The sequence below is a fragment of the Porites lutea genome, chromosome 4 (assembly GCF_958299795.1).
Source record: "Porites lutea chromosome 4, jaPorLute2.1, whole genome shotgun sequence".
Classification (NCBI taxonomy): domain Eukaryota; kingdom Metazoa; phylum Cnidaria; class Anthozoa; order Scleractinia; family Poritidae; genus Porites; species Porites lutea.
The window spans coordinates 49,090,687-49,162,775 of record NC_133204.1 but is presented as its reverse complement, the minus strand read 5'-3'; positions in this window follow the sequence as shown (position 1 = coordinate 49,162,775).

Here is a 72,089-nt window from a genome sequence, read left to right as displayed (position 1 = left end):
TGATACGACAATCCACTTTGTAGAATTACCACGGGCTTTATTTTGCGTACCGAGTAATGGCAGACAGGCTTTGAACGGTTTTCAGAGTCTTTCCGTCCAACTTATACTTAGCTAGTTTTTAGCTATTTAAGCAATTATAAACTCGACAATACATGACTCAGTATTGAAGCATGAAACGGCCGAAAATAAGAAAATAACCTTGGGTCGTAATAGCACTTTTAACACTTTTTTTCTTAATGCCAAAGGCAGGCAACATCACTACTGACTATGGTAAAATTCGTCAGGGAAGAGAGATTTCTAAAGCTGTTGCATCATGCATCTCAAAAGAATTTATTACAAAATATCTTTCCTCATCATTTTTCATTGTTTTTGAAGTTACGCTCAGTGGCACAACCAAAAAAAAAAAAAACTTAAGCTCTTCGCTCTGATCAAACTAATACTGAAATACCATTAAGTTGTATTAGAAACAATTCCTTGGTAAATAAAAACGGGCGGGTTTTTAGGTAGACCTTACCTTGAAATTCAACGTTGTTCTTTTAGATAGATAGAGCCCTCCTTCAGGTTGTAGTTCGAAAAACTCTTTTCCAAGGTTATTTTGTTGACCTTTTTATATTCTCTTGTTTGGATAGTGGTCCAATTAATATAAAAAAGTCATCTGCTAATAATAGCCAGTCAATAACTGGAGTAGACGCAATGCGGTGTTAGTGACGTCCAAATTTCATGTTCCTGTCCAAATTTCATGTTCCTTTCCCCAGGTTTTAACTGCAGCAATTTCTTCCATTTTCATCCTCATCGGCCAGTTTCCATAATAAAATAAGGTGTATTAGCTTTTATTTTTTACCGTTCTTTTTGTTATTTCAGTTTTTTTTAGAAAAAATTAGTATTTCTTTTTTTAGGAAACCTGGTCAGTTGAGTCGTCCCTGTAAAGGCTAGAAATTGGGGGAAATATACTGGACCAGTCAATTCAGGAAGTCTAAACACGTAAAGTTGACGACTTTTCTTTTATTTTTATCGCCAGAGGTCGGTAACTACGGTAGTTTTATATTGCAACATCATCTAATTTTGTTAGGTCCAGTTTTATGATGTATTGATTAAATTTTAGTCAATTTATAATAATTTATTCATCCATTTAAGAAGCATATCCTTGTTTTGATATGCCACGTACTCTTGATACATTTTACCCAACTACAGTCACGTCCTTGAATTTCCAAATGCACCGTCTCCAGCTGGCCGGGCAGGACTCTTCGCTCAAAATGTACGCTAATATACAATATGTAATTTACTTGCTAAAAGAAAATATATCAAAAGATAAAAATTCAGCATATGCAAAACATGGATATTATTTCAAATTTTTTCTGCTGTCATTCAATAGACTGCTTTAGACTGACTACCTATTTAAGTGAAAATAATTTTCTAACTGCTACTCATTCTTCTAAAAAATGTGACAAAAAAATTATCTTAACCAAAGTGGGAACAATGTCTTGCAAGGAAACAATAGAAGCGCTAAAGTGCCTTGTGTTAAACAACGCCAAGGGAAAAGTTCATTGTTGTTATCACAATACTTAACTAATAAACCAAGTTTTATCAAGAAGATACACCAATTTAGGGTTAAGTAACACCAAATTAATGTAATCAGATTGGTGGTGAACATTCACTCAACCAGAACGGTTGGAAGTGTTTATTTTACACTATAAATCATGTATGTCAAAAACGAGCAAGTGTAACTGAATATCCAATATCGTAAAATCTACCACTAAGAGAGACGTTTCTGGAAATCATCACTGAACGCTACTGAACTGCAGATCAATAGTTAAACCACACTTTGACAAATTACCAAATTTGAAAAACACGACAAGGATTGGTCAGTTACTGAAAAATAGAATGTTTTTAAAAAACGTGATTTCGACTTTGAAAGAAGACGCGCATCAGTTATCAAACCAACACAGGAAAGTTGAATAAAGTTGTGTTAACAGAGATTGGACCTAAGAAACTAGTCCGCTAAATGTTAGAACAAGTTTTACTTTCTTTCAGACAATATCACCCTCAGAAGGTTTCAGAATCAGTCCAATTTGTTTTCGTTAAACTTCTTTTAAATACAGGAAAGTTGAATAGAATTGTGTTTTACTAATGTAATCTAATTCTGATCTGTACAAAGTAAACTGGTTCTGAAGCAACTAGTCCGCGAAAAGTTAAGCCGGACAAGTTCTTCTATCTAAAAATTCTTTATTAGTCCCGAAACGCTTGGTTTTGTTCTCATTAATTTTTTTTAGCCTCTACTGTAGAATATAATATTTTAATATCAAATATAGTTTGCATATAAATGGAAATCAAATGTCTAATCTTTGGGATGTCATTTGATTGAAGCTTGGAAATTGAGAATGGCTTCACTCAACTTTATACTCACGAGAATTGTTCCAGCATTTCGTGTCGCAGTGGCGCAGTTATTATGTACAGAGTAACTGACCATGTTTTTAATATGAACATTGAAAAGTTTGGTTTTTACAAAGTCTTATGAAATGCGCAATTTTCTTCTGCAGCTTGTTTTTAATTTGAAACTTTGAGAGATCAACGGGTTATAAAGCATGATAAAGCACTACGGTGCATCGGATGAGAAACGTGAAGCGGAATTGAGGGATGACGTCATTGAAGTTTAAGACGTGGGCGATCGCTTTTAATTGCCTTCAAAGTTGAGTGATTTCAGCTCATTACTTAGAGCATTCATGGTGAACTGACAGATGACAGATGTTAACATGCAACGTGACTGAAAAGTATAGATGCTTTACTTGGAACCCCACAACTCATTATTTTTTTGTTTCTCGGTTTTTGTTTCTATTTTTGTCAAGGTAAAAAGAATCTTCTGATGCTAAAAGATTTTATGAAACATCTAGAAATGTTAAAATAAAATATCAAAAGAGAATAGAAATGTAAGAGAAAACATATTTCATTCATTTCTCCAATTTTTATAAAAGTGGTGCCATAGAAAGAAAGCAGAGAAAGAAAAAGAAAACTTAACTCAGGGACATGACAGGCAAATTGTTGAGTCCAATTTGAACCGAAGCAGGTCCCATAATTTCAGTTGTTCATGTCATTAACATCAGGTGGGATTAAACGTTCTATCATTTCACCATGTTACATGTTAAATTGGGTTTTCCGCTTTTAACTAGCTCTAAAGCCAAATGGTTTATCGGGTCATTACTTGGTATATGGTGTATTAATTGACAAATGATAGTAACTAGTGATCATCGAACCGAAAACCTTAAGAGATGTCTAAACATCGCTTTTACTTGGGGCGCCGTAAGACCGTTTACTCATTTTCTCCGATTTTTCTATTTTTCAAAAGGTCTAAAAGAAGTTTAAGACTCTCTAGGATAATCAAAAACTGAAAATAGTATTTCAAAATTGCCCACGAACTTTATTATCCAAGTCGTGATAACGAGAGAAAAAAAAGAGATGCAAGCCGTAGAAAAGAATCGATAATTCATCCATTTCCTTCAATTTGTCCACATGTGGTGGCGTCAATAGAGCACAAAAAGTAATATTAAATAATGGATATTGCTGTCAAATTATGGTTAAGTCTAATTTAGAGGCAAGCAGGTTGTAATGTTAGCTTTTTAATATTAAGGGTCGCTCTTATCCTCTACCCATTTAAGGGTCATGTTGAGGGCGTCCAAAGGACGTAAATTTGGATTTTCCGCTGCAAAGCTACACTTGTGTGTGGGCTATCCGGTCATTACCGTTGGAATAATGAGAATTAACAGATGGTAACAAGTGATCATGCAAAAATAATAATAATAGTAATAATAATAACAATAATAATAACAATAATAATAATAATAATAATAATAATAATAAATAATAATAACAATTGTTGGTTTTCACATGGCGTCACTAAAATTCAAACTGAAAAACTATGGATCCTACCAAATTTTTACTTTCACGATGCATTAGAGCAGCTGAAAACAAATTTTCATACAAATTTTTGGTTCAAAAGGGCTCTTGGTTTTGTGATAGAGTACGCTTGAATTTCTAAGCTTTTGCGTGACGCGGCATTTACATGACGCCCACGAGAGCAGTCATGTAGGTTAAAAAAATGACTTATTTCAGGAAATTTTGCTATCTAAACAGTTCATGTATTAGAAAACGTATTACTTTAATATTTATGAGTTTCTCGAAGAATAAATTCACGCTTTTGTAGCAAAACTCGATAACAGATGTTTCTGTTGGTTTCCGTCCGCCATGTTGGTTAGCACCAGCATAGCGTCTCCATACAAATCCCTATAAGTTTGGGTAAAACATTTCTTCGGATATCTCATATACGAACTATTCCTCTGACCTCAATCTTGGGGAGGGTCTTTGTATATGTACCTCCTTTCATTTCACAGATTCTGGACTTTATCTATTGAACGGTTTTGATTTTAATTTTGATCTATTTTGAATGGCGTGACACTGAAAACCAGCAATAATAACAATGATAGTTCTAAGACTTAGACTCTAGCTTCTAAGCGCCACAACATATTTACTTTTCATACCTTTTTTCATGTTTTCGAAGTTTCAAAAGATCTCATGACGTTAAAAAAACACAAAACTTCATTTGATAAAAACTGTAAAAGAGGAGATTGAAAGCATGTAATAGATTAAAATCGATCATTCATTTTTTCCTTTATTTTTGCAAAAGTGCTAACATAACTTTTATAACAGAACACGGCGTGTATTTTGTCCTTTTTTCCTAAACAGGGTATGTATTCTAGGATTTTTTTTGCTAAACAGAGTCAGGGTTTCATTGGTCGAGTCCCCCCTCCCCCCTCGGGCATGAGAGAAGAAATTAACTGCAACAACCCACGAGGAGCCGCAAGCAGTAAAATTTCTGTCCCGTAATTTAATCAGTTAAATCATCAAAGTTGACAGGTCTTTCTGATGATCAAAGCGACCGTTCGGTTTACCATTTACACCTTCAGTGCGAAGACTGTCATGGGAACATTAACACCTTCAGGATAATTGCTTACCATAACAGTGGTAGGTCGCGCGCGTCTGGTCGGTTTCGAAAAACGTGATCGTGACTGTTGTTTTCATTCAATGACTGTGCGCGTTGATATGCCAACGTTTAAAACAGACTGCAACATTAAATTTTTGTTATAAAAGCAAAGAAGCTGCTGAGTAGAAACTAAACCGTCCCAGACTTATTCCGTTTCATTCGTGTACTTTCATTTTTATGGGGTCTGTATGATGAATTTACTTCAGCCTTCTAATCAGGCACGTAAACAACATAGAGATAAAACATTTCATTTTGCTTTTGTGGAGTAAATTCATCTTAAAAAAGTTAAACTAGTGGACCACTTTCTCCGCGTACTTGTAAAAATAGGCATTTAATATGTCGCGCTACAGTGTGAAAATCTTCTTGTCGTGGATTAGATTTCAGTATATATATTGTTAGTCTTCATTTCGCGCCAGAATAAATTAGTTTGCGCGCAAAAAATCACAAGGTCCCACTTCGAGTCCACCTTCTGGAGATACGCGGGCATGGTAGCTGGAATAGGTTACCGAGGCGAAGATCTGGCATTTTTTCCTCCTCGTCTTTGTTTCCCCGCGATGTTTGTTTATATTTGTAGTGAGAATGCTGTGCATATCGGTGGATTTTACTTCAGTCAAGCGGCTTCAGTTCCTGCGGCTTGCTACTCATCATAAAGAAGAGTGCCGGAATCGCCTTATTCGCCTTTAACAGATTTGTTGTCGAATGCAAGGTAAAAGAACGGACTACTGTAAGGTAAGAATTGAAGTTTAAATTTGTTTCTCGGCGAAAAATAGTGCATACAACTCGTGAAACCCGTGAGTATTACCTCTGTTTAATATACCGAATGTTATGCGATGACTCATCGCTTTTACGATGGATAAGACGGATACAAACAATAATTTCTTTCGCAACGTTTAGTATAATTGCTGCGGAGCGACCGCAGGGAGCGAGCAGCAACATAATCAGGATTTAAAAGAAATATATAAGGCGCGACGAATTCTCGAATTCATCACTTTTTACCACAATGCATTGCATTTAACCAGAGTGCATTGCGCCAAGAACAACTCAAATAAAAACACGTGGAAGTTCGGAGAGAGTGCATCGTTCGCTGCTCAGACTTAGAGTTTTCTTTGTGGCAAATTTTCTACAGCACGGTTAGAGGTCTTACCAAATTTTAAGACACATAGGAGTCTTTCAGATGAGTACGATGGTTAACTTGGGGATTGGATTTCAATTCAAGAGCCTTTGACTCGTCCAGGTGTTAAACCTGACGAGAAGATGAGCATTTGCTCTTCGACTCCGCAACACGGGGGGGATATACAAATTCCAGCTTGCTAGAAGGTGATGTGAAATTGAGAAAATGTCATGCAATGATATTCTTAAGAAACTGTATGAGCCGAAAATGGATGTGACTTTGACCATTCGCTTCAAAATAACAGCGGAAATCGAGATAACAAAACATATGTTTTGTGTCCTACTTTGCAGACGAGGACGTGTATCGGCGTTTTGAAAAGCATAATTATGTTGTTTCATTCATTCATTGCCATGGAATATGCGTTTACATTGTTTTTCACTGTTAATAACTCGGTTAATGCCCCGGTTAATGCGGCTGGCGATTATCTTGCCGGCGGAAGTTTCATGCAAAAGGAATAAAATGAAAGGCTTTTCCTAAAGATTACGTAATTAGCCTGTGTGGTGTAGTGGTTAGGTGTAGTCGCGTCGATACGAAGGTGCTGGGTTCGAGTCCTACCGAATTATTTTTTCCTCCTTTCTTTTTTTTTCCGTTTTTGTGTTGTTGTTTTCTATAAATATATAGCTAAATAACTGTTACTTAATGAAGTGCAACAAACAGCAAGAAAAGTATTGTGTTTCCAGAGAAAATATCGTGCATCGTATATTAAATATATGGATAAACAATCTGAATTTCTATTATTTCCTACAATTTACTGTGGGAAAACCAGAGTTGATAACCACTTGATCATTTTCTAAACAACGTTCCCACGAGTTCTTTCTATGGACTGATAGTAATTATTCTAGCACTTTCCAACATGTAAATAGGACATTCAATGTCATTTTTGATTCTTTTAAGTCTCACTGCCTAACTAATGCCAGTATCAACAGAATGTGCCGCAGCATTACTATCTTTTAGATACCCTAGTTTACTTAATATGGAGATCATCTGAGGACGATTTTTCGTTATATATGCTTCATTTCTTGGCTTATTCCGGCTACGTGCGACAAATTAGATGACAATGTTTGTGTGGTATAATTATACTGATAATTTCTTGCACCTTGAAACTCATGAAAGCCAAACTTGTTTAACCCTAGCAAAAAACTCTTTTAATGGAGGAACTCAACCTGATAGTTGCACTAAAATCTAATAATTGTTACTGCATTTACTTTCTGTAACCTCGTGGGTAGAACATACCTGAAGGTTACATTAATAATAATCACTGCATTTGCTCTCTGTAACCTCGTGGGTAGAACATATCTGAAGGTTACGTTAATAATAATCATTGCACTTTCTCTTTGCAACCTCGTGGGTAGAACCTACCTGATGGTTACATTAATAATAATCACTGCATTTGCTCTCTGCAACCTCGTGGGTAGAACATACCTGAAGGTTACGTTAACATAATCATTACACTTTCTCTTTGTAACCTCGTGGGTAGAACATACCTGATGGTTACATTAATAATAATCACTGCATTTGGCTCTCCGTAACCTCGTGGGTAGAATATACCTGACGGTTACATTTAATAATAATCACTGCATTTGCTCTCTATAACCTCGTGGGTAGAACATACCTGAAGGTTACGTTAATAATAATCATTGCACTTTCTCTTTGTAACCTAGTGGGTAGAACATACCTGATGGTTACATTAACAATAATAATTACTGCATTTGCTGTCCGTAACTTCGTGGGTAGAGTATACCTGATGGTTACATTAATAATAATCATTGCATTTTCTCTTTGTTACCTCGTGGGAAAAAAAATTAATACCTCTCTCCTGGAAATTTTGCCCTGTCCTTTGAGCATAGTGATCTTTGGGTAGCGAATTCACGAAAATAGGTAAAACGCTTTTTTTAACAACAGCACCTATATTATTTGGCTTTTTGAGGGAGGTTGAACATTAATGGAATATAATATAAAAAAAGCTCTTAAAGCGGAAAAAGTTATCTTTACAAAATGCGCTTTGACAATGTCAAAGAGTAAAATAAGCTGACGTTTTGTAGTTATAGCCCGAAGAAAACCTATTCCTACATGAAAAGCAGCTCTGATTCCTTTCTCTTAACTAGAAGAGATGCATATCCCTGTGAACCAGTTTTTTAACCAGGAGCGATTCCCACTCACTTCTGATACTTTATTGACACGAGTTCCTATTTCAATATATGTCTAATTCAAGCTTAGCCGCGTGATAGCTCTTCATTAGCGGAAAGGTCCAAGTGATATTTTGATTGACGTGTTGTTTAGGATCCTGAGGTTTTTTAACACCTTTTCTCTAGCTTAACTGGCGAAGATATTCTAGGAATTTGCCCTTCAATTCCAAATTCTTTGATGTGCCGCCAGATGCCGTGCAAAAATATCACCGCTTGCGGCTCCTCGTGTGGACGAAGATCCTGCTGGATGTAAACGCTGTATCTCTAGAAGAGAGATCTCATGATCAGCTAAAATATTATAAGAACAGAAAACGAGAAGTCCAAAACTCCTGCAAATTGTTGCGTCTAATCACAGGCGAACCATCTGAAGTATTCGAGGCATCGTGATGTCAAGCGCGACATGAGACTGATCTGATCCATTTACTATATTTCGTAACGTCCCCTCTCGACTTGATTCATGTGATCGGCAGGAATGCTTCATAAAATACAGAGCTTTGCACCTTTTGATCCCGATTAATGATATAATGTAAGAAAAATGAATAAAGATAACTTACCGTATGTTTTTAGTGTCGTGTTCTGTGTTTTTGTGGCGTTTTCAGTCGCTTGAAACTGAAGCGCCGACTTATACGTAATAAACGTGCAAATTCGGTGGCGGGCCGCAGCTGAGCGCCTTCTGAATCTTGCCCATTTTCTCTCACTTCCACGCGTCCCTCGCCACTCGGCCTCCGAAAAATCAAAGCCAGATAGTTTGTGACGGTTGACGCCAAAAGTGGTCGAGATTGCTTGCCTCTAACGACCTAAAGTGACGACGCGAATTTTCACATGCCTTCAAAATCGTCACTGTCATAAGATATCTGGACCAAAGTGGTCGATCATTAAGGCCGTATAAAATTAGAATTAACGACAATCAACCCACTCGTGTCACTGGATCTTTCCGCTGCTTTCGACACGGTAGATCATGACACACTACTTGAGAGACTTGAAAATCGATTTGGAATCACCGGAAAGGCCTTATCTTGGTTAACGTCCTACTTGACAGACCGCACCCAATTTGTCAAAGTGGCAAGTGAGCACTCCACCAGTCGAAAGCTTCTCTGCGGTGTCCCCCAAGGTTCGGTGCTTGGTCCTATTTTATACACTATGTACGCCGCACCCCTTGCAGACATAATAAGACAACATGGCTTAAGCCTTCACTTCTATGCTGACGACACGCAGTTATACCTTTCGTTTAACCCAAAGGCTACTGGAAAACCGATGCACTCACTATCTCGTGTTAAGTCATGCATCAGCGATATTACCAACTGGATGACATCAAACAAGTTGATGCTGAACTCAAGAAGACAAGACTGAACTCCTTGTACTCAACGCTTGCCATCGTCCCCTTCCTCCACTGGAGTCTATTACAGTTGGCCGTGACGTGATATATGCTTCACATGTCGCAAAGAGCAAGCAGTAGGGGTCTGGTTAGCTGAATTTCTATCAATGGACAAACAAGTGAAAGTAGTCTGCAAATCGGCCTTCTTCCATCTGCGCAATATCGCTAAAATTGGGAAATATATATCGTTTACTCACTGCAAGATGCATGCATTCATATATGCATTTATTACGTCAAAACTTGACTACTCTAACTCTCTCTTATCTGGGCTTCGACAACTTCAGCTCGTGCAAAATTCTGCCGCACGTTTTTTGACTGGTACTAGGAAACATGAACATATTTAACCCATCGTAAGGTCTCTTCATTGGTTGCCTATTCCGGAAAGAATTGATTTTAAACTTTTACTTCTTACATTTAAATCAGTTAATGATGTAGCATCACCTTATATGGAAGAACTTTTAGTTCGTTATAGACCAACAAGAACTCTGCGTTCTGCAGATAAAGGAGTCCTAGTGCAAACTAAATATAACCTTAAAAACTGATCATTCTCATGTTAAGTTACCCACAATAAGTTGATAAATTTTTATTATTATTATTATTATTATTGTAATCATAACTATAGCAAAATTCTCAAATCTGATTGGCTATCAACTGCCCTGATCTCAGGTTTAATAGGAAAGTTAATAGGACAGTACTCGTCTTGTGTTTTGATGAGAAGAACCTTATATATCCCAAATTTTGTTAAAGTTATGATTAGTTGCTAACAGAACTTCGTGTCGTCCAAGTCGGTCTGTAATCATACTCATGATTAAACAAATGGGACTCCCGCTACGCGGTCGTCCGATTTTGTTAATCACTGGTATGATTACAGACCGAATTGGACTCCACTCAGTCCTGTTACCATTACTTATTATCATTACATTTTGTGTGTAATATCATCATACTAAACGGAACAGTGCGGAATGTTGAGAAGAGTTACTGAATTAAAGAAATGGTTTCCCGTTAATCGCTTTTTTAAAATTTAGTGCCTTATATGTACTTCCAAAAAAATTTTTAACTAAGCATTTGATTTTTATTCTTTATCAATTAGTGTATAAAGATTGTTGTTGTTGCAGTTTTGTTGGGGAAGAATAATACAAATTATCTAACCGCTAATTAAATATAGTGGGACCCCGCTAATACGGTCACCAATGGGCCAAAAACAATCGGCCGTAATAACGAGGTGACCGTATTAACAAGGGTTTCTTTACAAGAAAATGTATGGTCGTTTTTGCCCGGCGGCCAAAGAATGTGACCGTAACAACGAGGTAACCGTATTACCGAGGTGGCCGTAAGGCGGGATTCCACTGTATTCTTAAAATTCCTCCAATTTGCATAAGTAACCACAGCCTAGCTTGAAACCAGTGACCCATTTCTGACAAATAAGTCTATATTAAAAACGGAGAGCAATATCACAGAACTGTGTACTCAACAATACTATAAACAAATAAACAACTGACGACATAAATACAGTATTGTTGAGTACACAGCTCCGTAATATTGCTCGTTTTTAATATAGATTTATTAGTCAGAAATAGTGTCACCGGTCGCAAGTTAATATTTTGGAGTAATGGAACTTGCGTCATCACATATAAATATAGATGAAGGGCTAAATAAAATAAGAAATACACTTAGCTTGTACACTTTTACTTTTTCCCTTTTTAGCACCTATAATCAGTAGGGACCTACCAGTATCACATGAAGCGAATAATAAATAGTATCCTCGTTTATTCAAAATGTCACAAACCGTGAAAGAATCCATAAGGTAGTTATTTTTTTAGCTAGCAGTGTAAAGCCGGCTTTAGGCGTCTGAAAACCCGACTGTAGACCTCGAGGGAATAATGATCATTCAAAATTAAGAAACTAGCTTGCTTCTTGTGCTTTTCTCTCTAAAAGTGGAAAAAAGTGGAAAGGGCAGCCCTTTCCTTTTTTAAAGGGAGACGCACTAGGAATCTCAACAATCGGTTACAAGTCTGTTTTAACAGGCTTGCGCCCCCTTAACTAATTTCCAATGTGCCAAAGGAACCACTAACATTCCTTTGACAGTCAGCATCACGATCTACCATAAGTCCATATTTGGTTTGAGTTTGTTGTCGGTGTCGCTCAGGGGGGGGGGGGGGGGAGGTAACTCAGTCTATTTTTTTCCACCTAAGTTTCTTGACCCACCCCGCCTGCCAGTATGACGTCACATAGTAACGGGCAAGAGCCTCGGGTCGCCTGTGTAAATTAGCAAGGGATACGACAGTTGTTTGGACGAGCGAGGTCGAGAAAAAGCTAAGAAGCTAGCAAATTTCGCTATATATCGCTTATTTGATCGAATGTGTGTGAGCAAATGTATATTTGAATTCATGATAAATACAGCTCCACCAGCTTCAAACAGCGTCTATGGCGGAGAAAAATTGTTTTGATATGACAAAATTAATTTTTCAAATCATGTGTGTCACTGTGGTGCAGTGGTCAAGTAGTTGCTTGAACGTGCAGATAAATCGGATTCGACTCCCGGCGAAGCTGTTTTCTGTTTCTTTGTACCGTTTTTTTTTTCTGTTTGGTCTCTTTTTGCTAACGAGGCAACCGAGCTAAAAAGCAAGGTTGCCTCGGAGGCAGATTTATAATCCCGTACGATGTAGGTAAAACCTCTCAAATTCTGCATAACCCTCTAAAATTTGCATTTCTGACCATATTTGGGTGTAAGACCCCATATTTAAGAAGTGACGTGATAGTCTTGTATTTACAACGCGTGGTCCGAAATTGGGTGATTCAGTGTGCAGCTGTTCGTTGTCTGTTGAAGATGCCCTAACAGGTGAGCAAGCTTTAATTCGATTTCTCGTTTGAAAGGGCTATTAGTGCTCTGGTCTGCTTTATAAATTGCGTTTAAAGCAGCAGCTGATCAAGGGATAGGGTTTTACGCTCAAATTTTTGTCAGAACTGTAATGTATCGATATTATTGTCTACCGGAAGTTGTGTTAGCGGAAGTTCTCGGTTACTGTAAACGTGCAAAGGATCATGGATATTTGTGTGGGCCATGCTTTCCGGGTGTCATGGCGGCCGAATAAAGTGTAGTTCCTTTTAAAGTTAAATCTGATTAATTACACGGCCATCCGGGCGTCATTGTTACATTGGCGACGAGGATTCAATTCGTTTTGTGAGGTAGTGGATGTTTTGAAAGTTATTTGTGCGGAAAGTCCTCGTATTTTGTCAGGAAGATGACGGACGACAGTGGAACCACTTCGAGTACAGCTTCAAGTTCACAAGCTTCGCCAACCGCGACGTTTGTTCCTCTACTTGATGTGGCCAGCCTTCCTCCCTTCAATCCAAAGGAAGATCCGAACACCCTTGCAGTTCGCTGGAAGTTGTGGAAACGCTCGTTCAATCTGTATTTGGTGGCAAAAGGGATTACGAAAGATGAACAGAAAACCGCATTGCTGTTGCATACTGGAGGGTTGAATTTTCAGGAGCTTTATTACACGTTATTGACCGGTACGGAAATCAAGCCGTTCGCAGAGAGTATGGAGTTGTTGGATAACTATTTTGCACCGCAGTTAAACGTTCCATTCGAAAGGCATCAGTTTAGGCAAATGGAGCAAGCGTCAGGAGAGTCGGTGGATCAGTTTGTTTGTCGGTTGAGGCAGAAAGCGATCTTCTGCGAGTTTGAAAATGTTGATGAGGCAATAAGGGATTAGCTTATTGAGAGATGCAGGGACCCCAGACTTCGCCGTAAGTTCCTTGAGAAAACAAATGCTACTCTGAAGGATTTACAAGATTTGGCTCGTGTGCAGGAAGCAGTGAACATGCAGGTCAAGGCTATGGATCAGTCATCCGGTCAGGTGAATGCTGTATCCGGCAAACCTCACAGCAAAGGAAAAGGAAAAGGGACAGCGCAGGGTAGAAACCGAGGAAATAAGCCTGGTAAACCGTCGGGTGGTTCTCAGGAGACAAAAGTAAGAGGCTGTTTTCGCTGTAATTACACTGACCATATGGCACGTGACCCGAATTGTCCTGCCCGTAGCAAGAAATGTAATTCATGTGGCGAGATTGGACATTTCGCAGTCTGTTGCAAAACAAGGGAACGCAAACGTCTTACAAGGGATGACGAGGGAAGGAATAATACACGGGGTAGAGCCTATCAACTATCAGAGGATTCAACCACTGGACAACAAGATTATTATGCATTTACAGTTGGAGTCAGTCAGCCTACAGGTGGTAGTGAAGTTGATTTGAAGGTTAGAGGAGTGACGTTACCAGGGGTACTTATTGATTCTGGAGCGTCGTGCAATGTGATTGATCAAGCAACCTGGGAAGTTTTGAAGAAGAAGAGTGTTCAGTGTGAGTCCAAGAAATCAAGCAAAAAGTTGTTTGCTTATGGACAGAAAGATCCTATTGAGGTGATTGGGACATTTGTGTCGGAGATTGTGTGCGAGATCAGTGGCAACAGTTGTGTGGACGAATTCACAGTGGTTAAAGGTCCAGGAAGATCTCTACTGGGAAAGAACACTGCAGAGAAGTTGGGTGTGTTAAGGGTCGGTCCAGATGTGTGTTCATTTACTGTTGAAGGAAGTGATGCGGACATCCATGAGAAGTATAGAGAAGTTTTTACGGGGGTTGGAAAGCTGAAGGATTTTCAGCTGAAATTACATGTAAGAGACGATGTCACGCCGGTTGCACAACCCGTACGGAGACTGCCATTTGGGTTAAGAGCCAAGGTTGACGAGAAGTTGGATGAGTTGTTAGCCAAAGACATCATCGAGGAGGTGTCACAGAACCCAACTTAGTGGGTGTCGCCGTTGGTTGTTGTCCCGAAGACAGACGGTGACATTCGGATTTGCGTGGACATGCGCAGGGCGAATTCAGCAATAGAGAGGGAAAGACACCCCATCCCTACAATTGAGGAAGTATTGTACGACCTTAATGGCTCAACTGTCTTCTCAAAGCTCGATCTCAAGTGGGGCTTCCACCAGGTGGAATTGGATGAAAAATCGCGCGAGATCACGACGTTTGTTACACACCGTGGTTTGTACAGGTACAAACGTTTGATTTTCGGGGTAACATCGGCGCCTGAAAAGTACCAGAAAATTGTGGCGGATGTTTTGCATGGTTGCGAGGGAGTGGCTAATTTGGCAGATGATTTGATTGTGCATGGTTGTGGCATAAAGGAACACGACAGGAATTTGCATGCTGTACTGACCCGATTGAAAGAGAAAGGACTAACCTTAAATGGGGACAAATGCCAGTTTCGTCTTCTCAAGCTTACATTCTTCGGTCATGATCTGAGCAGGCAAGGTGTTGCGCCCAGTGAAGAGAATGTAGCTGCCATCTTGAACGCAAGCCCTCCACAAGATGCTTCACAGGTCAGATCATTTGTTTAGCTTGTACAGTATTCTGCAAAGTTTCTTCCCAACTTCGCGCAAGAAGCAGAACCACTCAGGAGTCTTCTGAGGAAGAATGAGCCTTTCATCTGGGGTGAAGCACAGGAAAGGTCATTCCAGAAGTTGAAACAGCTAGTTGCACAGGCCACTACGCTTGCATATTTCAGAGGAGACTGTAACAAACGTATTATTGCCGATGCAGGTCCACAGGGTTTAGGTGCAGTGCTGACTCAACTTCAAGACGGCGAGTGGCGAGCAATCTCGTACGCGTCCAGAAACCTCACTGAAGTGGAGCGGAGATACAGCCAGACCAAGAAAGAGGCCCTTGCCCTAGTATGGGCTTGTGAGAGGTTCAACATTTATGTATACGGGCGCAAATTTGAACTTGAAACTGATCACAAGCCACTCGAGTGTATTTTTGGAGGCTTTCAAAACCATCAGCACGTATCGAACGTTGGGTTCTGAGGTTGCAGGGGTATGACTACAGAGTTGTTTATCGGCCTGGCAAAGCGAATATCGCAGACTCTCTCTCAAGACTCAATCAATGTAACCCTAAAGACACAAGTGGGGAGGAATTTGACTTTGTCAAGGCAGTTGCTGAGGAAAGCTTACCTGTTGCCCTGACAGCGAAACAAGTCGAATTGGTTTCTGATAGTGACCCAGAAATTGCTAGCCTGAGACAGTACATTTTAAGTGGGGACTGGTCTCAATGTAGGATGACAGCTTATGTGTGTGTCAAGGATGAATTGTGTGTGTTAGGCAAACTTTTTTTGCGAGGTACGAGAATTGTTGTTCCGAAGGCTTTACGGGGAGAAGTCTTGCGTCTTGCCCACGAGGGACATCAGGGCATCGTAAAAATGAAGGCACGTTTAAGGACAAAGGTTTGGTGGCCAAAAATTGATTCAGACGCAGAGCAGGTGTGTAAGTCTTGTCATGGTTGCCAAGTCGTAGGTGAATTCCAGGTTCCTGAGCCCATGAAGAGAGTGAAGCCGCCTACTGGACCCTGGCAAGACATAGCCATAGACCTGATGGGCCCCCTTCCCACTGGAGAAAGTTTGTTCGTAGTCGTAGACTATTACAGTAGATTCTACGAGGTAGCGATCATGTGCTCAACAGCAGCTAAGAGAGTGGTGGATGTACTGACACAGATATTCTCCAGATATGGATTTCCATTTACACTCAAGTCTGACAATGGTCCTCAGTTTTGCTCTGTGGAGTTTGAGAAGTTTCTCTCTGATCATGGAATCGAACACTTGACTTCCCCACCGCTCTGGCCGCAGGCCAATGGACATGTTGAAAGACAGAACAGAACTCTGCTTAAGACTTTGAAAGTTGCTCACGTTGAGGGGAAAAACTGGCGTGAAGAACTGCAGAAGTTTCTGTTAGCATATAGAACCACACCGCAAACAAGCACTGGTGTTACTCCTGCTTTCCTTATGTTTGGAAGAGAGTTGAAAACCAAACTTCCAGAGTTGAGGCGCGCTGGTAACCTGTTGGACGAGGGGGTCAGAGATCGTGACTGGAATCACAAGTTCGCCCACAAGGGACATGCTGACAACAAGCGGGGTGCAGCCGAAAGCCCTGTAGTGCCTGGAGATCTGGTTTTACTGAAGAACACGAAAACGTCTGGCAAGCTAGAAGCAAATTTCGAGAGTGAGCCATACACAGTGCAGACTAAGGAAGGAAGTGAGGTGACTGTTAGGTCAAAGGAGGGTGTGGAATACAGGCGGAACAGTTCATTTGTTAAGCGGTACAACCCACCAGGGGAATCCCCGGAAGCGACAGAGGCCGCTTCCCAAGAAGCACCCAATACTCTTCCACCGGAGGAGAGTATAGCGACATCAAGACCAAGACGGACTGTCAGAATGCCGGAGAAGTACAAGGACTATGTACTTTATGAACTGAACTCTGTTGACACGTTGGACTTATGTTGAAGTCTGTTAGATTTGATCTCATGTTATTAGATTTTATTGAACAGTCTTATTGAGATAACTCAATGCGAGCAGAACAGTTTTCATACAGATTTGTTTTTCGCTGTTAAGTGCCTTATTGACTTTTTCTCGTAGTCTGTTTGTTTCTAAAGAAAGGAAGGGATGTAATGTATCGATATTATTGTCTACCGGAAGTTGTGTTAGCGGAAGTTCTCGGTTACTGTAAACGTGCAAAGGATCATGGATATTTGTGTGGGCCATGCTTTCCGGGTGTCATGGCGGCCGAATAAAGTGTAGTTCCTTTTAAAGTTAAATCTGATTAATTACACGGCCATCCGGGCGTCATCACATTTAACATTTGAACATTTAACATGGAAATCACATATACATAATGTTGCTCGGAAAGTGTCTAAAGCCATAGGTATAATTTAGAAATCAAGTTTTTGCCTTAATAATTCCTCCTTACGGATGCTATATTTTAGCCTTATCTATCCATACTTATTCTACTGCGTGAGCGTCTGGGCATCGACCTACCCATCAAACCTCAGAAGATTAATCACACTTCAAAAACGGGTCGTAAGAATAATGTCGAGGAGTGCTTTCGATGCTCACACTGACCCCTTATTTAAAAATTTAAAAATTCTGAATCTTGAGAATATCTACAAACTTCAAATAGGAAAATTTATGTATCAATACAGATCTGGCTTACTTCCTTATAGCTTCAATAACATGTTTTTGGTGACACGCCAGGTGCATCCTTATGGCACTAGAAGTTCAGAGCATTTTTATTTACCACAATGCAGGACTAATATTAGAAAATTCTCCATCAGTTTCCAAGGTCCTAAATTTTTTAACTCTCTTAGTTTTGAAATTCGAAATGCAACAAGTACCGCTTCCTTTTGCTGTAAGCTGAAAGCATTCCTCTTATCATAAATAGTAATGTATATATATATATATATATATATATATATATGTATTTTTTTTTCTTCCTTTGCTCTTTTATTTTCTTTCGTTTTTGTTTTTTTTTTCTTTTTGTCATTTCGCTTTTTTTAGCCTAGAACTATGATTAGTACGACTATCTAATATACTTATTTTAAGATTTACTGTAGCTCTGCCATTGATTTCCCCATGTGTAATTATGATGATATTTTGTTCTTATTATTTAACTGAGGGAGCCCATCCCTTATAGGCCCGGTGGCTTCTCTTGGGCTTCCTCGCTATGAGAGTTTAAGTAATTAGATTTATTTTTTTTCATTTGTACAATTTTTGGCAAACAAACAATAAATAAACAATTGTTACAAGAACCAGCTTGTTCTTTGCAGCTCCATTTACAATGAGGTAACGTGTTCGGTTCTCAAATCAGAACCAGGGTTTTCCGTGTTCCTTTTTTTCTTTTTTTTAAGGCATAGGGTTATATTCTCAAAACTTATATTAGAACCAGCGTGTTCTTCGCAGGTCGATTTACATTGAGCCAGTCCTCACCTCCCGTGAGGAGTGCAACGTATTTGCAGACCTTTTTTTAGAATTTATTCACGTCTTTAGATTTTGTCAACCAGCATGTTTTTTTGCTGCTCGATTTACATTGAGACAGCCCAAAACTCCCGTGAGGAATACAACGAACTTGCGGACCTTTTGTTTTGAAGACTACCATTGTGTCTTTGTCCTGTGACACTCGCTCATTAGATCTTTGTATTTTATCAAGTTTATATTTTATTACCTCTGATACATTCCGCCCCATTCTTGCGCTTTTCACCGTTTTACTTTACACCAATTTTTTCTTATGTATATTACTACGCGAAATATTATTCTTATCCCTGATGACGCTGTTGTTCGGAAATTAATTATTATTTTCAATTTCAGCAGTTGAAGGCCTCATTTGAACTATATTTTTCTTTCTAACGTTTATAGTTTTGATACAATGGAATTCTCCATGAAACATAAGTGCTAACTTGCTCATATTTACCAACAAACAAAGCTTCAAGCCATGTTGTTATTGTTTAATAAAAGTGAAAGCCTAGAGTGTGCCAAAGTTGTTGTTTTGAAGTTGGGTGCCATCCTTTTCTATAGCGGAATCCATTTTAAACCTCCAAAATTATGAAAAAAAAAATATATATTGTAAAGATCTGAATAGGCACATTCCACAAAAGATAAAAGTATTCGCCTCGTTGGCACTTGCCTGAAGGTACCCCTAGTTTTAAACACTATTTTCCCTTTTGGCCTTTTCTTCTTTATTCTTTCTCCTGACTCTGCCACTTGGATCAATATATATTTTAAGCTTAAGTCCAGAGTTTTATTTTGGAAAAGGGATTTCAAAAACTCTTGAACTGCATACTGGCCAAGCTTACGACCAGAAAAAAACCATAAGGTATCAACACATGTCCCTCCTCTGAAACAGCTGAGTTTTTTTTCAATATTAGTTGATCATGACAAACAACACACAGTACACCACAAACTGTACTAATTTACACCCAACACCCACCGGTGTCCCACTGGTGAAAGTTAAACCAGTGCCTTTGTACATCGTCTTAACCATCAATATTATTACCCTAAAATCTCCACTGGGTCAGTTGCCCCCAAAAAAGAATTAAACGAAACCTTTTATTGGTTTTAGTGATTTAATTACAGAATTACAGGTGTATACCCAATGCAGTATTAAAGTGCGGTAAAACAACAAGATTCAAATACCTGTCATTTATCTTCCTCTTTTAACGCTACAGCTAAGCGAACTTTAAGAGGAATGATATGGGGTTGCACGAGCTCTGAAGAGCTGAAAATACGCACAATGTAAAGTATAATACATCCTTTGATGAACCTCCTTTTGCTGTGTCTTAACTTCTCAATCTAGCTGTGTACTGGCCCTCAAACTGGTGTGACCGGTCGGTATAATTGCCTGTAAAATTTGCTGGACGATAGAAAGGAATCTTTAAAATTCATTACTGCACTGGACATTTCGAAAGTTACTGACGCGAGTCGTGACGTCATACTGGCAGGCGGACTGTACCACAGATTTCCTTGGAGACACCTCCCCCCCCTGTAATGGTACCATTTCGGTTACAAATATTTCGCTTCTTGTCAATATCAGCCGAGATAAATTTAAAGTCAAATGCAAACTTATTTTCACGTATTTTATTATATGAGTCAGATACACAGGACTCCAAGTCTTGCTAAACTGGCTATGCTGAATAAATGTCCCTGTACCTGTATTAACTATACAAAGATGCGCTAAGCAACAAGTTTTCAAGTTTGGCAAATTTCGTTACATTGATTACATAATCGTCAGATACCTGTCAAAAAACTTCTCAACCCGGGAAGCATACTTAGAATCAAAATCGCTAGTCTCAAGGTATTTCCACGGCAAATGAACATTCCTTTTCGTGATAAAGCCTTTTTGATTGGAGACGGGATTAGCGAAAAGGAATTACAGAGATCTGAGGTTTGAAAAACGTCAAACTTTTGGAGGAAGTTTATCAGAGTACCATTATGTTGGTATATAATAGATAAGTAACATTAGTAATATTTGTTAGTTAATTAATTGCAATAATACAAAAATATTTCACGTTAATTAGCTTGAAACAGTATTGCAAAATATCGTCATAATATAAGCGGGCCAAATGTTTCATCACAAAATCTCTTCAGTGAGTACAGTTCAACTAGTTGAGATATTTCAAAAATAGAGTTTGAAATGTGGGCGTTTATAAATGTACTTTTGGTCGCGACTGTCACTCACGGCATTCATTTTAGCCCTATTCTGGCTCTAGGCGAGTGTTAAAATGAGTTCTGAGAAGAGTCCCAAAACATGTTTATACCTTGGCAAGAATATAAACTCTTCTACTATTATTGTCATTTTGGAGGGTATTGACAAATAAAAAACAACAACATCAACAAAACAAGAGCCACAACAAAACAGTTTAAACGATGACACGAGTGTTTACTAGCTTTTAGTTTTCCCTCAGTGAAAGCAAGGCTGGCTAGAAATGACAAAATCTTGCATTTTTCCACTTGAGTTTTCAAAAATGCTAAAATTTGAGGAAAGTTTTGCTGATAAAGTTACCTGGTAATAACTAACGCCGTCAGATTTATACTCAGCAAAAACACGGAGGGTTGCAGAAATGTGAGCCTTCACTAACTTCCAAGGAAAGCGAAGCAAGCACATTACTGTACCGAGCCAGGGTGAATTATTTGCTGGGGAATAACAGCAAATTTAGAATTGAAGACCACCATCACAGCAGTGTCATAATTATTATATTAGTACATTGCACTCACTGCCTGTTTCCACATTGGCCAAGAGCCTACAGTTAATTTTGGAAATCAGCACAACCTAATCTCGGTACGTGTTATCAGCCGAAGCCGGAACTCTTTTACCTTTACTATTACACCTAAAGACTGACGTTAATTTTACACTACATTATGTTCATGAAAAGAACAGTGCACATTCGCAGCACACTTTTATTTCCTGCGAATAAACCTCCCAACTTGATCCAACTTTCATTAAGAAAGACTGAGTCACAGTAGAGTTTTGGCACAGGCCTAACACGCTGCCTCCTACCCCACAGGTGGTGTCTTGTCCACACACTACTTCGTTAATATAGCGGGGAATCTTGTCTGGTCCCAGATCAGTTATAGCCGGACAAACTGAACAAAGCCTCTCAAACCCTCCTGTGGTAGATTCACAAGAACCTGAAAGCGTTGTAAACGGGAAGGATTTGCTCTCCTTGAATGTACTCGTTTTAGATCGCACGGGAGCAATTGATGCCGAAGTGATCTTGTTTTTTATTCTTGTCATCTTCGAACGGTAAGACACCAGATTGGGAAATTTATCTGCCTCTGCTCGAGTGAAGGCCATGTAGGCAGAGTTGAAGTAGCCCAGTGGCCCTGGCTTTAATCCTAAAAGTTTGAGACCTCTGTTGAACTCGTTGCCGTCGCCTGGAACGTTTCCCCTCCAATGCAAGGAGCCGAAGAGTAAAGGTAGATTGGCAGCCAAAAACACTGTTCGAAAGGCCATCTACAGAAATATAAGGAACATGAAGAAAATTAGGTCGCGTCAGTGCCATGCGTCAAACTTATCACCTGAGAGAATAGAATCTCATAGAATCTTTTCACCACAAGTCAGTCGCCGAATCCAGTCTTAGCCAATCTTATGTTAAAGTAAAGGACATGTTCAGGTGTGTCGAGGACTAGAATGAGAATTAAATCAGAAAAGGTTATAACTCTATTTGATTTTTTTCAGTAAAGTGATAAGAGGCTGTAGAGAAGGTGGATATGTATTTCCCCAGGTAATTAATCTGTAAGTAAAAAGAAGGATAAATAAGTGTGTAGTATGACTGAATAAGGACCTGTTGGCTAACAAAGTACCTAATTTTAGGAAGTCTTCTAATACAGCGCTTAATTTTTTTTTTTTAAATATGCAAAACGTGGAATTTCCAACTAAGGTGTGAGTCAATATGTAATCCTAAATATTTAATTTATTTTTCTTGTTTAATCTCCCTATTGGGGATTAATAATTTGACTACGTGACTTGTTGACTTTTGAGGGGGTGAAAAATAATGGAATATGTCTTGTCGACTTTTAATGAGAGCTTGTTTGCCATAAGCCAAAGATTATTATTAATAACATCCTCTAGTTCAGTTAGACTACGATTGGAATAAAATAAATTAGCATCATCTACAAAAATGCGAAAGTCAAATAATTCGCTGCAGTTACTTATTATAAGTCATTAATATACAAGAGAAATAGGAGGGGACCTAGCACCGATCCCTGCGGACCTCCATTAGTAATAACAATGTCATCAGACTTAGTGCTACCAATAGAAACATGTTTCCTCCTATTGTGCAAATAGGAAGTAAACCAGTCATTTACAATTCCACGGATCCCATAATGACTTAGTTTTCTAATTAATATGCTATGGACAGCAGTATCAAAGGCTTTTGACAAATCAATGAAGATTCCGCATGAGAATAGGCCATATTCTATAGCTCTCTGGTTCTTATCTGTAATTAGAAGAGTTGTATGCATTGTAGAGTGTTGTTCTCTAAAGCGAAACTGGTTGACATACAAAATGTTGTATTTATCAATAAAATTAACAAGTCTCTTATGCACAAGTTTTTCCAATATTTTGTTGAAACTAGAAAGCAGAGAGACGGGTCGATAGTTGTTCATGCAAATCACAGAGTCCTTCTTGTGGATAGGAATAACGTTAGCTAGCTTAAAATGATCTGGCACACAGCCACTACTAAAGGAGAGGTTAGAAAATAATTGTAAAGGAAATGATATGCAGGTTTAATGAGCTTTAGCAATCACATAGGGATGCTATAAGGACAGGAAGCTTTAGATGAATGTAGGTCAGTAATCACATCCTCTACTTCACTTGATGTAACTGGGAGTAGCACAAAGCTGAATTCTCTTTCTCCTTAGTATTAACAGATTTAATTTGAGATTTTCAGAGCTTGATTTTATAGTTGAAGAGCTTTCACTGTCTTCTCGAGCGTCTCCACTCTACTTAGCAACTTCTTGAACACGTCGTCATTAAAGTTCAGCGAGTTTTCGATAGGTTCAATTTTCGATAACAAGATCTTGTCTAAAAATGAAAAAACCACGACGAAAAAAGACAACAATTAAGAGATGTCGACGCTAAATAAAAAAAACGCTTCAATAGTCATAGAGGGATAAAATTAAGCCTTGTTGTTGTCTTCCCCTGTTTTCCGTTTATTAATATGCATAGCTGTCTTCCTCCATATCTAATGCGGGTCTTCTACGCACAGGAGGACAGGCATCTTCCCGAAAGTTACCGTGTGTTGAAGGCTTTGTATGAAAGACACATTGAAGGCAAACTCCTTCCCTATTCAACGTTATGTCATCACCCCTGAAGAACGTGAAGATATTGAAAACGATAGAAAGTTGCTTTCTTATTCTAGAGGGTTTGTGCAAGATGCACCCAGATCAAAATGTATTGCTATGCTTAACAATATAAGGAACCCTAAGTCTCCCTGTTTGTTTTAAATAAATGAAATAAGTTTGTTTGGAATAAAACACGCTTAAAGTTTGGTTGTTTACAGTTTTATTGAAACGCAACAATACTGACAAAGGTCCAGGAAATAAAAGATTCTGTAACATTCGTAGTAGGTCTAGTCTTAATCTTGTGGAATAAATTCGGTTATCGATGGCAAGTTCTGTCGATTCTAGCCAATCAAATCCTTCTGAATCTTTAAGCTCTTTTTGGGTTTCCATCACTTTTTTGAAGGTGGGGTCTTTTTACATTGCACGCATCCACTGTAGATTCTCTAAGAGTACTTTTGTTTGCTCTTTTCTGAAAACAGGAACGAGAGCGTTCTCGGTTTTCACGCGGGCAACATTTTCTGACTCTCCGTTCCCTTCGTACTCATTGATTAATGCTTTGAACTGGGTCTCATGGCGTTTCTCGGCTTCATCAAAAATGCGCGACCAAGGCTCTAAGCTTTCAGTTTCTTCTTGGGAAGACTCCGTTCCTCAGCTGGCTTGTAAGACTTCGTTTTCTTGGGAGAAATCGCTTTCTTCGCTGTATTCATAATTTCCAGAACCTTGTTGAAAAAGGTTGTAATGATGGCTACTGTTCCACACGCACGCGTTCTGATAAGAAACTAATCTCGTACCTCTTTTAAAGAATATTGGTGAAGGCGGGGTTACTAAGCGTTCTCCTTCATAAATAATAATCGATCTTACATCGACCCCACATCTACCCTACATCAACCCCACATCGACCCCTCATGAACCTCACATCGCCTAGACGTCGACCCGACATCGACCCCACATCAACCCTACATCGACCCTACATCGCCCTAATATTACATCACGATTGACAAGAATTGGATTAGAACTAGTGATGACATCAAATTTGATTAGCGAGGCTATATAAACAGGAAAATAACTTATGCGGTAAAAGTGCCGTATAAATTCAAGAGAGATTGCCCGGTATGTGGCAAGCCAGAGTAACTCTCCTTGGGTGATCACCTGCGTCAAGTGCATCGATTAACGAGCCACAAAAGAAAGCGATGGTTAAAAGCAGCAGTATTTTCGGAATCTAAGAGAAATCTGGGTATAACACAAGGAGTGTCTACTGCAGCTGTCAAAGAAACGAAAAACCCTCAGCATTGTATAGTCAAGAGGCCTAAATTGTCTAACACTGTTTTCCTGGAATAAAAGCATATCCAGAATTTATGTGTTGACATAAATCTTCACTTCTCGTGGTGGGCCCCACCCAGTGTGGTAAAACAAGGGGGTTGAAAACATTCTCAGAACGGATCGTATTCTTTACGAGAGCAAGAAACCGAGGCGAATATATATGGCGGTACTACAGTCAGTGGCAGGATAGCTACAAAGTGATACAGTCATCTATCGGAAAGGAAATTCAGTTTATTCGTGGCCTTCCGGAGTTTAAAGAAGACCTTCGGGAAGTTGACCCAAAGTTTAACAATGTGTTAGTGTTTGATGATCTTATGGCCCAAGCAACAGATAGTTCTCTCTTTTCCCTTCTGTTTACTCAAGGTCGACATAGAAATGCTAATGTGATACTTCTGCCACAAAATATGTTTCCAAAGAGAAAATTTAACACGGACATCAGCCAAATGCTCAGTACATGGCTCTTTTCCGAAGTCCTAGCAATCGAAAACAAATCGATATCATTGCCGAACACATGTTTGACAAAAATCGCCCGCGAGTCATGTCAGCTTATTTTCAAGAAACAGAAAGAGCGTTTGGTTATATCTTCGTTGATAATCGACCAGACACACCGAGTGATAAGCAAGTATTGAGTGACATTTTCGGCTCTTGTCGTCGATATCCGACTATTAACAGCTTCCCGAAATCAGACGAAACAGTCAGTCAAAACGACCAATAACAAGGAAAACATTGCTTACGAAGCTAGGTCATCAGTAGCCTCCTGTAGTCAAGTCTTCCCCGCAAATTGCAAGAAAGTCACGGTCATTTCCTTTTGATTCAGTTTGGTCTAAAACAGCCTATCCCGTTGGACAAAATTATATGCAACGAGCGCCCCGATGCCAACCAAAAGACTTTAGGGTCACGAAAATGTAACGCGTTGCCAGGCATCTTTATGATCTGTATCCTCCATCATACTCGTGTGGAAATTACTGGCCTGTGAAAATAGTAAACTATTGCAATGGAAAATCGAAATGGATTTATTTGCACAAAGACGATCCCAGCGTAAGATCTTTCCTAGAAAAGAACCAAACGAATGTTCGATAGACCAATAACCAAATCATCAAACGGTTGTCGATGCACTTTACAGTGGAATATTTTTTTTTTTTCAATATTTATTCTTCAATAGATCTAACAATTGTGTGATAAACGGTACCTTATCTCTTTGTTAGAAGAGTTCAGCATTAATTTTTCAATTTATGAGAACACAAAAGAGGTATGAGAGAGTGAATACTGGTCAGATGCAAATTACTACTGGTTAACGGAGCGTGTAACAATGAAGATATCAAGACATAGTCAATTCATAGAGAGAACACTGTTTTTGTAATAGGCAATCAAGATTGAAATAAAGAGTTTGACCTCCATTTTGCGCCTACGTTCTTTTTTTTTTTTTAAACCGGTTTTTTAGTTATAGGCTAGCGAACTCAAATAAATTGTTTGTTGAAAGAGTTTGTAATATAATAATATAATATTTATTGATTTGTATTGCGCAAATATCAATCCAGGGAAAGAAATTTTCATCTGCGCATAACAATGACTCAACAAAATCCTAAAATCCCAGTACATATTCCAAAAACAAAATTTACAGATCGTTCCTAAAAATTAGTAAAAGTAACAATTTAAAAATAAAAATTAATCTTTAAAATCCTATATACAAATCCTTCTCAATAAAGAGAGTTTGTCAACCATAGCCGCATAAGTCAGTTGGAATCACGCATGTCCAACAAAACTGGCTGTCCTTTGACGCTGGACTTTCTCTACTTCATCAATCGTCAACAGAGGTGTAGCGCTTGATTCGACTTGCATGTTTGGAGCAATGTTTTAAAGAATATTGGTGATAGTAAGACTTTTTTTCCTTAGAAAGATCGCAAGAAAGAGAGCGGATTCGAAATCTACCCGCTTTTATTTTGAACACATAATAGATTCTACATGAGCCAATCAGGGTTAAAAGAGACAGGGCAAGTCTAGCCAACCCTATTGTTTCTATTGTGATCTTCAATATGAAAAGAAACGACCAACCACTTAATTATATATGGAGGAAGGCAGTTATTAGTATGGAGGAAGACAGTTATTAGTTTGCAGGAAGACCGTCACTAGTATGGAGGAAGACACTGACTAGTCACATAATTAATATGCAGGAAGACAGTTATTAGTATGCAGGAAGACAGTTATTAGTATGCAGGAAGACCCTCATTAGTATGCAGGAAGACCCTCATTAGATACGGAGGAAGACAGTTATGCATATTAATCAAGGGAAGACAGGGGAAGACAACAACAAGTCTTAAGTCCATCCCTCTATTACTTCTCGCTTCCATCTTGCTTCCTGACCGCTCCCATCGAGCTTTTAGGGTACGTATGGGATCACCGTTTCATCCGTCAACTTTGTCTTTTAGAAAACTTCTACCGTTTTTTCGATATTCATCGGGTTGTTATTGTTTTTTTGCATTTATCAACGAACAGCCTATGAAAGCTGTGTAATCGTGATCTTTTACCAGGAAATGTATAAAAATGTACTGATTTACCCTATAGATTGGTTATTATAATGTTATAATGTAGTGGAATGTTAGGATGACTATTACCTTGTATTGCCAAAAGAAACGTGGTCTTTTCTTAATGGCGTGTCATGTATTGTCGATGTTTCAAATGTAGACGACGAATTCTCGAGTGACTTGAGTGGTCTTACATTAGCGGACCCAAATTCGCCATTTACGCTCGAAAGGAAGACAAAGCGCGCAGTTCAATTTAAGTTAGGTCACTTTAATTTTCACTAATCATAAGTGAATAATCATCGAACTATTACACGATATTGCTAGCTATGTATAGGTATTACATATATTTTCTGTTAATCATGTTAAAAGACGCTGAAAACGGTCACGGTTGCATAGGTCCCCTGTGACTCTGCAGTTATTTAAGTTGAATCATAAATTTACAAGCTTTATGTTGCAGTAGCAAAATACAATACACCCAAACTCCAAATAAATCTATTTATCTAAATCTATTGTACACATGATTAAATGCCCTCCGACTGTTATCTGCCGAAGTCTTTTGAAGTATCTGGGAGTTGAAACTTATGAAAACCATGAAACGTTGGACTTGTCTATGGCGGACTCAAGATCACTATGGTAAAATGTAATTACTCGCATTAACTTTATATGGATACTAACGGCTGCAATTTACTTGCTGTACCTTATGTCCTGAAGAGCTCAGTTTCTGGCTTGTTTAGGGTCGGATAAACTATAACTGTCTGAACTGTATGCTTGAGGAAAGTTTAAACCACAACTGGCTAATAGAGACACAAACAAGGCTATTTATAAATACCTTAAATTGAAATATTTTTGACGTTGTCAGGGAAAAATAGGATGATGAATTGATAGTCACTTATAACACGTTCCTTTAAGATCAATATTCAGTTTTGAAAGCCAAGTACCGCATGTACCTGAATATTCGCATGCACACCTTTGACAAAATCGTAACTCAAAGGGTGCTTTCAGCTATAATGGTAAAATTAGGGTAGTTAGAAGTTTTCAGGAGACAGTAAGAACATCCAGACAATCACGTGTTAAAAACTAATCATCAGGAGGAGAGAACGCTGCAGGAAAGAGATGAAAAGAGATCAAGCAATATTTCCTCTTCCACTTCCACTTTCACCGCTTTTTTGCTGACGTTTATTTTGTTTGAGAATGTACTTAGGCTGCTGGTACTGAACCGCTATAACAGGGAAGTTCTCAGGGTTCAATGAGTCTAGAAATATAAGTTGTTATTCAGGGCCCGTGCAGCAGTTTTTTAAGTGCGGGGGACGCTGGATTCAAGTGCGTAGGGAAACCCCGGGAGGGGTAATGTCTGAGGAAGTCTTCTATGCCAGTTCATCGCAAATAGATGTTACTGTTATAAGAAGGGTACGATTATTAACAGATTCCTTCTAGCAAAGACCGAATTTATATCAATGTCGAAAAGCTAAATGCAGTGTGTTTTCCACTGTTCAAGGAACAGTCGCTCTCAGTTTCCGGGTTCTCAGCCCTCCGATTCACTTCAGGAAGTTTTACATGGTTTTCTGGTTTGCGCACAGGCGGGCGATTATGCTAGGATTTAAACTAGAAAGACGCACAGTGCTAAACCTTACATTTCATTTAAACTATCTCAACTATCCACCCTTTTATTCCCTTATTGTGGGCAAGACTGAAATCCAGATCCTAAGTCTAATATCAAAAAACGTTTTAGAGACTATTTAGTGAAGAACTTGAAAATGAAATATACAATGAAAGTTATAACGAAATGCCAGAGTGATGTCCTCATCGACTATAAGTCATAGAGTACTCAATAGTTGATGGAACTGGGTTAGGTCTTGAAAATTTATTGCTACTCATTGTTTCATGCTTCTTAACAAGCAGCCATCAGTATATATAGTTTCTGTCGCAAAAAACGTTTGGGGGGAAGGGGTGATCGAGGCACCCCTGGCCCCTCCCCCTTCCCGTGCCCTAACAGACTGAGGTAGAGCGCATTACCTTTTAGCAGAGCTCTAGCGGACAGAACAAAGGTCTTTCACAGCGACAAAATTTTCCGTCTTACTGATTTGTTGAAGCTAACCATTAAAAGTCAGATCTCCTTAGGATTAGTGCAATAAGTATTAACATTTAAAGCTTAAGTATTTTCAAAATGCGTCAAAATGTCGTAAAATCACTGATCTATGACACTAATGGTGCGTAACTCATGAAGAGAAAAAAGACGGTATAGCGTGAGTCAATAACACCAAACTGCTAACCATTTATTGCTCTTTGGAGTAACCTGACCACAACTACAAGAATCACTCCCTTTTTTTTTCCTTTTTTACCTATAATAATCTCAATACCATTTGCAATAGCTTTGAAACAAATAAAGGATACTGGTAGATGAGCATGACGTTATCGTGTAAATGGCCTATGGGTAAGAGTTTTAAAAGGCCGGCGTCGAGCCCAAGGAAATTATCACTCGGCAAAATTAAAGAACATAATATAAATAAGTGGATCAATAAAGGATGAAGTAATAATGATAAAAAGTCTCATTATGTCATTTTTATTAATTAAAAATTTGTTTATGCTTAGCGAGCAAATATTGAGTTAGTCATGCGGGAGTTAACACGCGGAAGTTGGAGCGTTAGAGGTAAAGGGCAACTCTACCATCTTGAAGTGCTCTGCAAACTTTCGAAGTAATCTGTGGTCAATTTTATCTGTTGTTTAGTATAAATTCAACCTCGTCCCCTGGACTTTTCCCTCAAAAAATGGGTGGGGCGGGAAAAGGCCCTGGCATCGGCTGGTCACGTGTACAGCCTAATTATTCCTGAGAAGCTAATTTATATGCAACCCGCTGGTTTTGCGCTGACAGAAGTCGAACGGAGTAACAATGGAAAATAATAACATCGCAAACTATGTCAATATTTTCGCGTGTGTGCGAACAAAAGCTTAAGATCCATTTAATTGCGCATTATTCAACTGCTAGAAGTTTATGAAAGGGCATACCGGTTCTACGTTGTCACGTACAAAATATGTCAAATGCTTCAGCGTTGAGACAAGCCGTTATGTCCCACTGTTATCGACTAGTACTTCAACTAAACTTCATCGTGACTGTGGAATTACTCTACAGTCAAGCGGAAAGTGATTTTGTCAAATGTCAAACAAAAATGCGGGCCTTTGCCTCCAGGATCTGCAGTGAATTTAAACAAATTGAACTTAACTGAAATAGAATTGTTCATCAAAATGCTTTATGAAGTCTGGTCTTCTCTACAACCCGACCATGAAACAAACAAATCTCCGCGCCGGATGCAAGTCAGGCTTCAGCCAGGAACGATGACAGGTCGCCGATCTGAAACATTTGAAGAACTCTTATATCTTTTCTCTTCCGAGGATAAGTACAAAGGATTTTCCTTACATTAAAGAGAAGATTGACCGATCGATTAGATTTAATGACTTTATTTAAAAATACGGGTCATACAGGATAAGTCTAAACCAACGCGTGTCGCTATGATAGGGCTGAGAGTTAACGTGAATAGAACTAGGCTATGTACGGCGGCCCACTTCGCAAGAAATGAAATAAAACGAAGAGTCGAGAAAGCGGACTTTTCCAGTACAACCTTTATGCACGTACGATAGCTTGTTTGTCACTTATACTGCTCTATGAACAGAAGTTTTACAAATGTTATTCGCTGTCCCCTTCATAGAAATCGGAGGAAAGCAAAAAATTACCATAGCCAGTATCTGTACCAAAAGGAAACCTTGTAAAACTTTTCGTTAATCAAGAGATATAAAAGGTCGCCCAAGGTCGCGCGATGTGAGGTTACGCATAGTTTTAGCTTTTCACATGGCGCTAATTTATTACACCCAGGATTTTAGGGTGTACGAGGAGACACGTGACCAGCCGATGCCAGGGCCTTTTCCCGCCCCACTCATTTTTTGAGGGAAAAGCCCTGGGGACGAGGTTGGTATAAATTTTATCTTCCAGAGTTTTACACTTAGCACCCACTCAGGGGCCACGCCCATTGTGCAACAGGAAGATAAAAATAATAAAAACCAAGCTGAAATTTGAACATGATAACAAACATGATAACTCGATATGCGCATGATATACGCGTTCACGAACCAATTCTTTTAAAACACAGTGGTCGGAAGACTGATTTGTGATTGATTACAAAATTCTTTTTATGTGCACAGAAAAACAAATGCTTTCATAGATTGTTACAAAGAAAAATTTACGTATTCATCCGTCCACTACTAAATCAGCTGGTAAGACGGAAAAGTCTTCTATGCGACTATGCCTCAAGAAGTATAATTTTGGGAACTCAAATATTCATAAAAGCAAGAAGTACGCATGCGCATGGGGTTTGGATTCTTAACCATAAACACTGTTTTTTTGCTCACGTAGTCAGTAAGTATGCAAATTTCTTGGGAAAAAAGGAGGTTTTTACATAAGAAAAGAGTTCAATCCCCACGGTATTTTTTTCTCTATTCACCAACACGGCCGCCATTTCATTGTTTTGAACACCAAAGACCTTAAGCAACAACTGAAGGCGGCACGCAGGAGGACAACCAGAAAATTTCGTCCAATTAAGCTAATTAACATATGTGCTTGATGTTCAGCTCGCTTCGACCTCAGTTAGCGGCGGCGAGAAAGGTAGTTAACGGTAGCTTTGTCCTTCAAGGTTTGCCGTTTTAAATGCGAAGAATTTTCCAAATTTAGCGAAACAAGTGTTTATTAGCCATTGGTTTTGCATGTCAATAGCAAATATTTGACTTATAATTTTTACTTTACAACTGTAAAAAGCCGGGTAGAGTAAAAGTCTTACATGTAAAACATAGCGGAAACCGAAGCTGGAGATCGAGAGACAAATAGACAAAGTGGCCATAGTGAGTTAAACTTCGTGTTTACCCTGTATGAATCGACATCGACTTAAATGCACTTTTGTGCAGAATTATATGTTATAATGTCATTTGTGAGTCTTCATAGCATCCATCTCGCCAAGGCCGAACGGAATCGGCAATAATCATCGTAATAAGGAAATCAAGATTTTTGGAAGTGTTCAAATCGTAGAGTAAAAGAAAGTCATCCTCATCGATGATCTCTTCGAAGCCGATACATACAGCTAAAAGGTTGCCATTAAGTTTTGTAAATACTGAGACAAAAGTCTTTATAAAAGTGCACCTGAGCAACAAAACAAAAACAAACCAAAACAATTTGGCAGCCGCGTCTGCTACGCAGCTTAAAGGGACAGGTTCACGGTTCGGCGCATGCTCATTTATCGAAAAGCTGTTTTTCTGCCGGGACATGCTGTATCGTCTATGCGAGCAATATGATCATGTCATAATGTTGTCAAAGAACCAATCTGCGCTCTCCCCGGGCAGCCACTTGCACTTTATCAACTTAAATATTTGCAAATAGCTGTAAATTAGTCAACCATGGGATCTTCGGGTCAACAATAAATTCAACGTTGGTAGTGTTTGCATAATTCACTGACTTTTTCTGCGATTTTAGTACTCCTCCATCCTGCTTCACGTTACTCTGAAATACACTTCTACTTTGAAGTACACTCTGAGATTGCTGATATACATGTGAGTGGGACTATTAACCGATAGAATTAATAATAAATTGGAAAAACGTAATTTAATTAATGAGCATTCGCTTAACCGTGAACATGTCCCTTAAAGTTTCTAACTTCGCGCTAAATGGTGACGGTCTTGACCTACTCTTTCGCGGCCCTTTCCGCCTTTCCCTAACCGCCTCCAGCGGTTGCTTGCGGTCAGCGTTAGATCCCATCGACCTGAACCTCTTGGACACCATATGAAGTTCACACAACGTAGTGTTCGTTATGCCAGGTTTTCACTAGCGCATAAGCATAAGCATAAGGGCATACGCACGCGCAGAATGGTATATCTGATTCAATTCTCGAGCCATTATGGCTCCTAAAATGTGATCGAAGATGATTGCTATTTTTTGGGTGTACATATACGGCTAGCAATTCGATGTAAGATTTTTTTTCACTCTAAAATCGCTTAGCCTTAGCTTTCCCTAAATAGTCACATTTGTGCCCTTAAGTTAACTGATTTGTGGGTTACAAGTTTATTGTTTGATTTAAATTACAAATTTATTAATGGGAGCTTCGCTTTTAGCCCTGGCTAAATCTGTATATTAAGACAGTTATTGGATTATATTTTTGTGATATCCGGAATAATCTCGGTACGTGTTATCAGCCGAAGCCGGAACTCTTCAGTACCTTTACTATTACACCTTATATAAGTTGATTACAGCCTGAGAAATAAAGACTGACGTTTATTTTACTAACACTACATTATGTTCATGAAAAGAACAGTGCACATTCGCAGCACACTTTTATTTCCTGTGAATAAACCTCCCAACTTGATCCAACTTTCATTAAGAAAGACTGAGTCACAGTAGAGTTTTGGCACAGGCCTAACACGCTGCCTCCTACCCCACAGGTGGTCTCTTGTCCACACAATACTTCGTTAACATAGCGGGGAATCTTGTCTGGTCCCAGATCAGTTATAGCCGGACAAATTGAACAAAGCCTCTCAAACCCTCCTATGGTAGATTCACAAGAACCTGAAAGCGTTGTAAAGGGAAAGGATTTGCTCTTCTTGAATGTACTCGTGTTAGATCGCTCGGGAGCAATTGATGCCGAAGTGATGTTGTTTTTTATTCTTGTCATCTTCGAACGGTAAGACACCAGATTAGGAAATTTACCTGCCTCTGCTCGAGTGAAGGTCATGTAGGCAGAGTTGAAGTAGCCTAGTGGCCCTGGCTTTAATCCTAAAAGTTTGAGACCTGTTTTGAACTCGTTGCCGTCGCCTGGAACGTTTCCCCTCCAATGCAAGAAGCCGAAGAGTAAAGGTAGATTGGCAGCCAAAAACACTGTTCGAAAGGCCATCTACAGAAATATAAGGAACATGAAGAAAATTAGGTCGCGTCAGTGTCATGCGTCAAACTTATCACCTGAGAGAATAGAATCTCATAGAATCTTTTTACTTCAAGTCAGTCGCCGAATCCAATCTTAGCCAATCTTAAGTCAAAGTAAAGGACATGTTAAGGTGTTTCGATACAGTTTTTCAGAGGCCATACCTATATTTTTCAATTGCATTAAAAGTGGTTTTTTTCTTGTCTGATCGCTACAAAATTTTCACCAGCAATTGGCTATGGATTGAAATTTGTGAAAATGTAGTTTTAAGTAATATCTATATTACTATGACAACCATAAACAAAAAATTTTGAAACTGATAAAAGCTGAATTTTGTGTGATCTAGACCAGCTACTGAAAATCCAACACCGGGAACTTAAAGTTTGGTGTTTAGCAAACAATCTCCGTAAGAGGAAAAAAATTCTGTATGTTTGAATTCGACTAAAACGAAAATATATTTCAAACCTTAAATTTTCAATAGCCGTGATAGATTATTTAATAAAAACGTTATAAATGACTCAAATTATTCTTAAGTAGCTTCAGAATGCTGCTTAATATCATATTTCGATGCTAGGAAATTTTGGTGTATTTTCGTTCTTGCGATCTTAAAAACTAACCCGTTTTCTCAGCACATGTATAAGCGCAACTTCATTCAAAATTTAGGTTTTTAGCGCTTGTTTGTATATCTCTGAAAGGACTCTAACGAATTTTTTGGAATCTTTTCACATAATCTTCATAATGTATATAATAAGGTCTGAAACTTTCATTGAGATTGATTCACTGCAACATCTTAAAATTTCAAGGCAAACCTTTCCTACGAAACTGTCAAAAACCTGCGTTACAACATTCACTGTTTTGACGTTAGGTTAATTATTCCAAAAAAATTGCGCACTTTACATACCTCCACGACTAGTACATTTTAGTTTGAATTTATCGCATCTTTTGAATGTAAAACATTGACAATACGCTCACCGAAATGTACTAGTCATGGATATATGTATTGTCCGCAAGTTGAGTTCGATTGGCTTTCTGAGTAAGAAATGAATCGAGCTCAGTTACACTTAAGAACACTTACAGTGCGACTACTCAAACCGGGGCACCTGGATGAAGATTATCCAATCACACTTTTAAGTTTTTGAAAAAAAAAGATTCTCACGTTTTTCTTGTAAACGGAACAATGAAATTTCATGAATTTCAGGTCTGTTTCCTGAGAGGTTAGGTAAGTTTAAACAGTTTTAAAGTTTTCAACGGTTGCATTGTTGAACCTTGAATTTTATTGGTCCGTTTGCAAAAAAACTTGAGAATCTTTTGGACTACAACTACTTCCGTCTAAGTTTTTTTCTGCGTTCTAACAACAAACAACAACAACAACAATCTTTATTGTGCTCTTGGTAAAAAAGTGTAGAGTCATTAAAAAGAAATAATTGTTACTTTCCCGCATGGATAGGCCATGCGGGAAAGTAACTAGATATCGAAGTTGTTACAAATAAAAAAATGCACGCGAAAACACTGCAAAAAAATATTTAAGCTGTAATAAATAAACAAATACACAAACGAATAATCAAAGAAGCAAGACAAAACAACCGCTATGCAAACAATTAGCTGCATATAAAGTACACCAATCAATATTTGGAGATGACAGATTCTTTTAAAAGCTTTTTAAAGCGAGAACGACTCGCTGATTTTAGATCTTTAATAGCATTGCACAGTTTAGCTCCGCTGAAATGGATATTAATTTTCCCATAACTCGTCCTAGCTTTCGGTAAATAATAAGACTTCTTAGAGGCCAGTCTGGTTGCATATTGTTGTATTTTATTAATGCTTTTAAATAAATTATTGAAAGTACTTGGAAGTCTATGAGAATAGTAATCATGCATAAAAAGAACACTGTCTAAATATATTTAATCCCCTAATTTAAGTATCCCCATCTTGCGAAAGAGAGGACTAGAATGATAATTAAATCAGAAAAGGTTATAACTCTATTTAATTTTTTTCTGTAAAGTAATAAGAGGCTGTAGAGAAGTTGGATATGTATTTACCCAGGTAATTAAGCCATAAGTCAAAAAAGGTTAAATAAGTGTGTAGTAGGACTGAATAAGGACTTGTTGGTTAACAAAGTACCTAATTTTAGAAAGCGTTCCAATACAGCGCTTTTTTTTTTTTGAAATATGCAAAATGTGAAACTTCCAACTAAGGTGTGAGTCAATATGTAAACCTAAATATTCAATAAAATTTTCTTGTTTAATCTCCCTATTGGCGAGTAATAATTTGACTGCGTGACTTGTTGACTTTTGAGGGGCGTGAAAAATAATGAAATTTGTCTTGTCGATGAGAGCTTGTTTGCCATAAGCCAAAGATTATTATTAATAACATCCTCTAGTTCAGCTAGACTACGATTGGAATAAAATAAATCAGTATCATCAACAAAAGTGTGAAAGTCAAATAATTCGCTGCGATTACTTAAGTCATTAATATACAAGAGAAATAGGAGGGGACCTAGTACCGGTCCCTGCGGAACTCCACGAGTAATAACAATGTCACCAGACTTAGTGCTACCAATAGAAACATGTTGCCTCCTATTGTGCAAATAGGAAGTAAACCAGTCATTTGCAATTCCACGGATCCCATAATGACTTAGTTTTCTAATTATATGCTATGGACAACAGTATCAAAGGCTTTTGACAAATCAATGAAGATTCCGCATGAGAATAGGCCATATTCTATAGCTCTCTGGCTCTTATCTGTAATTAGAAGAGTTGCATAGATTGTAGAGTGTTGTTCTCTAAAGCGAAACTGGTTGACATACAAAATGTTGTATTTATCAATAAAATTAACAAGTCTCTTATGCACAAGTTTTTCCAATACTTTATTGAAACTAGAAAGCAGAGAGATGGGTCGATAGTTGTTCATGCAAATCACAGAGTCGTTCTTGTAGATAGGAATAACGTTAGCTACAACCAGTTGCAAAAATGATGACACTCCCACGAAAAAACGACCTTTCTTGCTTCAAATCGCTCCTGGTCACAGGTCTGTAAAATATAATACTGACCTCCCTTCTCCCTCCAATTCAAAGTTGTTCCTCCACGTTTTGAGTATGGTCTTGTATTGCTAGCAACTTTGATAAGGGGTGGAGGGGGGATCACAAGCACAAGATCATGGACAAGCCATTTATGCCAAAATACGGTACAGTGTCTCAAGTACTTTTGCAACTGGTTGTCTCATTTAAGGTTTACTTCAACAAGCGATTTCCACGTCTTAAATTCCCAAAACGAAGACTATAGCGACATAAATAAATAGAATGGCACTTTGTGTTGCTTTTCCCAGCCGATACATCATTGTCATTGATAGCAAACTGCCTAAAAAAGCGCTTAAGAATGTACTGACTTGTACATTTTGCCTCAGTTTTGTTGTAACGCATCCGCCATTATCTACCGTGACATAGCTTCAAGTTTCGGCGTTGTAATTAAACTCTGAGAAGCGCGAATGCATAATAACAGGATAATTTCCTTTTCTTGGTATCTAGAGATACTATAGTTGCGAATAAAGCTGCCAAACCTTCATTTTCACCCTTGTATCTGTAACGCAATGACATTTGATATGCAATGGCGTTATGTAATCGGTATACCGCGTGACTTATTTTTCAACGTCGCTGTTAAAGTAAAACCGTTCAGTTTTTTTCATCTACTACGGTGAAAATAAGATGGTTATTAAAGTCCGTTAGAGCTAGAGAGCAGAAAAAGTTGTGTGCTATGTTAATTTCTATTTTCTGACGGTCTACCATCATCCACGGTCTACCATTCTGCAACAGTAAGAAATAGAATATATTATTATATTTATCTCATATGGTGGTAGACCGTATAGACCGTGTAGACCGTTGAAGCACGTAAATTCCTGACATTGCTGTGCTGGAAAATTGCTTTTCTTGGGGATAGTGTCTTCCTTTTTGCAAAGAAATAAATTTCCTTACCAAGTACAGAACTACAAAGCCACGTTATATGCGAGCTCTCGCGATTTGGCACACAGCCACTACTCAGTAAAGGAGAGGTTAAATTAATTGTATAGGAAATGATATGCAGGTTTAATGAGCTTTAGCAAAAACACAGGGATGCTATAAGGACCAGAAGCTTTAGATGAATGTAGGCTATTAATCACATTCTTTACCTCAGTTGATGTAACTGGGAGTAACACAAAGCTGAATTCTCTTTCTCCTTAGTATTAACAGAGTTAATTTGAGACTTCAGAGCTTGATTTTCTAGTTGAAGAGCTTTTACTGTCTTCTCGAGCTTCTCCACTCTACTTAGCAACTTCTTGAACTTGTCTTCATTAAAGTTCAGCGGGTTTTCGATAGGTTCAATTTTCGATAACAAGACCTTGTCTAACTCCTCACGTGAAACGTACACAAACATAATTTTACGGAAACAACGAAAAAATGAAAAAACCACGACGAAAAAAGGCAACAATTAAGAGATGTCGACGCTAAATCAAAAAACGCGTCAATAGTCCGTAGAGGGATAAAATTAAGCCTTGTTGTTGTCTTGCCCGGTTTTCCGTTTATTAATATGCATAACTGTCTTCCTCCATATCTAATGCGGGTCTTCTATGCAAGGGAGGACAGGCATCATCCCGAAAGTTACCGTGTGTTGAAGGCTTTGAGTGAAAGACACACTGAAGGCAAACACGTACCTTTTCAACGTTATATTATCACAGAACATGAAGAGATTGAAAGCGATAGAAAGTTGCCTTCTTATTCTAGAGGGTTTGTGCAAGATGCACCCAGATCAAAATGTATTGCTATGCTTAACAATATAAGGAACCCTAAGTCTTCCTGTTTGTTCTAAATAAATGAAACAAGTTTGTTTGGAATAATAAATTTCATGAAATATCCTGTATAGACAAAAGGTTGTAAAGATTGTGAATTCATCAATAAAACACGCTTGAAGTTTGCTTGTTTACATATAGGCGTACGGGAATTTTTTTGCCAGGGGGGGCGGTAAACCATTTGCCCAAAAAAATCTTTCAAGTTGCCCAAATATTTACGAAAGAGTCGAAAAGAAGTGATCGCCATATTACAACAACATAGGCCGTCCTGGCATATGAAGGTGGCTCGATACAGTTTTCCAGGGTCAATACCAAGTTGAGCATAAACTACGTCGACAAAAACAAAAATTTGGAAATATTGTTGTATTAAGATGACAATTTTTCATCATCAGGGCTGTAATGACATCGGAGTTGTCATAGCAACGAAATGACCCCATTACCTATTTTACTTCAGCAATGATTCTCGGCACGGGGAACCTTACAGAATCGTTCACAGGAGCTTTTTTTCTCCAATACGGTCGAGATATTTTGGAAAGAAGTTTTTATTATTAGAAATACGGTAAGAAAAGGAAAATCTTGATGTCTGGCCGTTATCTGTAGAAAACGAAGCGCTTTTGACATGCAATTTCACCTCATAGTAGTTTTAATCTTTTTAAAAACATGTGTGAAAGATCGTGGCCTAGCTCTACTTGATTGCTAGAACCGAAAGAAGGATTTGATTAGTATGTAACCAGCACTCTTGTTAGCGGTTTTGCGAACATTTCGGTCTACTTTAACAAATCAGTGAATAATTTTAAACCGCTCGATAGATTTTTTAAAAGAATTACGATTCTTCTCGCTATACTACTACATGAGAAATTTCTGCAATTTGATTGGCTTAGAGCAGTGGTACGTATAACAATTTTGAAATATCACTCGTGTTATTTATGCCAAATATCACTACAAATCATGCTATTACCTATCCTAATTCAAACTGAGAATTCAGTAGTCAGTCACTTCTTCATTTTCATACCCACTGCTAATGTTATCTGCCATACACTGTTCTTCGAGTGGAGATGATTCTAGAAAGTTATGCGAAAGTTTATTTTAATCAATTCACGACTGGAAATAGCCCATTCCAGCTAGTGCAGTGTAGCATAGTGCCCAACATTAAAAAAACTGCAAATATGTGAATTACTCATCACATGCTAGGCAACCGCTGTGATGTAACTGGATTATTACGCCGACTTCAGGTTAATATTCAGGTCTTCATCATGGCGACGTCTTTAAAAACTGACTTTGCCCAAATTTTCTCTCGCTGCCTAAAAACTCTGAGTTGCCCAAAATTTGGGGGGCTGCAGCCCCCCTCACCCCCTGGCCCGTACGCCTATGTGTTTACAGTTTTATTGAAACGCAACAATACTGATAAAGGTCCAGGAAACAAAAAATCCTGTAACATTCATAGTAGGTCTAGTCTTGATCTTGTGGAATAAATTCGCTTATCGATAGCAAGTTCTGTCGATTCCAGCCAATCAAATCCTTCTGAATCTTTAAGAGCGAATGTCTGTAAAAATCGAGCAACCGGCGGCCACGGTCAGAAATTAAATTTCGCTCATATCTCGTCCATACATACTTATTAGTAAGTAACTAAACGTGGTGTAGTTTGTTTTTCAAAAGGCAGCTTGGATTTGGAGAAAATCGACAAAATCAATTTTCGTGGTCGGCGACTTGAAAACAACCAAAATTTGAGGCAAAATGAGGCGGTCTCAAAACTTCACTCGCACGCAAAAAGGAAGAAAGCGTGGTAAAATATTCCCTGATAAATCAATTTATAAAGGGTTTTAGCCCTAGTATGGCGGTGAATTCTTATCTTAACGATAATGTGGAAGGTAAACAATTTTACTTTAGTTTTGGTTCTTTTTCAACTCTACGAAGTTTAAATTTAGACCTTAAGTCGCGATTTAATTTTTAGGCATGTGCTACACCTTGGTTTTTCCTGAAACTCAAGCTATAAGTTAGTTAAACATTGTACTAAAACATATGTAAGAACTGGCTTGGGTAATTTAATTTGCGCTTCAGACGAACCTTCTGAACTTGAACAAAAAATATGATGCATTTGCATAATTCACCAACGGCTTGCTGTTGCCGAAAGCGATCATTGGCACTTCTTGAGAAGAAACCTGATGTACCTCTATAGTACGATAGTTAATTTGCCAACATGCAATAGAAATTAACTTACTTTTATAGTTTGGGACACTTGCTTTACTTTTTCTACTCTCGAGCTCCAAAATTCTGCTGGCGCTAAGGCATTTTGTAATTTGACCTCTAACGAGAGGTCATTGAAGATGGGCCAGGTTATTAAAATGTCACTCAAACCGAATGAGCGTTATGATCTAAATTCTTAAGGTGGTTGAACAAAATATTTCACAAGAAAAATATGTTTTTAAGACATTTTCGGCGATTTGAAAGATGTTCTTACCATTTAATAGAATCAGTTACAACGTACAGGGACGGAAGTGTGAGAGGACAAGGAGTGGTGTTGCGTGACAACGAAAACCATCCTTCGAACAGCCAACAAAATTGTTTATACATTTCTTTGATGTTTCCAAAGTTATTTGTTTAATTATACAACAACTGAAGGGTTGCATAGTCTGGCTGCCAACAGTACTTGATTTAAAAGTGTAAAGTGGTGGTCAGTTTTTCGGACACCTGCGCGTGTGATAAAAGCAATGACTATTAAGGAATTTGGAAAACATCAAAATCATACACCCTGCCAGTACACACGAACACTTCGTAGGTTTTAAACTTTGAACAACCTGGATAAATGATCTCGGAAGCGTTTTTTGTTTTGAGTGAAGAATCACAATAAAAAAAAATCACGTTATGTATATTTTGGGGAAGGGTAGCTCTGAATCTTAGTTGGGTACTACCTAGTAAGACTCCGATGGTAAGACCGTTGAGGGGATAGAAGAATCCATCGAAAGGGTTACGCTGTAACTCTTGGTCAAGGATGTTAGGTAAGCAATTCGCTCTAAACCCTGTCTCCCCTTTTCAAATGCTTGCACAGGCTAACCAGCATTAAAAACTTACATTAGCAAACGCAACTAAGAAAATATTGCAAAGTTATTGGGGAAATGCTATCCAGGCAGGGCGGCCTTGTGAAGTGGTAGATGACGTAGCGCTATTTTCAAGTCTACAAACCTCTCCTTGAGTGTGAAGACTTAAGGCATGAGTTTCAGTTTCTAGTATCGAATATATACAATGAAAGAAACCTGGGGTCTAGAACGCTGACCTGTTCGTCTCTCATTCCTTTACCAAAAGATATGTCAAAGTATATCAGACAATTTCAGTTCCTCCTTGCAGCATGCTCGGCCACTCAAACAAGCTTTAAAATCTGACACCAAGAAGATATACCGCAGATACAGCAAGTTAGAAAGCTGGAATCAAACGTGTTTACCAATGGGTTAGGCCCTGACGTCTTCAAATTCACGTTAAAATGACACTGTTTAGGCAAAAGCATTAAGTTTACTTTTCCAGTAAATTCCGTCTTGCGGCCTTTGACAACGGACCAGGTTTCCCGTTTCTCGAAAGTCCCGGTAACTTTTCGGGCCCCAAATCAAATATTCAAATCGAAATATAAAGAATAAGAGCGCTGCTCCTGGCTAGCAAACTACTCCATTTTGTTTCATTAACTGATAGTTTTATCATGTTAGATGCAAAACTATTAAAACCTCGATCTTTAATGTAAACGGAGACAACTTACCGGGCCCGTTAATTATCGGGACTTTCGAGAAGTGAGCATAATTCACCAACGGCTTGCTTCGCCCCATGTAAGGGAATCCATGACAGTCTTGGATTCTGGATTCCACCCTGTGGATTCCGGATTCCGAGTACTGGATTCCGGATTCCAGCTCAGTGGATTCCGGATTCCAAAAAGGACTGGATTCCAAATTTTTTTCTGTTTTAATGCTTTTCTTGGCATTTCGTTTTCGTGTTCGAATCTTGCTATATTGGAAGACGTTGTTTAGAATGCATAACAAGTTTGTTTTCTTTTTCGATTTATAAATTACGTGAAGAAATGTTTTACTGTTCCGTACGGGTTTAAGGTATGATAATGAGGGGGACATTGGAGGACTGTCCACACCGTAACACCGCGGAAAAAATAACAAACATCGCATCACCGCAAAAAAACGTGGCAAAACACCGACATCGCAATTTTAAATTTTGTCCTTCGATTAATCTAGTCCAAATCTCCATATGATTAGGGATCTCGGATCTCGGAGCTGGTTTAGTGATTAGTAGAGAGTAAGACTGACCTCAAGACTCTATTTTTCACTTACTCTATTTTTGCGAACTCTATTTTCAGTCATGCAGATAGAAAAATGCCTAATTCGCAGAAACAAAAGAACTCTTGCAAATCATTCCTAAATGTTCATGTTTATTCATTTGATTGCTGCATAATAAAGTATTGGGAAAGGTACAGTCATTGCCAGGGAAAATCAAGCTGCAATTTGCAAGAAAACGGCCTAACAAAGTTCGAGTTTAACTCCAAATCAATTTTTCTTATCTATGCCATATCATAAACCAGCGAAGGTTAATCAAGTATTTTGCTATCCACCAATAATATAATAGAAGGTTCATTTTGTTTGTATGTCGTCACATTCGTAGTTTTCCTTGTCCTGTCCGAACGCCTGGAAAAGGCTACGTCGAAACATGTTGGCAAATTCTTTTGAAACATTAAAACAGTATTTCAAAGTAATACATGTAGAACTGAACAAAACGTTAAAAGCCGCCAATCGCTAATCATCTCTAAACTATCACGAAGAAAAGCTTGGTTTCTCAACATGGTTTGCACATTGTTTTTCCTTCTCTTTCTACTTTTTATTGGAATCATTGCCATAGCGCAAAAAACTAAATTCGGTTACCGCCTCTTTTGTAAAACTTTCATTTATAGAGACACAGTAAGCTGTAGAACACGCGCATTAGATATCACCTCTTAACCGAACTGCTTTCACACTTTCTCGTAAGACACGAATTTTAGCCAAATACAATAAAATACTTTTCTCCTACGACGGGATAAGCATATATACTCAGTAAGAGATTGACAATTAAAAAGAGCTCTGGACTTCGAGCTGACAAAAATGGTGTCCTGGTCAGCGCGGCCCTAAAGTGACTAAAGTTGACTGTGTCACATAATTGTCTAAGAATGATAACATGGCTCAAAAAAAAGTTCAGACAGTGGCCACACCACGTTGATCCACCAAATAAATTTTTACGCTGTCACGTCTCGACGTTTTTGACCGGTCAAAATAAAGAAAAAAAGTTAACTCTTGACAGTCTCCAAGCCCAAGACTATCAGTTAATAGGTCTAGTCGTTGCTGGACCATTTAAATCGAGTTCAAAAAGTGGCTTAGTAGACAAAACGGCTCAAAACGTAGTCAAAGATAGCCTGATTTGCCCGCGTTCAGTCAAAACTGTACAGCTGAACTTGTTTGTTCTTCATTGACTTACGCTACGCAAGCATCCTTGCTGAGCAGCATGCGAGAGCAAACCACCCCCTCCCCCCTCGCCCTAGAGGTCAATGAAATCCCTAATCTCCTACCCAGATCTCTTGTTGACGAAGCCAAACTGAGGGGAGATCTGGCCCGAGTTGTCGTGTTGAAGTTGATGTTAAAAAGATAAAAAAAGACACAAAAATTAGTTGGTTCATACTTAAGATGTGCGCATAACCACGTTTTGATAGAAAAAACTTTACGGCTCTATCAAATTCGTTGTTTAACACGTCAAAAATTGAGGATTAATTTCAAGCATGCCCTCTTTCATGGCCTGTCACATTCCTGACAGGCAATCACGGGTACAAAATCGGATTTGACCAGATGTCGCCTTTGGCTTCATCAATAGTGTAAGAGATCTGAGTATGAGATTATGAAATCCCCCTCGAGTTTTATTTCATATTAGCGCGTTCTAGGTGGCTCCAGGATCCATTTCAAAGCAAAAAAAAATTACGGGCTAAACCGATCTCAGATCGGTCTAATTTCCAAAAGCGACCTCAATGTGAACGAGGCCTAATCACAGCTGTAGAACCAGAAAACATGAAAAGCCGTTTGATCCTCGATCGAGAGAGACTTGCGCGTTTCTGACACGTTGGCTCGTTTTAAGCGTTTAATAACTATATAGCGCTCATGTATACGATATTTTCCCCAAGGACGACGTAAAATTTATATTACATTCAATTATGATTGAGAAAAAAATCAATCAGCGGGCTTAAAACTATACATTTAACGTTTCTTTTGTTCATGATTGTGACTTGCTTGCCGCCACGTTCAGGACAGTCCACAAATCGACACGAACGAAAAATCATGCAGCTTTGCGTTTGGCACGTTTAGATCTATCGCAGGCAGCTAAAAATTGGTGTAAAATTTCACAATACAGTATTACAGGTACCTTTCTCTCTCAGCCTTTCGTTTTTGCTTGTGCTTGCAATAACGTCTTTTTTAAAAAAAAAAAGTAGAAAAGAAAAATCCAACAAACAACAAACTTCAAACTGGTCTCATCGAAGAGGTGGCGAGATTTCACTCGAATGCCGGGGGATGAATGAAAAAGGCACCCACCGCGTCCTTGCAAGTGATTACTTTAGTGACAGCTAATTGGTACGGTTCTGACAGTACCTGATTTATTTCTCAAATAAAGATTATCGAAACGATGAAACTGTTCTCAGCGAAACTACTAGGACCAACTTAGGAACTAGCAGACTGTGAATTTCTTTTTTTTCTTTTTAGATAAACTATTGAACGTAGACGTTTATTTTCATTTGTGAGCCAGGAGGACCAGGAAGGTTCAAGAAAAGGTTCACCCCAGGTGCACCTTTTCCAGTCCTATGCCAGGTCAAAAAGCTCGCATAAAATCGCTTTTGATTTTTTAAAGTTCAGCGAAGCGAGTGAACAACAGAGAATCAAACATAGCCAGAGGTCGAAGTTATTCATAACAATTCAATTTAAACCTTAAAAAGGCTGCGCTGTGTTCCCTTGAAAACCCCGAATTTTGTGATCCTCCCAGTCGCTCATAAGCAAGGGTTCCCTCGCTATTATAGAATTTTAATCATGTGACCGTGACGTCGACCTTTCATATGGAGCTCGTGAACTATTGTTTTGACACCAGATATGCCGATATCATGTCGTCACGTTCAGGTCTATACCTTCGGGAGGCTTTCCATAGACTGATGGTTTTTCTTTCGAGCAAGTAGCTCAATTTAATGTGGAGTGGATCTTTAGTAAGTTGGATTCCGGATTCCAATCTTTAGTAGGATTCCGGATTCTTTGTTCTGGATTCCGGATTCCAAAGCCCAGGATTCCGGATTCCACAAGCAAAAAATTCGTGGATTCCGGAATCCGGATTCCCTTACATGGGGCGAGCTTGCTGTTGCCGAAAGGGATCATTGGCATTAATTATCGGGACTTTCGAGAAACAGGGAGGTCGGTGGGGCCCGTTTGTCCAAAGTCCCTATAACTTTTCGGGCCCGAAATCAAATATTCAAACCGAAATGAAAGGAATAAGAGGAGCGCGGGTCCTGGCTGGTCCTTTCATTAACTGATAGTTTTATCATGTTAGATGCAAAACTATTGAAATTTCTATCTTGCATGTAAACAACAACAGCTTTAGGGGCCCGTTAATTATCGGGACTTTCGAGAAGTTTCAGTCTCAAGAACGGTACCAAAGCGCACACTCAGAAAATGGCAAATGACCGAGAGTAAAACTGAAAAAAAACTATGTGGGTAAAGAAAGCAGTGGTAGCGTTAGGCGATAGTTGACAGGGGCACCCAACGACAGTTTCCTCTTAAGTACATTGAAAACCCTTTTAATTTTGGCTATCTAAATCACTAAGTTCTGTGCGGCGCCATATAATTATAACAACTGTTCGGTCATCCACAGGGCAACTTGAGTAGTTTTTTCGATCGAAATTACAAGTGCTTCAATATTATTTTTTTTTTGAGAATTTTGAAATTTTTTCTGATTCCTTCTCTATTACAAGTTTTGTATCCGAAAGTTTTAATTCCCTTTATATGGAGAAAACCTGTCTCGTGTAGGAGAGTCACCCTCCTAGCCGAGAGAGAAAAAAAATTGACCCAACCGGCCTTCTCGCATGCTCTAATTGTCTCGCCTTGGCTATGCGAGCCCTTTACCGATACGGATCGGATTTGATCTAGCAATCGGACCGAAATGTCTCCTTCCATTTGACAAAATTATTTTCCCTGGGACCAATGATCTGTATCCTGCTTACAAGCACGATAACCAAACTCGCGGTGGCTTTGGTTTGGTCTTTGCAACTGGAATGCACCTTCCACTGGGCACGTGGTTTTTCCGAAATTTCAAACAGGAATTTTTGTTCAATGGAAATCGCGTAAAGTGCCTACGGAGAAACGTTGGCCCGGCTAGGAGGCTGACCCTACCATTACAAAAGGGTGACTGGACAAAGTGGGTCACCCTTCTGGCCGAGCAAACTTTTTGTAATTTAAACGGTTCGCCATGTTTTCAGTAAGGAAATGTGTGAAACGTTGCCTTTTCCAGGGAAGCTTAGCCTGAGATCATGCCCTCTCCCTGTTAAGGGAGGCACGGATAGGCGGGTGACCCTTCTCCTCGAGACAAATTTTCTTCATATAAGTGGGGCCTAAATTTTAATTCTTTACATTAATTTCAATTATTAATTATTATTATTATTATTATTATTATTATTATTATTATTAATTTCAATACAGTGGAACCCCGTTGATGCGACCAGCGTTGGGCCATAAAATCCTGGTCGTGATACCGAGGTGGTCGCATTAAAGAGGTCTTCAAAATAAAATGACTAGGAGATTTTCACGTCTGGGTGAAAGACTATGGGAGGTGAGCTGAGGCAAGAGGTGGTCGTATAAACGGGGTGGTCGCAAGGCGGGGTTCCTCTGTATATAAACAGACTGAAACAAGAGTTTGACGATCGAATAACCATGTTCAGATTAGAAAAAATATATATACTGAAAGAAAATTGCAAAATGTTTACGAAAACTGTTATCCAAAAAAATGGAACTTGCATATGTCAGAGGAAAGACAGCCGCCCGATAGGTAATAACGCGGTGAAATAGCTAGACATTGAAGCCTGAAGTCAATCACAGGCACATACAAGGCAACGGGGGAAAGTTGACGTGAAAAACGATGTTTTTGGACTTATTTAGTATTGTATGGAAGCACACTTTAAGAAAACTTAAGAAAAAAACAAAAAAAAGCATGATTTGGATTGTTAGTAGCATAATATACTACTTCTGGCAAGAACATTAAAAAAACGGCGTCGCTCAAATGGTTAGATTGGGAAGCCTGTAAATACTGTCACGCAACACTTTTGACCAGACTTTTATATCCAAAGAGGCATCGGCAGCCCGAAAGTTTCACTATCAAAATCGCAGTTTTTGTGAGACCTAGAATTTTTAAATGGTAATGGATGTAAAAGTGCGACTACGGAAAAGATAGGCCATGTTCTGTTTGAGGTTATTTTCACGCACCACGTTTCCTCGAGTTTTTGGATCTTCGGTTGATTAGCATGGGACAAGGCGCAATGCCAGTTGACAAGAACGGGAAAACGCATTTGAGGTAACAAAAATTATCGTTTTGGTACAAATGTTTTTAATACAAGTGCGATTGTGAGTTAAGTTTCGTTTGGAGAGCCCAGCCATCGTGACTTGTCGAGCAACAACCAACCGACTTTCTTGAAAAGTCTCATATTTCAAGCAAAATTTATTCAACTTCAGAAGGTTCGTGTGAAGTACAAATTTAATTACCCAGGCCAATTCTTACATATGTTTTAGCACAATGTTTACATAACAAATGACTTGAGTTTCAGGCAAAACCAAGGTGTAGCACATGCCTAAAATATAAAACGCAACTTTCAGCCTAAATTTAAATTTCGTTTAGTCGAAAAAGAACCCAAACTAAAATAACATTGTTTATCTTCCAGATTATCGTTGAGATAAGAATTCATCACCAAACGAGAAGTAGAGCCCTTTATAAATTGATTTATCGGGAAATATTTTACCCCGCTTTCTTCCTGTGTGCGTGCGAGGGAAGTTTTGAGACCGCCTCATTTTGCCTTAAATTTTGGTTGTTTTCAAGTCGCCGACCACGAAAATTGATTTTGTCGATTTTCTCCAAATCCAAGCGGTCTTTTGAAAAACAAACTACACCACGTTTAGTTACTTACTTATGCCTATCTATGGACAAGATATGAGCGAAAATGATTTTTTGACTGTGGCCGCGAAATTTCGATTTTGCTCGATTTTTACAGACATTCGCTCTTAAGCTCTTTTGGGTTTCCATCACTTTTTTGAAGGTGGGGTCTTTTTACATTGCACGCATCCACTGTAGATTCTCTAAGAGTACTTTTCTTAGCTCTTTTCTGTAAACAGGAACGAGAGCGTTCTCGGTTTTCACGCGGGCAACATTTTCTGACTCTCCGTTCCCTTCGTACTCATTGATTAATGCGTTGAGCTGGGTCTCATGGCGTTTCTCGGCTTCATCAAAAATGCGTGACCAAGGCTCTAAGCTTTCAGTTTCTTCTTGGGGAGACTCCGTTCCTCAGCTGGCTTGAGAGACTCCGTTTTCTAGGGAGAAATCGCTTTCTTCGGTTTCTCCATAATTTCCAGAACCTTGTTGAAAAAGGTTGTAATGATGGCTACTGTTCCACATTTTTTATTTAAACCGCAGACCAATAACCAAATCATGAAACGGTTGTCGATGCACTTTACAGTGGAATATTTATTTTTTCAATACCTATTCTTCAATAGGTCTAACAATTGTGTGTTAAACGGTACCTTATCTCTTTGTTAGAGGACTTAAGCAATAATTGTTTAATTTACGAGAACACAAAAGAGGTATGAGAGAGTGAATACTGGTCAGATGCAAATTACTACTGGTTAATGGAGCGTGTAACAATGAAGACATCAAGATATAGTAATTTCATAGAGTCTCAGAGAACACTGTTTTTGTAATAGGCAATCAAGATTGAAATAAAGAGTTTGAGCTCCGTTTTGCGCCTAAGTTCTTTCTTTTTTATAACCGATTTTTTTTTAGTTATAGGCTAGCGAACTAGAACATGTCCAACAAAACTGGCTATCCTTTGACGCTGGACTTTCTCTACTTCATCAATCGTCAACAGAGGTGTAGCGCTCGATTCGACTTGCATGTTTGGAGCAATGTTTTAAAGAATATTGGTGATAGTAAGACTTTTTTTCCTTAGCAAAGCGATTTCAAGAAAGAGAGCGGTTTCGAAATCTACCCGCTTTTATTTTGAACACATAATAGATTCTACAAGAGCCAATCAGGATTAAAAGAGACCGGGCAAGTCTAGCCAACCCTATTGTGATCTTCCATATGAAAAGAAACGACTAACCACTTAATTATATATGGAGGAAGACAGCTATTAGTATGCAGGAAGGCCCTCATTAGTATGGAGAAAGACACTGACTAGGCACAAAATTAATATGCAGGAAGACAGTTATTAGTATGCAGGAAGACCCTCATTAGTATGGAGGAAGACACTGACTAGGCAGATAATTAATATGCCGGAAGACAGTTATTAGTATGCAGGAAGGCCCTCATTAGTATGCAGGAAGACCCTCATTAGATATGGAGGAAGACAGTTATGCATATTAATCAAGGAAAGACAGGGGAAGACAACAACAAGTCTTAACAAGTCTATCACTTCTCGCTTCCATCAAGCTTGCTGACCGCTCCCATCTTGGGACGTATGGGATCACCGTTTTATCCGTCAACTTTGTCTTTTAGAAAACCTCGATCGTTTTTTAGATATTCATCGGGTTGTTGTTGTTTTTTTCCACTCCTATCAACGAAGAGCCTATGAAAGCTGTGTAATGGTGATCTTTTACCAGGAAATGTATAAAATGTACTAATTTACCCTATAGATTGATTTTTATAATGTTATCATAATGTAGTGGAATGCAGGGATGACTATTACCTTGTATTGCCAAAATAAACGTGATCTTTTCTTAATTGTGGGTCATGTATTGTCGATGTTTCAAATGTAAACGACGAATTCTCGAGTGACTTGAGTGCTCTTATATTACCTGACACAAATACCCCTTTCACGCTCGAAAGAACAACAAAGCGCGCAGTTCAATTAAAGTTAGGTCATTATAATTTTAATCATCGAACTATAACACGATATTGCTAGCTAATGTATAGGTATTACATATATTTTCTGTTAATCATGCTAAAAGACGCTGAAAACGGTCACGGTTGCGTAGGTCCCCTGTGACTCTACAGTTATTTCAAGTTGAATTATAAATTTACAAGCTTTATGAGGCAGTAGCAAACTAGAATACCCTCAAACTCCAAATAAATCTATCTGTCTAAATCTATTGTACACATGATTAAATGCTCTCCGACTGTTATCTGCCGAAGTCTTTTGAAGTATCTGGGAGTTGAAACTTATGAAAACCATGAAACATTGGACTTGTCTATCGCGGACTAAAGATCACAGTGGTAAAATGTAATTACTCGCATTAACTTTATATGGATACAGTTCTGCAATTTACTTGCTGTACCTTATGTCCTGAAGAGCTCAGTTTATGGCTTGTTTGGGGTCGGATGAACTATAACTGTCTGAACTGTATGCTTGAGGGAAGTTTAAACCACAACTGGCTAATAAAGACACAAACAAGGCTATTTATAAATACCTTAAATTGAAATATTTTTGACGTTGTCAGGGGAAAATAGGGTGATGAATTGATAGTCACTTATAACCTGTTCCTTTAAGATCAATATTCAGTTTTGAAAGCCAAGTACCGCACCATTGACAAAATCGTAACTCAAAGGGTGCTTTCAGCTATAATGGTAAAATTAGGGTAGTTAGAAGTTTTGAAGAGACAGTGAGAAGATCAAAGACAATTACGTATTAAAAACTGATCATCAGAAGGAGAGAACGCTGCAGGAAAGAAATGGAAAGAGATCAAGCAATATTTCCTCTTCCACTTCCACTTCCGCCACTTTTTTGCTGACGTTTATATTGTTTGAGAATGTACTTAGGCTGCTGGTATTAAACCGCTCTGAAAGGGAAATTCTCTGGGTGTTACAATGAGTCTAGAAATATAAGTTGTTATTCAGGGCCCGTGCAGCAGTTTTTCAAGTGCGGGGGACGCTGGATTCAAGTGCGTAGGGAAACCCGGGAGGGGTAATGTCTGAGGAAGTCTTCTATGCCAGTTCATCGCAAATAGATGTAACTGTTTTAAGAAGGCTACGATTATTACCAGATTCCTTCCAGCAAAGACCCAATTTATATCAATGTCGAAAAGCTAAATGCAGTGTGTTTTCCACTTTTCAAGGAAGATTCGCTCTCAGTTTCCGGGTTCCCAGCCCTCCGATTCACTTCAGGAGGTTTACATGGTTTTCTGATTTGCGCACAGGCGCGGGATTATGTAGGATTTAAACTAGAAAGACGCACAGTGTTAAACCTTACATTTCATTTAAACTATCTCAACTATCCACCCTGTTATTCCCTTACTGTGGACAAGAGTGAAATCCAGATCCTAAGTCTAATATCAAAAAACTTTTTTAGAGACTATTTAGTGAAGAACTTCAAAATGACATATACATTGAAAGTTACAACCAAGTGCCAGAGTGATGTCCTCATCGATTATAAGAGTACTCAATAGTTGATGGAACTGGGTTAGGTCGTGAAAAAATTTATTGCTACTCAGAGTTTCATGCTTCTGGCGAAGCAGCCATCAGTATATATTGTTTATTTCGCAAAAAAAGTTTTTTGGGGGGAGGGGTGGTCGAGGCACCCCTAGCCCCTCCCGCTTCCCGTGCCCGGTGTAAATGCTATAAAATTTCAAAAAATTAATAGCAAAACATATACCGTAAAATTCCGAAAATATATTCACCTCATAATCCCAATACCATTTGCAATAGCTTTGAAACAAATAAAAGATACTGGTAGATGAGCATGACGTTATCGTGTAAATGGCCTATGGGTAAGAGTTTTAAAAGGCCGACGTCGAGCCCAAGGAAAACATCACTCGGCAAAATTAAAGAACATAATACAAATAAATGGATCAATAAAAGATGAAGTAATAATGATAAAAAACTCTGATTATGTCATTTTTATTAATTAAGAATTTGTTTATGCTTAGTGAGCAAATATTGAGTTAGTCATGCGGGAGTTAACACGCGGAAGTTGGAGCGTTAGAGGTAAAGGGAAACTTTACCATCTTGAAGTGCTCAGCAAACTTTCGAAGTAATCTAGCGATCTGTGGTCAATTTTATCGGTTGTTTCGTATAAATTTTATCTTCCAGAGTTTTACACTTAGCACCCACTCATTACCACGCCCATAGTGCAACAGGAAGATAAAAATAATATAAACCAAGGGGAAATTTGAACATGATAACACTCATGATAACTCGATATGCGCATGATATACGCGTTCACGAACCAATTATTTTATAATTAAAACACAGTGACCATGGTGAGTTAAACTTCGTGTTTACCCTGTATGAATCGACAACGACTTAAATGACACTTTTGTGCAGAATTATATGTTATGATGTCATTTGTGAGTCTTCATAGCATCCATCACGCCAAGGCCGAACGGAATCGGCGATAATCATCGTAATAAGGAAATCAAGATTTTTGGAAGTGTTCAAATCGTAGAGTAAAAGAAATTCATCCTCATTGATGATCTCTTCGAAGCTGATACAAACAGCTAAAAGGTTGCCATCAAGTTTTGTAAAAACTGAGACAAAAGTCTTTATAAAAGTGATCCTGAGCAACAAAACTAAAACAAACCAGAACAATTTGGCAGCCGCGTCTGCTACGCGGCTTAAAGGGACAGGTTCACGGTTCGGCGCATGCTCATTTATCGAAAAGCTGTTTTTCTGCCGGGACATGCTGTATCGTCTATGCAAATTCAAGCAATATGATCATGTCATAATGTTGTCAAAGAACCAATCTGCACTCTCCCCTGGCTGGCAGTCACTTGCACTTGATCAACTTAAATATTTGCAAATAGCTGTAAATTAGTCAACCATGGAATAAAACCTTCGGGTCAACAATAAATTCAACGTTGGTAGTGTTGGCATAATCCACTGACTTTTCTGCGATTTTAGCACTCCTCCATCCTACTTCCGGTTACTCTGAAATACACTTCTACTTTGAAATACACTCTGAGATCGCTGATTATACATGTGAGTAGGATTATTAATCGATAGAATTAATAATAAATTGGAAAAACGTAATTTAATTAATTAGCATGTGCTTAACCATGAACATGTCCCTTAAAGTGTCTAACTTCGCGCTAAATGGTGGCGGTCTGGACCCACTCCTTAGCGGCCCTTTCCGTCTCTACCTAACCGCATCCAGCGATTGCTTGCGGTCAGCGTTAGATCCCATCGACCTGAACCTCTTAGACACCATATGAAGTTCACACAACGTAGTGTTCGTTATGCCTGGTTTATTTAGCGCATAAGCATAAGCATAAGGGCATACGCACGCGCAGAATGGTAAATTTGATTCAATTCTTGATACCAGCTCTCCTCAACCCGATGAGAAAAAAGATGGCGCACGAAGCGTCCGCCATATTGCTTTTAATATGTTCGCATGAGGTCTGGGTCAAAGTGACCGATGAATGGTCCACGGACTTGTGGTTATGCCTGTGCATATGTCAACCCCACTGTTTTCACCTAGTCAAAGCTACGACACAAGCATAAGCACAAGAAGAACGAACACGCACGTTTTTCTTGGCCTTATGCTCATACTTATGTCGCCGCAGTTTTCACTTGCTTACTCATGTGCTTGTGCTTATGCTTGTGCGCTAGTGAAACCAGGCTTAAGTTTCTTGACATTTCTGCTCAGGAAATGTTCATGAAAGTGTAAGTCTGTTCAATTTTTAACGGAAAAAAAAATTCAGAGGATCCAGAGTAAGAATTGAACCCGGAACGTTGTGTCTGTAGTCCATCACCTATACCAGGGGTCCGGGCTTAACGAGACACTCTTTACTGATAAGAAGACAGATTTGCAACTTTGCTAAATATACCGGCCAATAACTCCTCGGCATGTTAAGTACAACACGTATAAGCACAACTGCGGCAATTACAATAGCATAATTTTGCTATTATGAGTGTTTTTTTTTTTATTTTTTCATCATAGGGTTATTTCCAATGTAATGACTTCTTTACAATTGAAATAAAAAGTGCCTTTTACTCTGGCTCCAAAATTGGCGCATTCATTACTATAATCATTGCATTAACCTTTAACATGATAGAACAGTGAAGAGATAATAGTTTATGTTTGGTCAAAAGAACACTGCACATTCGCAGCACACTCTTATCTCCTGTGAGTAAACCATCCAAGTTGAATCAGTCTTCTTTATGAAAGACTGAGTCACCGTGGGGTTTTGGCACAGACCTAGCACTGTGCTTCCATCGCCACAGAACAACTGTTTTGTATCGCATAACACTTCGTTAATATAGCGGGGTAAAGTTTCAGGTCCCAGATCAGTTACGGCAGGGCAGACATTACAAAGCCTCGTCTCCCCCCCAATGGTAGATTCGCAAGGGCCTGAAAGCGTTGTTACGGGAAATGAGGAACCCCTCTTAAATATATTTTTTCTTGACTGCACGGGAACTTGTGGTTTCCAAGTGATGTTGTAGGTTTTAATTCTTCTCATATGCCGGCGGTAAGACACCAGATTAGGAAATTTACGCGCTTCTGCTGGAGTAAAGGCCATATATACAGAGTTGAAGTAGCCCAGTGGTCCTGGTTTTAACCCCAAACGTCTGAGGCAATCTCGAAACTCTGTTCCATTGCGAGGAACGTTCCCTATCAAAGATATGTCGTCTTTAGTTTGTTCGTGGTGGTGAAAATCATCTCCCTTCCATGGAAAAGCGCCACAGAAAACAAGCAAAGCAGCAGCCAAGCACAAAATTCGAAAAGCCATCTTTGACCTGATGTTATAAAGATGATATATGTATCGGTGGTCAAATTTCGCGTCAGATAAAATGGGTGTCGCCCGTTTCAAATAGTCACCTTTATGAGCAAATTGAAAATCATTAATAAAATCATAATTGCATGGAATTTGGTTGGCCAACTCAAAGCACAATAGTTTTTGGGAGACTTGCATAGTATACCTCTAAACCTGCGTTGATATATCGGTAGGAAGCAGAAAAATTAAAACTTGCATGTTGGATTCATAATTGGATCAAAAAGCTCACATTCTGTTCTGAGCCATTCAATTAAGGGCTAGTGCACGAATAATATTACTGGACAGTGGCCGATTTATGACATCAAATCAGTTGAAAAAATCCAAAATCGCTGTTTCAATCCGCTTTGCTTCGCGTGTCAATAAACGTAAACTGCAAAAAAATAGGGCTGAGTTTATTTTGACAAGGATCCGTGAAGAGCTCAGCGGAACTTTTTAAAGTCTTTTACTACTGTTAACAAACTGAACCGAAGTAGTTATTGCTCTGGGTGATTATATCTCTTCTGCGTTTTTTTCCGAACTAACCCGACAGGTTTTACTTAGGCATACCTCCTGTTTTGGCAGAAACCTATGCCTCGAGTTTGTCAGGAACTTATAGGATAATTATTATGGCATCCCTATAGTACTTTTTGGAAAAAAAGTAAAAAAGAAATTTATATCAAGCATTTTTAGCGAGACTAATATGATGTGGACGAACGCGAAATATGAGAGTTCTGCCTAAGCGCACTCCTTCGCTGTAGAGGTCCATGATCAAAGGTTGACTTGAAACTATCTTCTAGGGATCATCTAATCAGTTCCTTGTATGTAGCACTGAAAAATGCACACGTTAAATCTACAGAATAATGCATATTAAAATAAAAGCATGTTTTTTTGATTACTTTTACCTTGCTATCCTTCAGCCTCGCTTAATTTTCTCTGACTTTTTCTTAATACTAGTCTTCCTCTTCTCAAGAACACTGAAAAGTTGGTCTCAGCTATAGAAGCAATATCAGTGTTTGGTTCCTCCAATGTCATTCATGATACTAGTAATGACCCTTTGCAGTGTAATTCCTGACATCTTAAAGCGGAAAATATTCTTTGCCTTGAAGGATTTTAAAGGACCTGTCATAACTTTAGTATCCACCAATTGTTTTTCTGTCTCGTATGTACTAACAGCAGATATCAACAATGCTTAGGACTCATTACCAGGGGCTCTATTTCGCATTTGTTGAATTCGCACAATATACTTGAAGTAGAAAGTCGGAAGAGCCCAAGAGGTATTTGTGTATGAAGCTGTTAATTGGTATGCAAGTTGTCTAGAATACTAAGTCATATTATTGTTAAAATGTTTTAGCTTAACACCGCTTTTAGCCAGCGTCATTCATGGTACTGCAAAAGACTTCCAGCTTCTTCAGATGTCTAAAACACTTCTGATCATTCTTGCAGTTCGTCCCCCGGGGTACTCCCTTATGTAAGCAACAAAGGTATGTTCCGCCGCAAACATGCCAAAGGGTATGGTTTTTTGCGCCGTTTCGGTTGGAAACCGGGTATAGACTTTTAGTCGAGAATCGGGAATGGTTTTCTTGAGTTTTTGAAGAAACTACAGGGTGTATGAACTTATTTGTCGTTTCAATTCCAAATGAATAAAAAAGAAAGAGTAATATGCCAATGAATTCGAAATGCATTTTAAGAGGTCTTTTTGTTGGCCTTCTAATATTAGTAATGATGACATGAAAACGGGTATGGATTTTAGAGGCCAGGTCTGAAAACGGATGTGGAAAATTACAATGTTTGGTCTGAAAGAGAGTCAGGATTTGGAGAACTGGGCGGCACACCGCCACCAAGAATTTCCAGGAGTACCCCCCCCCCCCCCCTCCCCGGGTAGTTCCCAAGTAAACAAGCTTTCTGTAGAGGTAGTATATCTTTTCTGCCCTAATTTATTTCCTTCCAAAATCAAAATCATTTCCCCCAAAACAACCGTAATGCCCCCTTAAAGATTAAGCGTGTATTCGAAGTAAAGTTTTCAAAAAGAAAAAACATTATTGGGCTGCGCTGTTAATTTTAGAAAAGAGAGAGGCGCAGATGGCCAAATCGGGGATTAAGTTCGGGCAAGAATGTTTTTCGAAGCCAGCTGCTACTGTAATCGTGTGTAAGAACACTCGATGCAGGAATATTTGAAGATGATTTTTTCATTCCTAAAATCACTGAGCCCTGCAAAAGTCATGTCGTCCAAAGCTCCGCTAAAGTTAAGGGTGCATGAGTATAGATTCTGGGCTTTCAAGTTTATTGTTTGTAGTAAACTACAAAATTAATGTATTAACGAGTCGGGAGCTCCACTTTTAGCTTAAGCTAAATCTATATGAAAGAGTAGCTGAAAATTATTATTATTATTATTGTTATTATTATTATTATTATTGTTATTATTATTATCATTATCATTTATTATCTATGTAATAACCCTTGGCGTCTATTTGCACAAACAAAGCAACTTTTTTCTAAGTTATGTCCAAACATTCAAACTGAACCCTTAAGTTTAAGTTTATTAATATTTTGTCATGCCAATACGAAGAATTAATACAGAAAAGTACAAAAAGTGTATGACTGAAGCGGGGGAAACTAAATTCCCATACAAAGAATATTCAGTCCAATATTAAACATAGTAAAAACTAATTTATACACGGTCCAAAGCTAACTTAACTAAATTGCATACAGGTCACTCACAAGTTACACCTGATTTCACCTGATTTCCATTTTCGGAGGAAACGAGATTTTCTCAAAAGCGTTCGAAAATTTTTTTCCTTAGATCAGTTTTTATTAAAGTACATAAAATGAGTATCTTTAAAACTGTAAGCATGATGCCTTAAACTACAACCTGCTGCGGTTTTTCCTAAAGTGCAAAAGGTTTTGGACGGGCAAATACTCAGAATTCCGGCATTTTTTAAACTTCAAGGAAACACATCCAAGGAGCATAAACAATCGGGCAATTGCTATATCCACTTCAGGGGCACCCAAAGTCTTTTTCCGGTTAATATAACTGTACCAAGGAGCAAATCCAAAACAGATAAATGCTTTTTCACACAGCTCCAATCAGGCTTCTAAGGATAGAGAAAACCATTTGACTTAGAGACTTCCGTCGTATTTGGAAACATTTGGTCGTTGGGTGCTCCTTACAAAGATAAACCAACAATGACATAAAAGTGAAGCACTGCGGCCGGTAATTAATAAGCGTTAAATTTTGACACTGACTTTAGTAAATGTGTTCAGACGTTGTGCTGTGCTTATATCAGGTTGTGAGTGTAAAGCGAACACCCCCCACCCTCTAGACCCTTCTTATTTAATAAAATTTCCCCCTGTTAAAAAATAGCCTATAAAAAAATGTGATGTTTTTACTTATTAAGCCAAGACATTCAACGTCACTGGTTTCAGTAAACTTTGCGTGTCAGTTTATAATAATTCGCATCCACAGCACACCGTCAATTCGAATGTATAGTCGTCAAAGGGTGGTTTTCCTGAAGAATCACACTTTTTCGTTGGATCATACTTCACCAGCGTCTGGGTTTTACCAAATCCTTTACATGTCCCCTGATTTTGAGGACCGCAAAGAACCGGACTAGGTGTGTCGTCGCAGACAATTGTATTGAAAATTTTAGGGTATATGTTCTCGCCTAGTGTAGTGATTGCCGAGCACCTCCTGCAAGAATATCGGGCTACTTTGTCATCTGGATCACAGCCTCTAATGTCGGTCATATGGCCTAAAGGACTCACTATCTGTTTTACTATCGATGAAAAATTCATAGGTTCCATAGTGATGAGATTTTTGAAGTTTAATTTTGCTTCTGCCAAAGTGAACGCCATGTAGTTTTTGTTGATAGTTACGCCATTTGCCTGTAACTTCGCCTTGGCGTCTTCGACCGTGACTGGAGTGCTACATGGCGATGAATTGTCGTCGTCCTGCTTTGTGCCAGGCAAACGTGTTATGAACACAAAAAGTGAAAGAAGCACGAGCTGCAAATTCAAAGTATTTTTATTAGAATTGTTCATGGTAGTTAATCTCACAATAGTCAGTTGCTATAGTTGCTTTTTTTATCTTGACGTCACGACAGCTCCCAGGGGAATACTTGGGTTAATTTTTCCTGGTATGTGCCGCTAGCCTCTCACACGTGTCAGAGACCCTATCCCATTTTAGTATCACCCACTAGTGGACTAATGCAAATCCTGCATTTTAATTGGCTACAGTACTAGGAGACTATTAGTAATACTCCTCGAGTAGCGAAATTGGCCGGTTTTGAAAACTGACCATAACAGTGGCGAACGCTTCGCGTTTTGTCGAGGTTGCAAATGAGTTTCTAGATCATAGTGATTGCGTGAATAGCACGCGCCCTGCAAAAGATCATGACATCACAACTCATGTAATCCCGACTTTTTTACTAGGCTGATTTAGCAACAGAATTTGACGTCATTTGACAATGGGGTCAAGCCAGTTGTTTGATTGGCGTGCGCCGTTGTCAAATGACGTTCCCGTTCCTAATTTTATCAGATAATAGCGCGCTCTAATTGACCAAGAGTTGTGTTTGCAAGAGAGTTTGTAGCTGTGACGTCACGATCTTTGCGGTGCGCGCGCTATTTTCGCGCCATGACTTTGCCCTTTTACCTATGAGATTATCCTCGTCATTAATATGTAGATCGTCTTATCCCTCTTACATTCCTACTATTTAAGAAAGTTATGGGGAGGGGAGAGGGCGCTTATTCGATGGGGGCGCTTGTTTGATATTATGGCTGAGGTTGTGAGTCAGAGCTTTTTCGGGGATGGGCGCTTATTAGAGCGTGGGCCCTTATCGATGATATACGGTACACAGGTACTTGAATCACAGATATGACAGGTTAAATCAAAAAAGATAAAATGAACCCCCCCCCCCCCCCTTCCCCCAGGACAGACGTCCACCAAACGCGTTTGTTGAAAGGAAAAGTTAATAAGCGCCTCCCTTCAGATTATGCACCTCTTCTTTTAGCCGAAGTTTTAAATAAGCGCCCCGGCGCTTGTTCGAGGAAATAGGGTATTTACATAGCTTGCACAATATAACGAACTTTTACAGAGCTGCCTCGTAACACCACTACTACTATGATTCTAAATAATGAGTAGGACCAGGGTTTGTTTACTTAGGAAGCCCCAAAATTAACTTTCGCAATTTTTTTACATACAGAATAGCCAGAGCCAGAGCCATAACCATAGATTCCAATGAATTTGATAACAATTTTACTTTTAAATTAAGTGAGATTTTCAAATCGTTGTTAAATTTAGATATCCCAAATTTTGATTCTATCTAAAAAACGGCAATCTAAGGAAGTATCATGACTCTCGCTGAAGATAGAATACCCACCAAAACCACAGGTCACCCAAACTTAAAATATAACGAAAACAATGGGCTTCGATGTTCTACAGGTATTAGGATTTCTACTTAACCACGCGTTGTATTATAATATCTATCGGTCGTTAATACCGAAAATGCGATGTTTGGACTGCATATAAAAACAAAACAAAACAGAACAGAACAAAACAGAACGAAGAATAATCTCCCTTCTTTCGTTTTCCTTCGGATAAGGCTCTAAGATGAAGTTATTCCCCAAATCTTCATCGGCAGGTTATGCCATTGATGGCGGTCCTGATATACCATTTAATAAAATCACCCAGTCCGCGAGCACAACCAAAGTTGTCATAGGCGTACGGGAAATTTTTTGCCAGGGGGGGGCGGTAAACTATTTGCCCAAAAAATTCCGTACAGTCGACAAGAAATGAGGGCCATACGATGCAACAACATAGGCCATACTGACATATGAAGGTGGCTCGATTCTGTAACAGTTTTTCAGGGTCAATACGTCCCAATTCTGAGCATAACTACGTCGCCATAGTCAAACATTTGGAGAAATTGCCACCACAATTTTATTAGATAAAGATGAAAATTTGTCATGATCAGGAATGCAATGACATCGGAGTTGTCATACCAACGAAATGACGCCATTGTATATTTTACTTGCAGCAATATTTTTCGGCACTGGGAACAGTTCTTACAAAATCGTTCACGGAAGCTTTTTCCTCAAATAGTCGCCTCAATGTTCGTGAAGTTAAACAGAAACTGTGAGAGTGTTATTGGGGGATATTTTGGCGTTAGAAATATGGTAAAATGGAAAATTTTGATGTTTGGCCGTTATCAAACTGAGAACTAGTCAGCCACTTCTTCATTTTCAGACCCACTGCTGATGCTATCTGCCTTACACTGTTCTATGAGCGGAGATGATTCTAGAAAGATATGCGGAAGATTGTACTAATCAATACACGACTGGAAAGGGCGCATCCCAGTTAGTGCAGTGCAGTACAGTGCTCAACAAAAAAAACTATGGAATATGTAAATCAACATATGATACCCTTCCCTGATAAACAGAAACTCATCACGTGCTAGGCAACCAATGTCTCGAGAGAATATGACTGGATTATTACGCCGACTTCAGGATTTTTTTTCAGATTAAAATAGAAATTATTTATCTCTTCAAAATAATAAAAAAACATGGAAACGTCTTTAAAACCTGGCTTTGCCCAAATTTTCTCTTGCTGCCCAAAAAATCTGAGTTGCCCAAAATTTGGGGGGGCTGCAGACCCCCTCGCCCCCCTGGCCCGTACGCCTATGAAAGTTGTGAATAAACAAATGACCAGTATTTGGATTTTAATAGGAAAAGACCGTATCCAAGGGTATCACTATCTTTAAGCCATAGGTTAACTCTATACCGGAGACCTTTTGTGCAGGCACAAAAAGCATACTGGATAGGGCGCCTCTTCACGCATAAGAAAGGTGATTTCGAAACGACTTCTGTAACCGTGGAGCAAAGCTGCGACGCGCCGATTTCTAAAGAGGAGAGTCACATATCGGATAGGATTTTTGGTCCTTTTACGGCAATTCCGGATTATTTCCGAAGATTTCCGAAGGCTACCGAAGATCCCCGAAGAATGCCGACGATTTCTGAAGAGGAACTGAGAGGTCCGACTATTTCCGAAGATGTCCGAAGAACCCTCCAAACACTTAACAGTATTTTCTTCCGAAACAGTAAACATTAAAAATTGGCCAATTTAACAGCTAACAGTAAACATTATGGGCAAATAACACTAAACACTAAACCCCATTCACACCATCTTTATGGATCGGAGATGTAGTATCTTCGAACTGGTCGATTCACGCTACATTTATAGGGAGGAAAGCGCTAGTTTGATGAGCCAAACTAAAAGCAAAGGGCACACATACACCAACCCACGGCCTGGCCAGTACCCCACGCATGTGCACAGCCATGTCACCCGGGCAGTGGGAGCCATGGAAAGCTGTTTCGACCTTACTGGGGCTCATCAGCATGGCAGTCTGATGAGCCACTTCGCTCATAACATTTACCTCTCCACCTTACAAATCAAGACGTAGTGGTCTTCACACCGTTCTACCTGACGACGTGAGCAAAGCAAGCAAAGCATACAACAGATGTAAAGCGTGCGTGCATAAAATTAAGCTACGTGACGGAAAACCTCGTTCCCAGGTTTCCGAGAAGTTGTACGGGGTTGGGTAAATGAAGTGTAACGCGACGAGAGCTCAGGAGGGTCCACTAAAGATCGCTGATAAGATACGTTCCCTGAAGCGAAGGAAAATTGACGAAATTTACTTCTTCTCGGTATTCAGACTGGTGATAAATAAGCCAAACCACCGTTTTTTGTCGCTCATTCTCGGCTTTGCCGTCACTGTTGCAGTTTGGCCGAGGGAGTTTGTCTCTCGTCGCGATTTCATTTACGTTCATTTACGTCGCTTGTCGGAATTTACCTTAGCAGGGCCTCGATACTGCCCGCTGCTGAGAGATTGTCCGAAAAATAAACATGTGCCCGAGAAGCGAAGCATTATCAGCCGATATACCAGCAAGCCAAAAAGGGGTTTATTCTCTATTATAATCCTCTGATTAATTTTTTACATCTCTAACATATTGAGAGAGAAAGAAAAACAAAAACAAGAGGTGAGCGCGCCCGCGAATGACACAAACAAGCCCTTTGATCGGTTGATTTTTTTTTGAAACTGTGATTGGACTAGGGCTTGACGGGCTGTCATGTCAAATGAACTCTCGCAACGCCCCATAGATCAAAACTGTATTCAAGTTTCTGTTCCTGTTCAAGTGCATAAATATTTATAAGCCTAAATTCATAAATTTTGATCATCTTCGATTCATAGCTTATTTTATTGATTTCTCTCCAGAACTGTTAGTTGCGAACAGCTCAAAATTTTAGTGAAATTGGATTATACAAAACAAGTTTGTTCTTACTGCTTTCATTTCAGTTATTAAAGAAGATAAAAACTGAAAAGAGACTCACTTTGTTGACTTTGTTATATGCTTTCTTGGCACCGAAAATCGACACGGACGGGGTGGGTGTGGTACCACGTGACCCAAAATGGCCAATAAAATCGCACAAAAATTAACCAGTGGATTATAACAGGAAATATTTTCAGATACTACATTCTACGCAGTGTTTAACAAATGACTGAACTGTCGTAAAAGATGCAGTCGTAATGATATTCTTCCCGTGAATACGTTGACAGTTGGACGTTACAAGACAAAGATCAAACGACTCGAGAATCGGGCTAAAATGACCTTTGGACTCGTCTTTTACAGCAGATTTTAAGGTAAGAACATTTCAAAACGGTTTTCTATCTGCTTATTTAACCAACTGTGGCTTTATACAAACGAAGGCAGTGCGAAGGGACTATTAAAAAAATTTATGTCCGACTCGCAACTTCAAAGTTGACCGCGGAAGGTCAAATATCTGCATTTTTAACAGATTGCGTAAATAAGCTCTTGCGTGGCTATATTAATCATTTGCCCAAAGAAAGAAATTTTTACAGGAACCTGTAAACCATCCTTCTAACATTCATCCGCCAGCAGCTTAATCGATTCGAAGGTTTCTCACATGGTCAAAATCATGTTTTTTTTGTCACGCATTACTTTTACTGAAGTAATTGTATTCCTTCGAAATGCATACAAACTGAAAGAACAGAGCAGTACAGTATTGTATACAGATACAGTATTGTATCTCCACAAATCCTTCTAACAGATATTTAGAAGTTGTAAAAGAAGGCTGTGATGTTTTAAAGACGGCAGAGTAATCGTTTTTTGCACTCTAGGCTTTCAAACCCATATGAAATAATTGAGAGCCCCAAATGACGATTTTAATCGATTTTGGTTATTTGCATTTATCCCTGGAATAAAAGGATATTTCATAAAATGAGATGAAAGAAATCGAATTTCCTTCCCTTGCCGCGAAATTTTGAATTTTTCTGATTTTTTACAGACTGAGGCGCTCTTAAATACTAAAACAGCAAGTCAAAAGTATATATAGTACTGTTGTTGCTTGACTGGGAGCCTGCGAAAGCCTTTTAACGAGGGAGTAATGTGACCGAATTTTCCCGCTCCGCTTACAATCCTACTGGCGGAATTCTGGACACCTTATGGTCCGCGAGGTGTTGCGATAAACGTATTTCTATGGTGATAACAAAACACCTAATGTAATTTATTGTCATGGTGGTTTCTCAAGCACGCTTTGAACCCATTTTAATAGAGCGTTGAAGTCTTCCTAATATGATTCGAGAAGTGAAGTCCAAGCTATTACACCGCCATAAGCAAAGCTCTTTATAATGAGTTCGTTTTAGGCTTGGGCAACTGCATGTCGAAGTACAGCTGCATGATAAACTTTGTACATAGTAACACTCATTTGCATTTTCCACCTATAGTGCAGCGTAGGCCAACATAGCTCTTTTACAATGTCACATGATCTTACTGGATCCGTCCGCTTTTGTAATAATGCGTGCTGCTCAAAGGCCTTATTTATATCACTGGAGACGTTACTGGTTATAGCCTTAAACCATGTTTTTAAGCTATAAATCCGTACCAAATAGCGGAAGTGCGCACGAGTCGAGTTTAACCCGAAGTCCAGACTGAACTTTTGAGAGCAAGTTGTTTTCAGTGAAAAATTTAAGGACTTGCATGTGCATTATATTAATTATTCACCATATTACAAAAACCGAATTTAAACATTGTTTTATACGCTGCATTGAAGACTGATAACGACAAACACACCGTCGCACGGTATACAGTCTGACACGGCTACTGGAAATCATGCATTGAGCGCGCAACCTACAGATTAGGTTGCTTTTATTTCAAAAATTTCATTCTAGGATCTTAGCCAATAAGTGGACCGATCGTGGGTACAGTTAGCCGTTGGCTATATAGGAAATGCGGGCGAATATGTGATTGATGAAAACCGCTCTCATAATTGTGTAAGCGCTTTTAGTTCCAGTGTCAACAAAAGGATATCACTGCCGATCATGAAAACTAGACTGGATTGAACAACATCACGTAAACAAAATTCATATTTAATTCAACGATTTTATTCACATGTGCTTGGATACAATTAGCCTGTATTATGGTGAGGAGTGAGGAGACGGTTGTATTCGCGCCAGCAAAGATACATTGAAACAGCATTGTATGTTTACGGACATGACTGCACGAAATCTTATTTAAATTCAATCGAATATTGAATCCGTGTCCAATGACGAAAGGCCGTCGATATGCAATACTATGAAACAACTTAAATTACCACTGGAGTTTAAAGCTTAATTGAAGCTTTTGCTCGGATGAAAAGTGAAGTAACATGCTTGGAAACTTACAAAAATATAAAAACCATGTACTGTAGTAAAACGTGAATAAACTTAGATCGATTTCTAGACTTTGCTAACACTCGTATCTTAGCGAAAACTTGTCCCGCACTAAGCTGAGATCAGGCTCTGCTCTCATTTTCCTGGGTAAATAGATTCCAGGCCAGCAAGGCGAATCGAAAAGTCTCCCATTTAATCCAGTACTTGTGTACCGGAATTACGTGTGCTTGCGAATCGAATGTAATAATTTATTGTTGCATCACTTGCATGTGCATTCACGTGATTACCGTGACAACACGGACCTTAAACTCAACACCAGGGCCTTCGCGGCCACATAGCATGCATATTGGTCGGGAGAACATGGGAATCTCAAGAATGAGAACAGATCGAGAAAAATCTCGCCACACAGTTAATAAAGTGCTGCTGACCAAGTTTAGCAAGATTAGGCTGCGGGCTCCTCTTGTCGCCCGCAATAAAAATGCTGAAAGTAATTTATGTAGATGACGGCCAATATTCACTGTAGATCAGAGAAAGACGATTTCCTGAAGTACTTTATTGCATTATTTGCATTATCTTTGTTTTCTAAATTGTACTATTTGTTCAGGACGTCACTTTCGAATGAACCAAATACTTGCTAAACAATACTAAGTTTAAGTTCTTTACACATGTAAAACGTATGAATAACAAGACAACTGAAGTTATTCCAGCCTCGGTAATGCAAATATCGGGCGTTAACTCAAAATACTTCCTTGTCTTGGTGGTATTTCTAAACTGAGAGCTTGTAAATTTAGCCGGCAAACTATCATCTCCGAGCAAAAAAATTTAACAACGGAAGTATACCGAGGAAAATGATCATAATTGCTATCAATATAATACAATCACAAATGATGTGTCTATTTCCATTCACAAACAGATTCTACTTCAGCTTTGGGAAAGATCTGAGAAGTCTAATATCTTTCTTTCCCAATTTACCTTTTACACAGATTATAATTGCCGCGGTTCCTGTATGATTAAGCTATAAGCTAAGAGTTGAATTTTAAAAAAGGGTTAACTACAATATATCTCTTCATACTTAGTGTTTAACCATTTCTGTTTTTTTTTTTTGGCTCAAAATCTTATATTCTGATCTAACGCACTTCACTGACGATTGTTCTTACATGCCTCCGCGATAAAAAGCTTTGCACAGGCGGTCCTGCATCAAATTAGCCGCGTATGTTTGTATCATCGAAAACTTTGCAGACTGAAGTAAGAGTCACTACAGAAGGAAATAAGTATCCGACTACCATTTTATCTGCAGAACCCTTCATCGAACTAGAGACGACTCTAATGAAAATCACTTCTAAAACTCAACTTCTCAGCGGAATTATTCACCGGTTGTTGAAGTAAAGATTGTGCTTCCCTTGGAACATTAGTGGCTAAAGGCTAGCATCTTAGAAGACCTTGGAAATGGTTCGTCTTTTTTTTTCTTGGCGAACAATGCCCAGTAATACTTTAACAATATATATACAATTATTAAGGAAGAATCTGTCTCATTTACGAGGACTATAACTCTTTTAAAATTGTATGATAACGCGTATAAACCTATTTGCAGACCAGAAGGTAACTAGTTCATAGTTGATGAATCAAAATGAGTAAGTTACTCACCTTAATACAAAGAGGAAACGAATCCATTGATTTCAAACAACAGAGAAGTTGTTCAGCAATTCCGGTGTATTTCAGATGTAAGAAAGCTCCAATTCAGATCGAAATGACTCGTGGAGTAAGAGATCGACCATTTAAAGGAAGATCTGGAATGGAGAGGTTCAATATTTGGAGGGGTACCAAATGTCAAACCTCTTGTTATATTGCAACATTTTACGTGATTAAAAAAAGTGATGATATATTCGACTGTCTGTACATAAGTAATGATTAATTTGACGATCAAAGCCTTTTTAGTCCGCTCGCGATCGGCTTACGTTTGTGTACTCAATAACAAAAGCACTTGACAATAATGAAGTATAAAAAAAAGTTCCGGCGGCCAAGTTCGCTGATTGCTTTATATGCAATTTCACCCTGTTCGTCAACCACGGAGAAGCAGAAGACATTTCCCATCAAGATGTAGCTTAATTAAGCGTTCTTAGACTAGTACTGACGTGTTTACAGGTGCCTGCAGTGTATGAGACATCAATATAGTAAACAGGAAAAAAAAAGATTAATAAAAATAAAGTGCCGCGGAATGCGTAATACCTTTTGACCGAACCATTTACTGCGTCAGGCCTCTATCAAAGTTCAATTTTCTCGACTTGAGCTCGATCTCTTTCTATTCGATTTGATCTCAGGCTTGACGCCTTCTCATTTTTCAACCACTATCATGATTTTTGAAACTTTGTAAATCCCTGCAAATTCTTCAAAAAAACATATACTAGCCCCTTAATTCAAATGTGGCTTACAGTTCTATTGAGAATTGCAATATACAAAATATCAGTGACGCAGATCGTTTGTTTGTATTGGTAATACTAATACCGGAAAGAACAGTAAAAAAGTAGAAACAGAATCAAAAATTCAAATATGTGCCTGCCTTTGTTGGTCAGTGTACATACGCATTAAATAAAGGGCGTGGTCAATTCGAAATGAACACAATTCTATAGTTTCGATAAAGATAAAAGAGTTAGCAAAGTTTATCGAATAATCCTTAACTCTTGAAAACTTGCTACCTCTCATGGCTAACTTGAATATAGCCATACATTTATAAATAGGATATCAGATACAGGACTATATGCGACTACTAAAACATATTTCAAGTATTAAATCTTATACTAGAGCCCAAGTTCTTTGTTTTGATTGCAATTGAGAAATTTCCATTGTAAAGCTACAACAATGATAACTACACTTCTCTCGCCGAACCTTATAAGACACTTTCTGCTTTTAAACAACAAAATCCGCGGGATCCTCTTATGGAACTTAGATGGCTATCAACGAGCAATATCTTTAATGACGTTTTGTTATCTAAGGTATGATACTTTGACTGATATCTTATTAGTATTTGGCATACCTTTTCATCAACGACAACTGGTACGGCACTTCCAGTTTCGTTTCGAATACTTCACTCTGTCAAAACACTTGAAACGGGCACGTAATGAATCTTGGAAACAGTACCGTAGTCAAAACAAATCACTAATTCATCTAACATAGCTATATCGAAACTATAATACCAAGAAGACTAGACAGGGAAAAAGAGAAAAAAAAGAAGACTAGACAGTCGTCAAATAAAACAGTTTACGAACATGAAACATGATTGATAAAATGTCAAGAGATTCAGAGTAAAACTAATCTGTGGAACTGCAGACCAGGGGACCTACGGAACCTAAAGAAATGACTTTTTTATTACAACTGCCTTTAGTTAAAGTGATGAAATAATTATTCACAATCAATTATAACATTCATAGACTGTTCACAGTCCCCTTGTTTTCGAGCGCTCACTTTAATTTCACTGGCAGCCATTTTGTAATTGGATTCAAATGTCAGTACCGAGAGAGCAGGCCACGGGGTTCCAACACCGTCCCCCGCGATTTAAGTAGTTCAAGCTAGACCCGGTCAAGATGGCCGCCTGTATCGCTCGTTCTCGACGATCCTATGGAAAAATATAGGATTTTGAACAGTGTTTAACACTTTAACATTAATCGAGAGTTCTGGTTCCGAACGGGAAGTCCACATAGCGAATTTCCGGCTTGTTGGTACGTAGCAAGGTAATGAGTGGTATAGATTTAAACAAAGTAGCACAAAGCTGGGAGGATGAGAGAATGTAAATGTGCTTGTGAAAAATAGATGATATTGAGCGAATGGCTGGGTGGTATCCGACAACCAGAGGGATACGTGTGGGTGAGTCGCTTGTGTGAGTGTATGTGATGGTATAAACACGTTGTATCTCCTGGTTGAGGAGACCGAGATTGTACGTATCGTGGGAGGAACATATAGTACGTCGGATTCTCAGGGCAAGGCTGAATGGAAAAGCTGGTTTAGTGTATAAGGGGTGACATGATGAGCGTAAAACTCGGTACTGATGTTCGGCTGTAGGTTTAGTATAAAAGTAGTGGATAAGGGACCGAATTTTCACTAAAAATCGGTTATAAACAAAACCAAGACACAGAGGTTAACTGAAAAATCTTTACTTCAAAAGAAGGGAAATTGAGATTAAGCGAAAGCAAAATCGTACTAATTTTTTTCAGGCAAAACATGAAAACGAGGTCGAAGCTCAGCTCAGCGAAAAACTGCCTATCAAGCAAAAATGTCAATCTTTTTTTATTCGACTCTGTAGAAAGTATTGCACAGGGTATAAAAATTCTATAGAAAGCAACAGGTGGTTCTAAAGTAAACCCTAACTCTTTTGGTTCTTGAATAACCTCCATTCTAGTAACTAATGAGTGGAACGTCTTTTAAAAAAAGATAGGAATGAGAGGAGCGATCGCCTAGCAACACATGTCTTCTTATTTAGTGCTAAAAATTAATGACATATGTCCAGGATCGATCTTGTTAGCAAAAATTTGCTAGCAAATGTTTTTCGCAATTGTCGCAAAAGAAATAATTGAGAAAAAATTATGTCGGAAAATCACTTACAAATGTCGCAAAAAGCGCAAGAATAACAAGTGTAACAAAATTCCACACTTAGAAAGAAAAGAAGCCAAGAAGGACCCCGAAATGTCCGCAAATATCGCAAAAATCGCAAACGTAACAAGGATTTTTCATGCTTGCTAAAAACACCGATGACAAATATCGCAAAAATAACAAATGTAACAAAATTCCAGACTTAGAAAGAAAAAAAAGACAAGAAGGGGCCCGAAATGTCCGCAAATATCGCAAAAATCGCAGAAG